This window comes from Tetrao urogallus (genome assembly GCF_951394365.1).
Source record: "Tetrao urogallus genome assembly, chromosome: 1".
NCBI lineage: Eukaryota > Metazoa > Chordata > Aves > Galliformes > Phasianidae > Tetrao > Tetrao urogallus.
The window spans coordinates 42,612,036-42,684,124 of NC_136813.1; the positions used below are offsets into that span (position 1 = coordinate 42,612,036).

The 72,089-nt window shown below is 40.2% G+C and overlaps 1 protein-coding gene across 1 annotated transcript; it reads right to left on the reverse strand.

Moving 5' to 3' along the window:
* Positions 1-3,004: 3,004 nt before the first annotated feature.
* On the reverse strand, positions 3,005-27,618 carry OBI1 (ORC ubiquitin ligase 1; the record flags this gene model as incomplete). The annotated part of the gene is made up of 6 exons (XM_079549059.1): positions 3,005-4,508; positions 13,029-13,117; positions 16,145-16,393; positions 18,029-18,120; positions 21,487-21,622; positions 27,547-27,618. 6 exons carry the CDS (start codon positions 27,616-27,618, stop codon positions 3,005-3,007), a joined length of 2,142 nt encoding a protein of 713 aa, XP_079405185.1.
* Positions 27,619-72,089: the final 44,471 nt, after the last annotated feature.

Genomic DNA, 72,089 nt, shown 5'->3' on the forward strand with positions numbered 1-72,089 from the left:
GAAGGTTTAGATAGGATGTCAAGGGGAAGTTCTTTACAGAGGGAGTGGTGAGGTGCTGGAACAGGCTGCCCAGAGAGGGTGTGGATGCTCAGTCCCTGGAGATGTTGAAGACCAGGTTGGATGGGGCCATGAGCAGCCTGGTCTAGTACCAGTTCTGGAGGTTGGTAGCCCTGCCTGTGGCAGTAGATTGGAACTTGATGATCGTGGGGTCCCTTCCAACCTAGCCATTCCATGATTCTATGAATCTACAGCTGGGTGGCTGTTTTAATGACACACAAAAGAAATGAACAATTGACCAAGGCAAAACTAAAATACGTTAGTTCACACTGTTTCAGCTTTCAAAGTCATAAAACACAAACTCCTACTCACAGCACTGGATGCAATCACAGCCTACTGAGAGTATTTACGGTTGAGATTTAAGAGTAAGACAAAGCTTATAAAGGGTACTACACCCAAATACACCATCTCTTGTCACAATGTAGGCTACCAGCCCCAGCACTTGCCTTGAAACATCTTTTTTTGATCATGCTTGAGAACGAGATAAAAAGTTTATGATCTTGACCTCCAGCATTTTTTCTAACCTCAGGCCCTCTTTTTTTCCCTTTATTCAGGCAAAGGTCATACTGAAGGGCAAGCCTGTAAGATGTGTTCCTTTCCAAAGAGCTAAGAAAGAGCACTAGAAAACCTTTATTGAAACTTGATTTAATGTACAAAACATCAGTTGTATTCGCGCTCTTATCACCGAAAACTACTTGAGTATCAGAAGTGTACTGGAGTAAGCACATAAATACATCTCCACTAACCAAAATGAACCAATACATTGGCCTTAACATGTAATTTGATTGCTTAGCAATATGAGGATATTTTAAAAAGGTATTTGAGACACCCTCATCTCTTCTCTAGAAGGATTAAACCAAGGCTGCATTTTTTGACTTAGTAAAACTACTTGAAGCAAGCAGCAGCTCATGTTCAGATAGTCTACTACGGTAACTCTTTTACTTCCAAAAATCAAAAATGAAAGCCTAAGTGAAAAACAAATGACTGAACTTCACTCTTTGAAGATGAAACCTCAGGCGGCTTACTGAAAATAGCATAGGGAAGCACAGTGTCCTAACCATGACAGGGGACTCACATGTATGGCCCAAACAATGATTTTTTTGTTAAAGTTCTTTTTTTTTTTTTTAACAACAACAAACAATCCAAACCCATTTAGAATGATCATACCAATTGCATAAATCCATGTACACATTACAGTGTGAAATGTAATTCTTGTTCAAATGCTTAACTCTGCAAAAGATGAGCCAGAGTCTATTGAAATTTTCCAGTTGCCTTCACTCTCTTCAAGGGGACAGAAGGCAGCGTATGGATTTTTCGTATCATGTGTATTGACAAATCAAGGATTTCTACTTGTAAAAAATGCCATCAGAGGCCTGCACAAAAAGAAAAAAGGAATCTTAGAGCTAAATGTGCCCTTGAAAAAAATTTAAAAAGTCCACCACCACCTCCCCACAAAAAACAAACAAACAACAACAAAAAAACAAACAAAAAAATCCCACCGAACAAAATGGCAAAAACCCCTTAAAACACAATAATGCAAAGAAACCAATTTTGCTCTGCTGCTTAATTAGGTCTCCTGCCTGTACTAGGCCATCACATTATGTTGACCTATGCAATACTTTATGGAAGAGTCACCTCCAGAGAGGCTGAAAGCCATTTCCATCAACTGTATTGATGCTGACACTAGAATGGTAATACATCTAACAAGGAGGAGAAAGGGAGATTTTATTTTTTGTGAACAAGCTTACATTTACATTTAACAAAACTCAGGTTATCTTCCAAATTATGGAAAAAAAAAAAAAGTTTCTCAATTCCTTTTTTTCCTTTTTGCTAATACTACATTTGAGAGACAATATCAAGGATTACATTGCTTATAACATGTTTTATTCAATTCACATAGAAAAGCATGCAGTATTAATGTAAAATGGTACAGTATTAATGTAAAATGTTCAGTGCACATTAGATAAACAAGTCATTAGCATACAAACCCATTTTTATGGTCTACGCAGGCATACTGAACACATTTAGAATAACAACCCTTTTTGGGAACTAAATTAAAAATTGTGCTTAACTTCAAAAAATACAAGCCATATTTGCATTGTTAAAGAAGCGATGTTTTCTAACTGAACTACTGTAACCCTGAAACGAAAAAGACTGCTACCTTATACCTACATAAAACAAGAGTTCTGGTACAGTACAGTGCCATGAAACAATCTAAGCAGCGAGATTTCCTCTTGGAGGCAAGTTTTATGGCAAAACGGACATTGTTTTATAGCAATTTCATGAATCCATAGGATATATAGCCAGTAGCTGCCTTGCACGCACAAAATGTGAAAGGAAAATGTAACCTTTAAAGCAAGTTCTTAATAAATGACTGATTTGACAGGATCACTTAAAACTGGCCTGCTCAAGGGAGCCATACACTGTGCTAGCAACTGGAAAATCATGAAACTTGAAAATTCAGAAGAAAAAAAACACACCATAAAAATTCCAAGTAAAGAAAATGTTCCAGCCAAAGAAGAGATCTGGAATGGTTCTTTCCTAGGAAAGAGCTTGTAATCACAGAATCACAGAATCACCCGGGTTGGAAGGGACCTCAAGGATCATGTAGTTCCAACCCCCCTGCCTAGCAGGGCCACCAAACATACACATTTAGATCAGGTTGCCCAGGACCCCGTCCAACCTGGCCTTGAACACGTCCAAGGACGGGGCATCCACAACCTCCCTGGGCAGCCTGTTCCAGGGCCTAACCACTCTCCTTGTAAAGAACTTCCCCCTAACGTCCAACCTAAATTGTAATGGGCAATGGAATGTTCAGTTTTCATTCAGTCAGAAGAAAGCAGGATCAGACTCCAGGGAAATCGTTAAAAAAAAAGCAAGTTCACTTGGTAAATACTAAACATTTGCAGTTTGATGACTTTGAGCCACATTTGATTTCCACACAGAATCAGTTTTTGGTAGTTTTTGACGGACTAGCACTGGAAAGGCTGCTCTGAATTTTCCTCTTGGTCGACTGACTGGCATTTTTATTTTTCTTTTCAGCAATAAAGGAAGGCACCCAAGGAGGGTTAAGTTGATTGTGTAGGTCAGATGACATCTTTAAAAAGCATGATTCAAACTTTTGTTCCTCAAACAGCCTCTGGGAGTTACTGAATAGCAGGCTCTGGGAAAACTCTCTTTGAAACAAGCAGTTTGGAGGTTTGATTTCACTAGCTACTACATTTGGGCCTGTAAATAGTGGAAAGTGGTCATTCACATCTAGTCTAGATGGGGATAGGACAGAAAACATGGCAGGTTTCCATCCAGTTCTGTCAACTGATAGAACTGATAGGTCGCTTGTTTCTGAGCACTTCATACTCTGTCCTTCATTCATCCCTTCCAGTTTCTTCTCAGCTTCATCCAGAAGCTTAGAGCCCTCTGTAGACTTTGAAGAATTATCAAGATCAGAGGACTTAAAATTATAGCACGGACTCTTGCTATTGTCTGATTCAGACATCATCGAGTCCAGCTCAGAAATTTTATCAAGGTAGGCAGCATCCATAGATGCCTCACTGGAGGTTCTTGTGCGATTCATTTCCGAAGAGCAGAGAGTATGTAACCTTTTAGGCAAGCATGAACTTGTTTTATCACTGGACTTTGCTGACGATTCATCTGACTGACCAGCTGTTGAATTTTGCGCTGATTCATCAAAATCTAAGTTGTCTGTGAACCTATTTGGGCCAGTGCCCCAAAAACCTGATTTTCCCACAGAAAAGCAATTTAGCTTCTTTTCACTGCTTGTGTTGTGCTCTCGTGAATCTTTGCTGCAGTCATCTGAAGTGTCACAAAACTCTTCAAATTTCAGCTTTCTCAAGAATGTTGACGTTTTCTCCATGTTTTCTTTTCCATCAGGAGTGTTCAACTGAAGGCGACTAAGGGACAGAAAAGGAGTGCATGGTGCCGGAAGATCATAAAGTTCTTCATCCTTATATGGGGTACATTCCTCAATTTTATTCCACTGCTGTTCTAAGCAAGTATCCATACTTGTACTATTTTCATCCAGATGGACTCCCTGACATCCTGGAAACAATTCTTTCTTTTGGATACTCTGGGTCTTTGAACCATCTGAAACATCCTGACTCAAAGAGTTTGAACATGTTCCACTGTCTGCTAGCTGTTCAAGATTGTCAGGACTCTGGCTGGTAGTCACAGCTTTTTTCTCCTCAACCTGGGTTTTTGAACATGTAGTATCTTCATTGCTCTCAGTTCCTTTAGCATCTGCAGAAAGTGCTTGTTCGCTAACAGCACTTATGGTCTGAGTTCCTTCACCTGCACTTTTCAGCTGTAAAAGCTGACACTCCATTTCCTCTATATACTTATCACTTCTTTCCAGTGCCTTTTTTAGACGGTTCATTTCACGTTCGCTTTGTTCTACTTTGGACTGCAGCGCAGCTATGGTAAACCTACCAAACCTGTAAGAAAAAGAAGGAAAAAAAAACCCAAAAACATTAAGTTGGAAAAAGACGTGGTGCTTTTCTATTGTGTTAATTTGAAAACAAAAGCGACAGTTTCAGTTCTCAGCTAATCACAGAACAAAATAAATAAATCTGCATACGTAATGTATAGGTTACAGTGAAGCCCTGAGAAGCCAGAATTAAACTATTAGTAGTAGTAAGGTAATAACAAGCAGATTATCCTTCCAGGGGCTGGTTCCATCAATTCAACTCAAATATGCATGAAGAATTATCCCCTAAAACAATGGCAAAGATTTATGATAACATTTGAACAGTGGTCCACATCTTGAAATATTTACATTCAATCATTTTCCTGCAGTACAGCAGTGTTTTACAATACAATTCCTACACAATGTCACCTTGTCAAATACAAAATGCCAATATAAAATTCAGGAATAGCACTAGTCATTTGAGGTGTTTTAAATACTTATGCAGAACATTTCAATTATATTCTTATTACATATACAGCTTCTCTTCAGCCACCGTATGGATGGTACTTCTGCTTATGTCAGAGCTATTTTGTTTTTTCTTCAAATTTTACAGCTGGAACAATCTAATTTCTTCCTCAACTCCAGTACAAAAGAAGTGCCACTTGTGGTTTGTTAAAATTGTATGTTTGTGAGCTTCCAGCTTGAGCACATTTTGAACTGCAAAGATACAGACCTATCTTTCCCCCCCATCCTCCACCAGCTTTCAAGCCTGACCTTCCCTAGAGGGCAGGTGAAGGTTTCAGCTATATGCCCTGACTAATTCTAACCTGTCACTGACAGATGGGCACCAGGGAATTTCCTGCTCCATCCAAGGCTTTCAATCTACCGAAAGGTAAAACAAAGTTCTGGTATTATTAGGAATGTGGAAAGGACCTGCAGCCACCCTAAAACTCTGCCACACGTGGTTTTATATCACACATAAATGACAATTCTCGATTTTGGCTTATCTTACTTTCCACCTTGCAGATCCACATCACTGCAAAACTTCATATTCACTCTTCCAGCACAAAGACTGTTTCCACCCCATTTCTTTGTCTGTACTTCCTTAGGAATCACTGAGTAACAGGGAATTCCCACTACATTTCCCCAACAAACTTCCTAATTCCACTTTCGTACCCTTTCATTAAATGCTCTCACTGTAACCTTTAGACCAACAAGGTATGAAGGAAGCATATCTGTGCCCCACGATTACGCTGGTGAAATATCCGTAAATCCTAGCATGCATTTCCAGCAAGGAACTAAACTCAGTATAAAGCAGCAGGAGACTGCTCTGTGCTGAAAACTGCAATGTGGTCACACCGAAAGTGAGAGAAAGGAATAAGGGGCATCACAAGCCCTGAACAAGTTGGGCATGAGCAACCAGATCTATTGATATATTCCACCATTCAGTTACTTCTGCATATTGAAAGGACTTAGTGGTAGTAAAGATTGCACCACAGTCTACATAATTTCTTTCACAGAATTGCTACTACACCATTTTTATAATCAAACCAGTCCAAATTCCACGTAGTTTTGATATTACTCACTACTGTGTAGATATAAAAGCGCGAGGTATCAGTTCACTGCTTGGAATAAGAGTGTTGACGTGGTAAGAATTTTTCTGCCAAAGCAACTCACTTAATGGGAACTTATACCAAGGCAAGTTACCACAAATTAGCTCTAGTCAATTACCACTGTCTTCACAAAAATGAAAGTAGCCCATCTCTCTTCTGCTCATTCTATGTGAAACAAGTTTTCTGATTTAACTGTTTCAGTTTTTCCATTTCCGGTTTCATTCAACAGGGAAATGGGACAAAAATGGTACAAGACTTCCTCCTTCTTCCATATGAAATCAGATAAAAACAGAATCATAGGGAGTTCAGCAATGTTTTACTTATATTCTCAGGTGAAGAGGAGGTTACAATGAAAAAAGCATCCTCACATGCAACACACTTTGGTTTATTTTCCCCTTCAATAAAAAGAACTCAGATTTTGGTTGAAAGTATTGAGCCTCTACAGCCTCTACAGCATGGGAGAGTCCGAGCAACATCCAGAAGTATTTATTTCACCTTTCTCTAAAAGACTTTCTCATGCAGCCTTACAGAAATCAATATATGCTGCTTAATAAAGGATACAACAACACATCATTAGTTTAAGAGCCAAGTGAGAGATGGGAAAAAATTATCATGCAGAATAAGCAGGATTTTCTGGGGTCTGCTGTAACACACACTTTGACATAAAAATTAAACATGTTTACACTTATATGCATACCTGGCAACTCCTTTTTAATGGAAGAATGGTGTAATATGTTTATTTAATGCAAACAGCATTAGTGACAGCCTCAGATTTGCTTATGAAGAGTATTCTCAAGTGCAACTTTTATAACAAGTGTCTTCAGGTTAAAAAAAATACAGTATGCTGTTCAAAACCAAACAGCATCACTAATATGTTAATTGTTGTAGAGGGATGTGCTTGGGAATTTTAGTTTTAAGAAACAGAGCATCAGACATAACAAATACAATCTTTGCAGTTAAACACCAAAGTAGTAGATGCCTTCTTGCTCCTGTTTAGAGACTTGTATGCATTTATTTCCCAATTTTTTCAAGGACATGACTTTTTTTGAGAGCCACATTACAATGCACGTATTTAAACCAACCACTCCAGACTAGAGGATGACAGAGGTATTCTAGTAACTGATTCGGCATGTTGGCTCACAGCTCAGAAGACATATTTTGCCTGAAGAAGCCAGAACCCCTTCCATCTCCTTAATCAAACCACTTTATGCAATTTCCTCCTCTTTTCTCCTCAGATATACACTGAGCTGCGCCATAGCCCAAGCTGTACCTTGTTGATGATAACAAAATACAGAACGGTTATATGAAAATAAATGAAAATTGGCCTGATATTTTGATACATTATTTTCCCCAAAAGTATCAGAATCATGCTCACACTTGGGAACAAGATAAGACATCCATCAGTAGAAGTTCAGGTATTCAACACACGACAATGAGCCCTTTCCACTTTTTCTGGCACTGACCAAGCATTTTCAGTGCTGAGGAATTGTTCGTTAGTAATCTCTCTTAAACAGTCCATTTGTATCTCACTATGCTTGTTTCAAGCACAAAGACCAAAGTAGTTAATGGATATTCAATGTAAATAAAAATGTTTCAGTAAGAATTTAGATCTCCCAAAATGGCAGCTAGTCATATTTTAAATGGCCAAAGGTCTTTTAAGTAACTGCTGGCCTCCTGTTATCTCTCTGAAGGACAGAGAAATTTCTATAGGTCCTGTATCACAACTGCCAACCATGGACAGATGTACTGGAGACGTTTAGTGTCTGAGGTAACACTGGATGCCTAGATGAGCACCTAAACTCTGTATTTCAGGACCTTTCCTCAGTCAGTCTGAGAAGCATTTTAACTTAACTTGACACCATCAATAAGAAAGTTAGCAGTTTGCTCATCTACAGTGGACAAGAACTAACATAATTATAATATTTGAGCAACTGTCTTCCATTATCTCAAAGCTTTTCCCTTCATTATGTTTGAATGCTCTCGAAGATATCAATTTAGGAACAGTTTGCAAGCTTTAGTAGTCTCTCTCCTCTTAAAAGATAAAAGTTTTGCAGTTGTTTCTTCTCCCAATATCTGTAAGTTTTGTGAATTCAACTCTAAAGTTTTATTTTCACATATTAGTGACCACTGACTGCCTGTTCAGTTTAGCCCTTAACTCCATATGAATCAGCTTCAAACCTATACAGCTTCCTATTAACTTTTTTTTTTTTTCGTACGGTAAACAACTGCAGCAAACACAGTTTTCCTATATAAGCATATACAAAAGATTAGGTCTGCAAAGATATCATGGCAGATGACTCTTCTGTTCTAATCACCTGATGGTCCAAAGTGTTCCAAAGGGAATGCTATGAGGCTCAGAAACATTAACATCAGCCTCCTCCAAGAGAAACAAAGGCTGGGAAGTGGGCAGCGACAACATGCACTCAAAGCTTGTCACAGACTGACATTAGGGCAATATCAGAGCGCACAACCATACCTAGTTCCATCATTGACATACAAGTTTCATTTGGATTTTGCAGTTAGAAGGGAAGTAAGAGCTACGAAATCTGACAACAAAACATCTGAAAGCAGTATCAGGTTTTACAGTCTTTCTTTTCATGTATCAGATACAGCTGGACGAGCTTTGCAGTCACTCTCTACACCAACTATGAAAGGCCAACTGCAGCAACATCTTGACAATGTCCCAGGTTATATGCAATCTCCTTAAAGCAGTGTGTAATATTTATACAGGCGAGTATGAAACAGTTACTGTTAGAAGGCAGTTTTTTTTTGTTTTTTTTTGTTTTTTTTTTTTTTTCTAGCAAGCAAACAGTAAGAAAAGAGAGAGACCTCAAGTGTTTTTCTCTGTTTCACAACTTACACTAGAAAAATGCATCAACATCAACAATAGAATTTGGTTCAACTGAATAAAAAGCCTTGGGTATTGTCTACTATTGCTTTCATCTTGCAGGAAAGACTGGCTCACAGAAGAAGGCATGCAACACCTTCTTTAAGGAAGCACGAGGAACACTTGCTACAGCTTATTTCGTAAGCTTATAGAGGAACAAGTTTTTTGAAAACAGCCACTCCTCTGGGACAGCCAGCTTCCTGGGAAATTGAAAGTAGCCCAGCTTTCTATTCAAGAAGATATCTGCACCCTGGATGCAGATTACAAGAAGCCAATAGGTAGGCTCACTTACAAGCTGAATTGAATTGCCTGATATGAGTGGAAACTGAACTGAATAAAAAGTAAATGTTACACAGAATCATGATCTAAAAAGCCAAAAGCCTTAGATTTCAGTATGCAGATACCCAAAGTCACAAAGCTAGACAAGATAAAAAATAAATCTGGGGTAAAAAAAAAAAAAATTATTAACCGAAACAGAACAAAACAAAACCCCCAATGGATAATGCAACAATTTTCAGCATGTTTTTCATACTGGGATTTTAACTGGCAGAAGAAATTAAATATTTAGGAAAAAGAATCCTAGGAAGCCTAAGAGTCTGATACAAGCTAATTTGAATCTAACCATTCATAAAATGCACTGTACCCTGGAGCAGATGGACTTGCTAGTTATTTTCCTTCAGGTAAAAAGCAAACATTCCTTTGCCAAAAATGCTTTTAGAATCCACTGTGCTTTGCCAATTGACCTAAGAGTCCTCTACTTTTAAGCAGAGTTGAAGTAGCAGGGCTTCATCATCCTGCAAACTTAAGCTTTAGTTTTCCCATTCTGTACCCGAAAAACAAGTGACAAAAATATTCTTGAGAGGAAGAACAAGTAAAGAGCAAGCAAGTAACTACCAAACAATCTGACTTGCCTGAGAAATGGGTGACTAACAAGGGTTTCTGACAAGAATCAGATCAAGAAATTTATCTCTATTGCTTTTCAGGTTTATATTCCAGCTGTGAAATGGTTTGGTGAAAGTCAGCCTTCTCAACTGTTTTGCTCAAAAATTAAATTCTGGGTCTGAGAATCTATTAGCAAAACTGTTTCAGAAACAGAAAACAAAACAAAAAAAACCAAACTGAATCAATAAACATAATGAAAAATTTTGTAAAAATCTGCCATTGCTGCATTTTTCAGTAGGTTATGATGGATATAATCAAAGAAAAAACAACTCAAGATTATGATAAAAGATCTCTACTGATTACTGAAAAAGGCTAAACTGTATTTTTTTTTCCCTGTGATGTCAGATGTAGAGCCTACATTACAAAGGGATCATTCATTTGCTATCAGTGCTTCCTTTGCTATAAAGCAAAGCCTAATCAAATGACTTTAGTTACAATATTTAGCATCAGCACTACTAAGCTGTATTACATCTTGGTCAAGGGAACTGAATAATGACAGAGTCTTTCCCAAACAATCAGATTCAAATTTTAGCTAGTAAGTTAGCTAGTTGTTTAAGCATGAATCCATATCTAGCAATTCAAAACTCATTAAGAAATATGACAAACAAAAGAATGGTTGTGACAGCAAATTATAATTATCTAACTTATTAGATGTTTTGAACTGTATGAGTATCATTCAGGAACTTTCCCCAAAAATTACACCTGAATACTTCTGAATAAAGTACATCAAACCCAACTGCATTAGCAAAACAGTGTATCTGCAAAAAAATAGTTTAATTATAGTGATGTTGTTGGGTTTTTGTGTTAATTCTTTAAATTCTGATTTCATAAGCAAGGTAAGTTATTGCAACTGCTATTCAGCATATAAAGCTTAGTTTAAAGACCTCAATATTGGGTATCAAAGTTTGCCCTTAGGTCTGGTCTCAATATTGACTACACTAACGACCACAAGGATCAAAGAGAGCTCACTTATAAAATCTGCTAGCAACACAAAGATGGTAGAGACTTCCTGCCATGGGACTGGAATTCAAAGTGATTACTTAAAGTTTGACATAAACATCAAAACATCCACCTGAGGAAAGCCAGTAAGTGGGTCAAGTTCCACACACTGCAGCAGAAATACAACATGAGGTAGCAGTGTAACTTTTTCAGTAGCTGTTTAGCAGAACAAGTACTAGCCACTCATGCTAGGAGTGTCAGATAAAATGAAGCAATAAAAACAGTACTGCAAGATAAAAGAATGTTGTATCAAGGCAAAAGTTCTGCTCCACTCAGCGCTACTGAGGCCTCATTTACAGTCTTGTATCCAGCTCTATGCTTCTGAAAACCACAGACAGTAGAACAACACCATCTAAATCAGATGCTCGCTTTTCCTCCTAAGTCACACATCTAGAAGAACTGGATGAATTCAGTCTAGAAAATAAGGACTGAAAAGGTATAGACATGGCACATAAAAAATATTACATTCAATGTGCTGTAGGATTTCTTCCAGCCCAATTTTTTCCTTGAATATACTTAAATACTTGTAGTAAACCACCTAAGTCAAAATGAAACCAAAGTTGAAGATAACAGCTGTAGGGTACAGACTTGAAACTGTCTACACTTTTTAAAGTGTTTGAACTGTTCCTCAGTCAGTTTAACTTCCATGCTTAGTATGAGCAGAAAATCACTCCTAAAATACAGGAACGATGTATTTGTTACGGAGGCTAAAAAGAGTTCTCAGAGACATGAACAGGCAAATCTAGCTGGCATCTGGGTTGTGAAAGAGGCCTGCTCTGTCCAGCTTCTAGTAACATTTGGCTATTATTTATACTTGCAAAGAGGAAAGTCATCAGCTATTCTTTTTAGGTTGCACGGACAAAAGATGGTAAAGTAACCAGTATGCAACAGTCTTGTTCTTCCTTCCTAGGTAACTCATCTCTCTGACAAATAGGATGGTAAAACATGAACAAGTTAGAAGAACAGAAATTCTTTCCACTGGGGAATTTACCTGACCTTAGTAAAACAGAATAAAGGTAAATGATCTGGTCTCTTCTAACTCATCTTTTCTAGGATTACTTTAATTGCATCTGCTTGCTATCTCACCAACTTCCTCTCAACTCTTACAGGGGAAAGGTATTTCTTGCCATTAAATCCCTTTTCATTGCCAAGATCTTTAACAGCATTCCATCTCCTTTATTAGTGGACATGAGAGTAAAATGTACCTTTATACATTTACAAATAAGGATCATGCATCTGCCCTCTTAGGGCCTTGAACAACTAATAGCTTAGCAAGGAAGCTCTCTATCAAGGAATAATTTCATCTTCCAGCAAGGTAGTTGAGCTACAACAAAATCCAGAGAGCTCTTCTCTGGCATTACTAAGGTCCCCCTAGCCCCCTTTCCCAAAAGCACTATATAAACCTTTGACTAATGCTGCTCTTAGCTTTCAAAGACACAATCTTAAAAAATATGATTGCTTTGCTTCACAAAGTACTTCCACGGAGACAGACTTCACACACAGCTGTAATTGGTATGAAACAGCTTCTGCTGTTTGAGGTCATCGTTGATGTTGAACTGCTTAGAAGTATCAAGCAGACATCAGCTCTGGGAATGATATCCTTATGCTGCAGAAGCCTGATCCTATCTATGCATCTTGCTCAGATAAAGGCTGTCAGGAACATTCATTGAATGAGCAGCCTAAGTTCATACAACAAATTTTGAAGGCAACAAAAAGAAGAAAGGACAACCCAAACCAACCAAATATAAATCAACAGAATCTTGGCTCACAGTAACAAACCTACTTTAAGAAAAAGATGTCAGATTTAAATGAAATTTCTTAGTAATGAAAAATAAGTTAACAGCAGAATTCAAGTAATAGATCCAGTTCTCCAGTACAAGACAGACAGAACAGCAGCATTTGTGGTCAGCACGTATTCCTTTACTGTAGACTTGCCACTACTTTCTAAGTTGCATTTGTCACCCAAGTCTGCGAGGATGAAAACTCCAAAGTCTACCTTGTGACACATATGTAATGCTGTGTACACCACCAGAGTTTTAGGTTCAAGCCCTACAACAGTTAAAGAGTCTATAAATAAAATATAGCAACTTTTAAAATATTCACATACTTTTGGGGTGATCTACTATCAACTTCAGCTTTTAGTCGCAAATTCTCTCTTAAAAGGCTATTGTTCTCCATGCTCAGTTTCCTATTTGCCTAAGGAAAAGAAAAGGAAAAAAATAAGTATACAATAAAACAGAAATGACTTCTAATATTTATAGGACAAGCTGTTTCTGCTTTTTTAAAGAGACAGAACTAGAAATGTGAAAGCAGGAAACAGCCTTCAGACAGGGACACCACTTAAAAATCATCATGGGAAATGGCTTGCAAAACTGAATAGCGAACAGACATTTTTAATTTATATTCCCAAAATACACTGCAAGTGTCCTATCTAGGGAAATAAACACTGCTATGTTAGTTAGTACAGAAAGTCATTAAGGAGATGTACTAATGGCAATTCCATGTTTTTTTTCCCCATGACTAAATACGTTAAGTACATTAACATTACAATGTGCAGGTATCAGCAAAACTAATGTTGAACAGCTTCCTCCATCCCAAACTAGATTAAGATTACTTTGGGCTTTTTTTTTTTTTTTTGGCTTCTTGTTTTTAAAGTAGTTATCCTATGGATGTAAATCCATTATGACAAGCTATTTGCAGTCTTTCTTTACTTTCTTCTAAGACCTCCTGATTCACAACTCTTCTCACTCCTTGAATTGAGGTCAATTCCTTCTTCTCAGTTCAGCAGACGCTCTTGTTAACAAGGTACTTCATATAAAGAGAAGTTTTCCTGCTGCCGTGTTTCAGAACAATGAATGCCACCATCCTAACAAGTAGAAAAAACTCTTTGTACTTAATAGCCTATTCAATCTCTGTATGTAGATAACCGCACCAATTCAGGACTTGGTAATTCATGGCCTCGCTTAGAGAATGCTTCCAGTGAATACTTGAATCTCAAGTTAGAAGTGAAAAGGATCTAAGAAAATAGGCTCATGAATTAAATGCCCTTCGTTGGAAGCATCAAACAGCACAAGAGAGACAAAAAACTCTAAACGCTTGTACAAATATTCCCAGAAACTTCCCAGGTAAGACTAGGATAGCGCGGGATGTTGGGGCAGAAATGGAGGGGGAATAAATAAAACAAAACTCAAAAAAAAATGCTACGTTATTCCCAGAGGAAAAAACAGCAACAAAAAAAAAAAGCAGAGATTTATTGTACAGAAGGGATAAGAAGGGTGAGCCCAGAGCTTTGGTATTAGTGTGTCAATTCCTCCATTGTGTATTAAAAAAATAAGGAAACAAAAAGCCATCCTGAAGGAAATGAATAAGAATCTGGGAGCATCAAACCGTTTTACAACAAGGCCAAGACCTTTCACTCTTTCCAGAGACACAGTTCTCTCACTCACACGGTGAAACAGAAGATGAACAACTTGTGTGGAGTTGCTATGTAGGGATCCAGTTGGCACGCCGCAAGGTAGAACTGAATCTCCCTGGTGTCCTTCTAGAGGGTGCTCTAACCTCCAAGCCTATAACCTGCAAGGTATATCCCCATGCAGTAGCATCTAGATTTATGATTTCACATAACCTTGCCATTGGTGAGTGTGCTTCATCTAATATTTCTATCACAGTGTTCATATCGCTACTTTCAGATTTGCTATGACTCTCCTCAAAGTTACAATGCCTACTCTGGAAGTCTCTGTCCTAGGACACTGAAGGATAACGGTGATTCATTTCCGCCCCCAGTCTGGTTTAGAGAAAGACAGCAGCAGTATCCTCTGAGGGACACTGTCTCACTTGAGAAGAGATGCACATTTGAAGCTTCTGTGTCAGGTACTTTAGGGAATAAGGAAGTTTCTGGCTCCAGACTGATTTTACGTGGGAAAGAGTTCTCTACTGTTCAGACTGGATTTGGTCAGCGCGCTCTTATTTCAGAAGTCAAATGAGGTCTAAAAAGAGCCAAGTGATTTTATGTATTTCCAGAATTGAGCAGCAACAGACTGAAAGAAAGCATCTACATCAGAGGTTTGGAATTGGTCCCTAAAACCCATCTAAGCCACTATTTGTATCTAATCCTTAACTAAAATCAGAAACTCCATAAAAACCTTTTGTTGCTAAGGCTGAAGTTATGTTGGGGGAAAAAACACCAAACCAAAACAAACCATCCTTCGTCTCCTAGTCTCTGCTATATTACAATTTTATCTTATCTATGAAAAAGAGTTATAAACCTCTGTTACCACAGAAAAGAGACATTACATTTTAATGCTAAGGAAGAAAAATAGAGAACTCTTTCCAGGCAATACCCTTTAGCCCATTAGAAATTACTCTGAAGCTTCTGAAGTATCCTCTCAGAAGGCCAGCTGTGTCTCTGCCTGTAAAGCTGAAATCCAAGCCTAGCCAATCTATTGGAAAAGCTCATCTTGGAAACTCGAGTTTACTCTTCGGTCACAATTTTAGTGTTTAATACACAAAGCTTTTATCCAGTTTAGTCAGGACCAGAATTTCCTTTAGATTACAAAGATACAAATCTAGAAGTGTTCCATTAACACTAACAACTAACATAACAATGACAGAATGGCATAATGTGCACTGGAGGGAAAGTGTAAATGCTACTAATTATTAGAAAAAAAAAAAAAAAAATTGTTCTTGAACATAAAACTTCAGTTTTGCATGAAAAAGCTGCAGGCTTCCAGTGAAGGATGCTCTGGTTATAAAATGCTGAAGCTTGCCTATTTTCGGTCAACAGGTCAAGTTACTCTGTCTCAGCAAATTGCACCAAAAATATTGGCTAGTAAGGAGGGCAATAGTGCAAAATCTGTCTCAGCCAACTCTACTGTGTTCGGTCATTGAATGTTGTAAAATAGATATATTATATAGATTATCGCAAGCCTGAAAAATCTGGCCATCAATACTGGTGACAAGCATTACTATAATCCAATTACCCAGTCACAGAGTGACAGAGGAGTTGAGGAAGAGCCACATGTAAGGCTCACTAAAACAAGCAATAATATCTGACACTTGCAAATGCTGTATGGAAATACTATGATACATCAACAGCCACTGGAATTCAATTTTTTCCCTGTTTTTTCCTGGATCTATAAAGTATCCAGAGGTCGTGCCAGCTCTCACCCCTTCAACTAACACAAAAACTGTACTTCAAGATGGATGAAGAAATGTATTTTTTACCTCCTTTAACTTTTCTACATTATCTATCACTTTTTCACATATATCATTGGCAGCTTTCAGCTTTTTGCTCCATTCTTCTGGGGTTTCTGGGCCACTGGTACTTGCTTCATCTGCTGATTGGCTAGTTTCTTCATTTTGGTAACACAAAGCTGGTACTGTGGGATCCAGAACAGATTTCAGTTGCGTCTGCAAATTGAGATTTCTGTCTCTCAGCTCTTCCACTTCTTTTTGCAGGGATTCTATTTCATCCTAAAGGTGTCAGAAATTCACAGGAATTAAAATAATGTGTGAGATTAATTAAATAATGCTGGCAAGTTTCCACAGCACTAAAGATCCATTGGTTATTTGGCAAGCCCAGATGCACGCCTTTCACTCATGAAAATAAGTATGCTTATGTATGGTGCTCCAGGCAGGATTTTAATCAATTTGCACACTCAGGCATAGAGAGGTTTTAGTGACGGGAACCCCTTGACTACATAAAGGACCCTGAATGAACTGGTGGGCAGTCCAAAAGCTTCGAAGCATTCAGCAACATTAATCTATTATTAGGGTGCTCTGTGGGAGGATTTCCTGTATAAAGAGAGTTCTTAAGGTCGTCCTCTGCTGACTCATTTGCTGTTATTTGAGAACAAGAAGAGAGAGCCACTCTGAAACATTACATGTTCAGATGCTGAAAGTCTCAAGATTTAAAATGGACAGAACACTGCCTGGAAGAGGCTGCTCCAGCTGCACAGGAGTAGAAATACTTAAGGAGTGGCTGAAAAACAAAGAACAAAGCTATTGGCCGTATCAATCTGGCCTCATAGAGAAGCAAAAGCCTACTGTTAGTGGGATAAAAAATATGTAATTTATCCTGAAAATGTCTTCTTTACTCTTCTCCAACTTAATTGCTTTATTTAATCAACTTGCATTGCTCATGTTAAGATTACTAAAGGAGGCCACATTATGGCATTTACATAAATCCAAGACATAGCCATACAATCAGCCTCTACCATCCTCTCCCCCCAAAAAATAACCAAAAAGAACCCCAATAAACAAATCCCAAATAAATAATAAAAAACTCACAACTATTTTAAAATAGATTCTCTTTTCTTTTGGAAGATATTTACATTATTCTATGCCCATCTGTGTGACTCTGGAGTTGACATAAAAGAAACAAAGGAAACTCCCTTCTTGTGACTCCTCTATGAAAGAAGCTGAGCTCCAGGCCAACTTTTCAGAAAGACTTCTCCTGCATTAAGGATACATACAGTGTCTGTTTTCTTTCTCCCATTCTCCTTGCTATGAGACAGGTGTCTTCACACTGCTGCTACTAAGGAAACAATAACTGAGAAGATAAACTAAGCATATTTCTTATATATGTATACATATTCCTTATATGCCTTTTAACCTTGTTCCTAGAATATTTTTCCAGCCAGAGAGTTGAAGAACTTCTAAGCATTCAACCACTCCCACAAAACACAATAAAGCAACAGTAGTGAAGTTCACCTACACCAGAATATTCCAGGGGAATTTAAAAAGACGTTTAGACTCCATAAGCAACAGGGAATCATTCAGAAAATGTCTGTACCCAACATTCAATATCCATTAAAAAATGCATACTATCATGTGGTTGAATTTCCACAGCCTCTGGCTGTAGTTGGCTACCTCTAGCTTAGACATAACATTATTGTAAAACTGCAGGATCTATCCAGCCACCAGCAAATGCTCTCCCCTAGCCTCAGCTAGAAAGTGCAGCTTTAATGCAACTCAGGTCCATGTAGATTCAATATATAGCATTGCTCAAATTAAAAACACCAGGACTCAAAGCAGGAAGACCAGTAGCATGCAGTAACTTAACAGTTGCAGTTCATCTGGAAAGTCACAACACTCCCGTGTGCTTACCTCATATTCTTTGTGGAGCAATTCAAGCCTCGTTTTACGTAGGTGCTTCCTAACTGTTGGACTAAATGTAGGATCACTTTCACTTGTTCCTCCTAAAGCAGCACAGAAGAAAGAAACCCACTATTATTACTACTAGCAATCCACCTTGCAGCATCTTTCATATTATCAGCTACAAATACAGCTAATATTGGACCAACCTACTACCATGGGAAACTACAATCTTACATTTTCCAAACACCTTAAGATGGAATCTATTAGTGATGTTTAGAAGACAAAATCCTGTCTCACAGCAGGAAGACAACATTTGAATTTTTTCAACTTTGTATTATCCTTGACAGATTCATGCCTTATTTAAGACCACACTGTTAAATATAAGGGAGGGTATTGTGGTTTAACCAGAAGGCATCTTAAGCACCACACACCGGTGCTTGTTTGTTTCTCCCACTGGGATGCAGAATCAGAAAAAAAAAAGGTAAAACTCATGGTTTGATATAAAGAGTTTAATATGGCAGAAAAGGAAGGGATAATAACAGTGATAAGAGAACAAAGAAAGCAAACGATGCACAATGCAATTGCTCACCACCTCCTGACTGATGCCCAGCCACATCCTGAACAGGGTTCCCCCTGTTCCAGTGCAGCCTGGATCAGCCCATGACGAATGGTAGGGCTGCACTTGCACTCCCAGAGGCAGTTGATTCCAGGTGTACTGGATGCCCCTCCAAGCAAAAGCAAACTGGGGTCTGCAATCTGCTGCCAAAGAGATTGAGAAAAACACTGGAGATATCAGTTGTGGCATACCACTTGGTTGCATTTGACTCCAGCTCACACAGTAGTTCTAGCATGTCTCGTACATCAGCACTCAGCGGTGGCACGACTTCACTCAGGCCATGATAATCCACTGTCAGCTTCCACACTCCACTGGACTTCTGCAATGGCCATATGGGACTACTGAAGGGCAAGGGAGTCTGGTTCGTGACTGCTTGGCTCTCCTGTTGATTAATCAGCTGATGAATGGAAATCTTGGAATAATCTTTCTTGAAGTGCTGACAGGAGTCACTTCCAGAGGATGAGTGTTTGTTCCCGTCTTCCAATTGTTTTGTCAATGTCCCCTTCCATAGAGAAGCATCCCAAATGCCCGGATTTGCAGCTCACTAAATCTAGACTCCTGGCCCCATTATCCCAGCCTCAGAGCAGACAGGTGACAATGTGCTCACCTTGTTGACAGCTGAAATCTTTTCACATAACTCATGCAGGGATAGGCGTTTGGTGGATTTTGTCTTATTTATAACCACTGCCTCTTCCTCCTCCGGTTCTTATGATGGCTTTGCTTCACAGTAGCCTGTCTTATCCACTTTCTCCTCCTTTCTCTTCTTCATAGGAGTTTCTTTCCTTACTAAATGAGACTTTAGCATCCATTGTTTCACCTTGTCTACAAGCACAACTGATATCTACATGGGTCGGTTTTCCAGTTCAGCTGCGTGACATGTTGCAGGGGTTAGAGCAGTGTTAAGTGCAGCTCGACAGGCATAGACTCAGCTCCTGTATATTGCAGTGATTTGTGTCTCCTTGGAATTGCCAGGGCGATAGCACACCTTTTTCAAACATTTTACCAGTTTTTAAGGACCCTGCATTTGTTCAAGGAAGAAGTTCCAAAACAATGGGGGTGCCCACCATTCCAGGTGCCTGCCCATTCCATCCTACACTCATAACCATCCAGCCCAGAAACAGATCCTGGGAGATATTTGTAGATAGTTGTTTAACCTTAAACAAGACCTGGAACACAATCAGGAGACAAAGTAATAGGAACATGCTGGTCTGAACATTCCAAGAACACTCAACATTCTCAAGATCTACTTAACTGGCCTAGAAGAGAAGGAGAAAGAGAGGGCTGACGGTACAGAGGAAAGTGTCCCTCTTACCTCCACTATAGACTGGCTCCCTGAGGAGTAAAAAGTGTTAATTGTTAATAGTTTCTGAAAGATGGATCATGAAATATGGAAATGACAGCAATGCTAACTACAAAAAACAGATTAGTCTCACAACTGGTAATCTTGTCAGAACACAGGCCAGTATTATACAGTACAGCAAAGTGATAACTTTAATACACAGCAAGTAAGGTGCTACACAACAGAACTTGACGATTAGGAAAATCAATGTTGTGACAAATTTGTGTTTATATGTTCCAGTCAGATCTGTCATTATCTCAGCCCTTTGAGCCCTACGCTGGGCACCAAAAGGACTATTGTAGTTTAACCCAGCAGGCAGCTCAGCACCATGCAGCTGTTCACTCACTCTCCAATTCTCAGTGGGATGGGAGAGAGAATGAGGAAAAAAAAAAAGAAACCTGTGGATTGAAATAAAGACCATTATACAGGACAGAAAAGGAAAATAATAATAACAGCATTAATAAGAATATAATAAGAATATATAAAACAAATGATGCACAACACAACAGCTCAACATTCATCGACTGCTGTCCAGCCAGTTCCCAGAGGAAACCCCTGCCCAGGGCAGCCCTAGCTTTATTGTTCAGTATGATGTCATACGGTATAGGATATCCCTTTGGCCAGTTTAGGTCAGCTGTCCTGGCTCTGTTCCCTCTCAGCTCCCTGTGCACTCCCCGCTTCTCACAGCTGAGGCAGCACAAGAAGCTGAAAAGTCTTTGATTTAGTATAAGTACTACTCAGCAACAACTAACACATCAGTATGTTATCAATATCATTCTTCCTAAATCAACAATGCTGCACTACATCAGCTCCTAGGAAGAAAGTGAGCTGTATCCTGGCCAAAACCAGTAAAGAAAGGAAGAAAAGTACACAGTAAAAACCAACACACATACATTTATTTAGCACACGACAGCATATTTTTCTAAAGGCTGTTCAGATATATATATTTTATATATTTATATATAGCAATGTTAGTATTTTATGTCAAGTCAAGATTCCAGTATTTCTCAGCCCTGAGGAAGTTTGTATCCTCATTCAAGTTTCGTAGCTTTGTCTTTCTTAGGCACCTTCAACATTTTCTTAAAAATAAAGCAAAAAAGACATGGTAAACAAAAACATAAAAACAACCAATATTTGAAAAAAAAAGTATACACTTCTAAGATTGTGGATTTAAGTACACAATTTCTCGGCTAGATGCTGAGATAAGATATCCTCTTAGGTCAAACTGCAACACACAGGTAAGACACTTGGCAGTGAGATTCATTTTATCCAGTTAAAGTCATTGTCCAACCCAAGATTACAAAAGAAAAAATAACTGCAGTGGTGGGGTGCTTTCTGCCTTTGAATAATCAAGTCATTATTACGCACAGCCTTTGAAATTTTTATCGTATAGTTATTACGCATGCTTCCAGGCAGATCATGCTTTGATGGAAAAAATACCCAGACATCTTTGGACCCAAAAGAATGTCCTCCAGCAGTAAACATTATTTCAAAGCCTCCAGTTGTCCTTACCTATAATTTCCTTGCAAGGATTTTCAGGTGTGATGGGAATCCTGCAAGCTGGGCACTGATTATTATTCTTCAACCAGACTTCAATACAAATGGAACAGAAGACATGATTGTTGACACAGATTACTGGGTGGCGGACCTTTGAGCATCAAGAAGGAGGAGAAAAGCGGGAAAAGAAAAAGACAAAACAAACAAACAAACAGAAAGATGCTATGAATACTTAAAAACACTTTCAGATAATAGAATATAAAAATATACTATCCTAATCTCTCAAAGAAGTCTAGACTTCCAATAGGAAAGTGACACTGCTGTTTCTGACTAGGTGTGGTCTCCTGACTTAAAGCACCAAATTTCCCTATTACAGGTGGTGCTACAGCTACAACCATCTCTGCAAAATTAGAGATGCTCAGTTCTGTGTGCTCATCAATACACACTGTGAAAGCCATCTCCAAGAAGAGAAGCCAACCATACAAACAAAATGAGATCACATTCTTACACAGAGGGAGACTGAAACATAAACGTTCACTCATTTCCAAAGGAAGGGAACGAGAGAGAGCTCCTAGCAACAACCAAGGCTTTGCCTTGAGAGCTATCACTGAAATGAACAGCATTATAAATTATCTCTAGCCTGTATATAACCAGCTTTATGGAAATACACTTTTTAAAACAATACGGGCCAAAAATACCGACCAGAAATATGAACCAACGATCATTCAAGAAGCCTTCTGCAAGATACGTACTGCTACCCATCATTAGAACAGAATGGGACAGCTTGAAGATTGGACATAGTTCCTTTCAAGAAACATCCCTCCTCCCTGTCAAAACAACAGAGTAAACAAACTTGCATTATTACTGAATGTTATTTGGGGCCAGACGGGATCCATCTGACGTGCTGAGGGAGCTAGCAGAGGTGATTGCTAAGCTGCTTTCCATTGTCTCTCTGTGGTCCTGGTCAGGCAGGGAAGTTCCAGGTGACTGGAGACTTGTGAACATGATGCCTACCTTTAAGAAGATTCGTAACCAGAATCTGGGCAACTACAGGCCTGACATAGGCTCTGGGGTAAGTTATGAAACAGATCATCTTGAGTGTGATCAGACAGCAGGTGTGGGACAACTGGGAGGAGACCAGGGCCAGCCAGCAAGGGTTCACAAACAGTAGTTTCTGCTTTACCACCCTCATACCTACTTCTATGATCAGGTGACCTATCAGGTAGATGAGCGAAAGGCTGTTGATGTGGCCTGCCTAAACTTCATTAACACTTTCAACACTGCCTTCCATAGTATTCCCCTGGAGAAGCTGGCAGCCCATAGCTTGGACAGCTACATGCTGTCTGGTTAAAAAAAAAAATAAAATCAGTCTGTATGTCTAGGCCCAGAGAGTGGCAGTGAATGGAGTTAAATCCAACTAGTGACCAGTCACGAATGGTGTTCCCTAGAGGTTGATACTGGGGCCTATCCTGTTTAATATCTTTACTGATGATTTGGATGCAGGAAATTGAGTGCACCCTCAGTAAACATGCAAATGACACCAAGCTGAGGGGATGTGTTCATCTGCCTGAGGAAAGCCTACAGAGGGGCTCAGACAGGTTAGACTGATGGGCTGAGGCCAACGGGATGAACTGAACACTATGAAGTGTAAGGTCCTGAACTACAAGCTTGGGATGAAGAGGCTGAAAAGCTGCATAGTGGAAAAGGATCTGAGGGTGTTGGTCGAAGCTCAGCTGAACGTAAGCCATCAATGTGCTCAGTCAGCTAAGAAAGCCAGCAGCACCCTGGCCTGCATCACAAATAGTGTGACCAGCAGGACTGGGGAGGTGATCAACCCTCTATACTCAGTTCTGGTAAGGCTGCACTTCAAGTACTGTGTTCAGTTTGGGGCTGCTCACTACAAGAAAGACATTGAGACCCTGAAGCACGTGCAGAGAAGGGCAACAAAACTGGCAAAGGGTCTGGAGCACAGGTCTTACGAGATGCAACCAAGGGAACTGGGATTGTTTGGTCTGGAGGAGATTCAGGGGACACCTTATCACTCCCTACAGCTACCTGAAAAGAGGTTGTGGTGAGGTGAGAGTAGGCCTCTTCTCCCATGTAACTAGCAACAGGATGAGAGGGAATGGCCTCAAGTTACACCAGGGGAGGTTCAGATTTGATATTAAAAGCAATTTATTCTCCAGAAGAGTAGTTAAGTATTGGAACAGGTAGCTTAGGGAAGTGTCAGTGTCACTGGAGGCGTTTAAGGAAACGGTAGATGCAGAACTCAGAGATGTGGTTTAGGAGGCAGTATTGGTGGTATGTGGACAGTTGGACTAGACAACCTTAGAAATCTTTTCCAACCTTAATGATTCTATGATTAACTATAAATCCAGTTTGAAAGTAAGTATGGGACACAGACTAACTACGATACAGAAGAAAATTACTTTTCCTTACATCCATGCTTTACTGAGGCATGTGTTACAACTTACAGTAATATAAACTCTCAAATCTCATAAGACTTGACATTCATATCTATGTTAAGGTTCTGTAAAAGAAATATTTGTTATTACTTTATCACCATTTTTGCCTAATAAACATCTTCTGATACACAGAGGTAGCAGCACCTACTACTTCCATCTGCTGCACTGCATCTGTTAAGCACTTAGAAGCCCAAGCTCAGGAGAATTCTTTCAGTTGCAAAGGAAGTCCTCATCAGCCTCACAGTTTTCCTCATTCATTCTATTAGAAAAGCTGTCCAGCTAAGACAGATAAATGAAATGTTGGCAGAGAAAAATCAAGTAACTGGAAAACTAATAACCACTTTGGAAAACAGGTAAGAAATGTCCTGAAGTAATCATGCCTACACAGTCAGTGTTGCACAAACTATAAACTAAGTGTTTTACCACTCACATACAACAGATCCGAATTAAGAGCCAGATCTGTCAGCTCCTTCTCCAATTTGCTTTCTATGCCTCTAACACACTATAGGATTACTAGTAGTTTAAAAACTCCTGATATGACAGCCTAGGAACCTCAGGACTGTCCATACACAAACAGAATGTCAAGTTACTGAAGGTGTAAAGAGAGAGACTAAATGATTTCTGCAAGCATCTGCACATTTTCACCTCTAATTAAGGACGCTTTTTTTGTGGTATTAATGCAAGCATTAGCATAGCAATGCTTTGTAAACATTTAAATATTTCAATAATATAGATACATAAAAAATACACTCTTGTTATTTACTGCTTTCTTCACCAGAAAAAGAGCTTTCTGCAGCTTTCCACCAGCAGCTAGAAGAAAAAAAGAAAAAAAAAAAAACAACTTTTTTTCTGGTTGCTCTTCTTTTTCATCCAGAACCAGCCATTATATGAGCACAGTTATACAAATGGCTCTGATATGCAGAAGAATAACATACAGTAGCCCAAATGAGAGAACACATTTTAAGAGTGTAGGTCTTCACCCAGGGGAGCAAGAGACCCTCAGTTACCCCAAACATGACATGGGTGTATTCTTCTTCAAGTGAATGTCAACTCTACAACTGTAAGTCACAATTATTACTCTCTAGAGGACACTGCTCCTGATTTATACGTTCACACATTTCATTTCAGGGCTGCAGTTTATACTTGTGTTAGCTCAGAACTAACACACAGCAATTCATGCAACAGCAGAAGGAGCTGCTGCTGAAGTGTCATCAGGAAACACAAAGGCTGGGGGTGCCACTTCCCTTCACCAAGCTCCTGAGCCTGTGACAAACCTGGGGGTGGGGATCACAACACATGTTACTAAAAAGCATTTCACTTGAATTACAGCACAGTTTCAGTTCCTTAATCGACTGCAGTGACTGGAAAGGCTACAGCTTATTTGCAAAGTCTTGATTAGCTAAGGAAAATTTGAGTATTGTCCTAGTTTTCCCTCCCCACACAATATGATTCTTCCGTGGATCAAAATCAAATACATTTACACCACACTGAAGACTCTTCTGGACCTTCAAGCAGATGAACTGAGGAGCAGGCATATGGAAAACAAGCACACTGATATCAGAGAATGAACCCCTAGACATCCTCAGAGATTTCAGTGTGCACGGAACCTCATGCCTGAGCCCAAGCAAATCACTGCTGAAATCAATCTGATGAGACCTTCAGTCAATCTGCAACAAGTATGCCTGAAGGCCTCATGCAGCTTCCGATCAACTTGCCAGTTATGAATATTAGAAGTTAGCCAAGACTGTCTTGAAAGAACGCAGCTTCCCTAAATACAACATGTGGATGACAATACTGAAGGAGTTTCTACTTCTCTTTTTATACACTTCTCACAATGTACAATGAAATCCCTGTTTTGCCACTAATCCCCTACAAGTTCCACAGATAGCAGTAGATACATTCTGACTGCAGGGTGGCTTTACATCCCATCTGAAGCCCACAATACAAAATACAGAAGTACCAGAACCTGTTAACCCCAGCAGCACCTTCCGCTCTACTCTACTCTATAAGATGATAAGATTTGCCTGTTATTTGTGCTAATAGCCCTTTATTACCTTCTAAAAACACTGTTGAAAAGAGTTTTTTCTGATGTTTTTCTGTGATGTTTCAAGCTGGAGACAAAGATTTGTATTAAAAGAAAAAGGACAGCCACAGCAGACAACTTTGGCAAAACCTAATGCATCTGATAAAGGAAGCATCCAAAAGTCTTCTATACAGATACTTCATTCACCTACATAATTTTAAAACATTATTTCAGTGCAAGATATCAAGAAAGAAAAACATGGAAAATTCTTCCAGTACAAACCCAGCTACCTCCATTCCTGGCCAATTCCAGAAGCGATGAGGAAGAATGAAGCAATGGCTTGAAATGAGCTAGCAGGCTTATAACAGAATATGAATGAATTATAGAATGGCCTGGGTTGAAAAAGACCACAATGATCATATATTTTTCAATCCCCTTGCCATATGCAGGGTCACCAGCCACTAGACCAGGCTGCACAGAGCCACATCCAGCCTGGCCTTGAATGCCTCCACGAATGGGACATCCATGTTTAGATTATGTTGAAAATCACCACAGTCAGACTTAAAATCCTTTTCAAAGAGCATCCGCTCTGCATTACATACACAGCAAACTTATGTTCTCCTCCCTCTGTATTAAAAACACAAAAGAAGAGATAAGAGGACTGCATTCCTGCCTTGCTTGGCCTGTACACGGGGTTGACAGAAACAGCACTGTCAAGGTAGGACAGCTGAATAAAGGGAGGTGTCCCACTACTGCCACTATCAGTGCCATATCTGCTGCATGCATCAAACACACTTTTTCTTTGGTTATTGGGCAAGCAGAACAGGCCTCAGAGGCACGCTCACATGGGGCAGAAAGAAAGCGGGTGTAAATACCACAGTACAAACATAAAGGATATTTCTTCACTTGTGATTGCTGATGTGTTTTAAGAGGTTTGCTTTGGGATGCAAGAAAACGTGAAAGAGAAATGGGGAGTGAGAAAGGAACAAGCAAAGCAGGTAGTGATGGCAGCTGGCTCTGGGGGATTTCAGAGCCAAACAGACCCAACAGCTCTCTGCCACCCAAAAGAGATGAAAAGGTGACGGAGACCTTCTTAAGCCAGCAAATCACAACACTTTCTCAAAAGACTGTAATTCTGCTGAACACTTCCACCACGACGGGTTCTACACTTCTTTGTTCCACCCGGCCTCACACCGCCCTCGGACACAAACCTGCCATGCATCCTAAGCTGCTCCACCTCCCACAGCTATCAGAAGACAAAACCTCAAAATCCTCACTCCGAATGCACTGCGCCCGCAGTCCGAGTTTCGAGTGTGTGGGGGGAAGGGGATGGACACGGACGGACGGACGGCGTCTCGTGGCCCCCGGCCCTCACGGCTCCCAGAGACGTCCTGCGAGGTTCCCCCCACCCGCTCGGTGCCAGCAGCCCCTTGGCCACGATCCTCCCCAGCCCCAGTCGGGATCGTCCCTCTGTTCGCAGAGGGTACGGCGACACCTCCGAGCAAGCGCGGCCGGCTGCCTTCCTCCCGCCACCCCAGCGGCGTGTGGGCGAAGAGGGCCGGGCAGCGGCCGCCACGGGGCCGTTACCTTCCCTAGGCAGATGTGGCAGGTGATGGGCAGCGTGAGGGACAGCGTGACGCTCGGGCCGTGCTGCGCCATCGCCGCGCCGCCTGCACGGAAGTCACGGAAGAGCGAGCGGGAGGCAGCGCGCCGGCGGCCCTGCTACGGCAAGCCAGCGAGGCCAAGTGCCGCCCGGCGCTGGGGAGGAGGAGTGGAGCGCAGCGCGCGCGCTTTTGAAGCGCTCCCCTGGGGGGCGGGCGGGAGCAACGGGAAGCCCCAACGCCGCCCTAACGGCTGCCCTCACGGCGCCCCCCGGCTCCTCGAGGCTGTACCCCGAGGCAGGGCCGGGCCTCGCCGGTCCTCGCTGTGCCACGTGGAGGAGGTGGCCTGGGAGCGTTAGGCATTAGGTGGAGGAAGACTGAAAGAGGGCAGTTCGGGCCCCAGTGTGCCATTCCTTCCTGTTTGTGCTGTGACACGCTACGTGTTGGCTGTTTCTAACGTTTAATTCCCTTTGGCCTTCCTCTGTGTTTTTTCCAACTTCTCTTCAAGAACATCACAAGTGAGACTGTGACGCAGATTAAATGGGAGATGTTGGCTGATAACATGCTGAACATCAGCCAGCAGTGTGCCCAGGGGGCCAAGAAGACCAATGGCATCGTGGTTTGTGTCAGAAATAGTGTGGCCAGCAGGAACAAGGAAGTGATCGTCCCTCTGTATTCAGCACTGGTGACCAAGGAAGTCTGAGTCATGAAATCATATAGGCTGGAAAAGACCTTGCAGAATGTCATGTCCGACCACCAGCCTGACCTACTGAGTCCTATTACTAAACCATGTCCCTTAACGCCACGTCCACAATGTGGAGATTCAGGTTGAACATTAGGAAAAACTTCCCCACAAGTGGTCAAGCGCTGGAACAGGCTGCCCAAGGAAGTGGTGGAGTCATCAACTCTGGAGGTGCTCAAGAAATGTGTAGATGTTGGGACATAGTTTAGTGGGAAATATTGCTGGTAGGTGAATGGTTGGACTGGATGATCTTGGAGGCTTTTCCAACCTTGGTGATTCTATGATTCTGTGTGGACAACAGCTCCAGGGCTGGGGACTCCACCACTCCTCTGAGCAGCCATTCTAATGCATGACTTTTTCCATGAGAAAATTCTTCTTAATGCCCAATCTGAAACTCCTCTGTCAGAATTGAGACAGTTTCCTTGTGTCCTATCACTCGTCACCTGAGAGAAGAAACTGACCCGCACCTTGCCAGAACCTCTTCCAGGTATTTGTAGAGAGTGGTAATGTCTCTCCTCAGCCTTCTTTTCTCCGGAATGAACAGCCTCAGCCATTCTTCACAACCCTTGTGTCCAGGTCCTTCACCAGCATCATGCCTCTTCTCTCCAAGTGCTCAAACATCACAATATCCTTCTTGTAGTGAGGGACCCAAAACTGAACACACTACTTGAGGTGTGGCCTCACCAGAGCTGAGTACAGGGAGACAACTGCCTCCCTGCTCGTGCTGGCCACACTATTTCTGGTACAAGCCAGGATGCCATGGCCTTCTTGGCCACCTGTGCACACTGCTGGCTTATGTTGAGCTGACTGCTGACCAACATGGAAGGGGTAATCAAGCATTGGAATGGACTGCCAAGGGAGGTGGTGGAATTCCCATCCCTTAAGGTTTTTAAGAGACGTGAATATGGCAATAAAGGATGTGATTTAGTGATGAGACTTGGCAGATCAAGTTGATGGTTGGACTTGTTGGTCTGGAAGATCTTTTCCAACCTAAAAAATTCAGTGATACTAAATTCATAGAATCATAGAATTGAAAGGTTGGAAAGAACCTGCAAGATCATCTAGTTCAACCATCCTCCCATTAACATTGCTACCACAAGTCACTAAACCATATGTTGTAGCTCCTCATCCAGACACCTCTTGAACACTGCCAGGGACACTGCCTGTAGCGCTGCATGGGGTTGTTGTGGCCAAAGTGCAGGACCCAACAGTTGGTCTTGTTGAACCTCATCCCTTTCACCTCGGCCCAGACATCCAGCTTATCCAGATCCCTCTGAAGGGCCTCCCTGCCCTCAGGCGGATTGACACAGCCTCCCGACTTGCTGTCATCTGCAAACTTACTGAGGGTACACTCAATCCCTTCATCTAGGTCATCAATAAAGATATTAAACAAGATGGGCTCCAGTACCGACCCCTGGGGGACACCATTCATAATGGATTGCCAGTTGGACTTGACTCCATTAACCACTACCCGTTGAGCACGGCCCTCTAGTCAGTTCCTTACCCAAATAAGGGTACACCTATCCAGGCTACGGGCAGCCAGTTTCCCCAGAAGAATACTGTGAGAGACTGTGTCAAAGGCTTTGCTGAAGTCTATCTAGACTACATCAACAACCTTACTCTCATCTATCAGGCTGGTCACCCAGTCATAGGAGATGAGGTTGGTCAAGTACAACCTGCCTTTCACAAACCTGTGCTGGCTGGACCTGATCCCCTGGATGCCACACACGTGCCATGCGATCTTACCCAAGATGATTTGCTCCATTACTGTCACCGGTACCAAGGTCAGGCTGACAGGCTTGTAGATCTCCGGTTCCTCCTTATGGCCCTTCTTGTAGATGGGAGTCACATTGGCAAGCCTCCAGTCCTCTGGGACCTCTCCAGATAACCAGGAGTGCTGGTAGATGGCAGAGAGGGGCTCGGCAATCACCCCTGCCAGCTCCCTTAGCACCCTAGGATAAAGCCAGTCCAGTCCCATGGACTCGTGACAGACCAGATGGAGGAGGAGCTCTCTAACTGTCTCCACCTGAATCAACAGCAGTGTATTCTTTGTAGCATTCCAGACTTCCAGATCAGGGCATAAGGTGCCCTGAGGATAACTGATCTGCCTATTAAAGGCAGATGTAAGGAAGGCGTTGAGGACCTCATCCTTCTCCATGTCATCAATAGTCACATTCCCCACTGCATCAAGTAAAGGATGGAAATTCTCCGTGGGTCTTCTCTTACCACTGATATATTTAGAAAAGGATTTCTTATTCGATTTTACTGCAGTGGCCAATCTGAGTTCAAGTTGGGCTTTTGCCCTCCTAACTTCCTCCCTGCATACCATAGCAACTTCCTTGTAATCTCCCCAAGTAGCCTGTCCCTGCTTTCAGAGGGCTCTTTTTCTTCCAGAGACTCAACAATAGTTCCCAGTTCATCCACACCGGTCTTCACCCCTATGGCTCGCCTTACGGCACTCAGGGACAGCCTGTTCTTGCACCTTTAAGATTTCCACCTTGAGAAGTGTCCAGGCTTCCTGGACTCCTTTTACCCTTGAGAAGCGACTCCCAAGGGACCCGCGCTACAAGCGCCCTGAACAGATCCAAGTCCACCCTCTTGAAGTTCAAGATGGCATTTTTGCTAGTCACCCTCCTGACATCGCCAAGAATTCCCCAGGGTGTGAACCACTTTCCCCACCACCCAAAGCACTGGCTGGTGGTGGCCATTTCCCCCCCGTGCTCTAAGGGCCTGGCATTGGCTAGCAGCTCCCACAAGCCAAAACCTTTGTTCCTTGTCTCAAGGTGTTGCCTGTTGGTAGGATTTTCACAGCCCATACTGCTGTGAGGGCAAAAGGGAAATTGTGATGGAAAGCCCTGCAAGTGCAGCAACATTTGCCTAATGAAGCCCAGTGGAGGCTCCTGCTGTCATCCATGGAAACAAACCCATGGGTGCAAACTTGTATGCTGCCCTGCTTCCACCAGCACATCTCCAAATGCAGGATTTGTGCTATGCAGGCTGCCTGACAGCAGTGCTGGTGGGACAGGACTCGTAGGAGTCTGTTAGCTTGACCTCAGTCCCGGGATCCCTGTAGTTTCTTGTAAACGTGCCACAGCATGCTGAAAATTACAGACCTGAGTGATTTAACATTGCACTACATGATAAATGCTGGGAATGCTGAGCAGCTAATTCAAACAAGCATAAAGTTGTGGATGCAATGATTAACAAGGAAAGTATCTTAGACTGACACAGATGAGTTGTGCGGGTGCATTTCAATTTGATATAGGTGAGTAACTGCAAATAAAGTGAGCAAACTAATCCGTACTGACATGGCAGTGCTGATGGCACCCGGCAGCTTTGGTGGTAACGTATTCCTGGCTGGGAAAGAACAGTTCAGAACAAAGTGTGCTTGATAATAATTGAATATTCATGTGCTAAAACACATCACTTTTTAGTAAATATCAGAGAAAAGTGACTTCTTGTCAGTTAGAAAAAGGACTAATTAATGATGTAGAAGGCAGACTGTTATTTTTTTTAGGCTGGAGTGAGGGGACATCAGCTGTGAGGACACACTTTTAGACCTAGAATGATCTACCTGTTGATAAGATGAGAAAGCGCTCTGAGGATTTTTACAAGCAAAATCTAAAATCACTGGCTTTTGAGCTTTAAAGAGAGCCACTGGAATATGACATACATTTGGTGAATTTATTGTGCAGCAAGCAAAACATGTGGAAGGCACTGAACCCGTTATTTGTCTTTCTTAGTTTTATCTGCATATTGATTTTCTATTGAAATTGAAACTTTGAAAAGCAGAAGGGGTAAATACATTAAAGAGAAATAAAAAATGAGAAAACACAAGAAAACATAGCTGACATAGAAAACCCTTTAAAATGAATCTGGAATGAAGCAGGAAACTTTTCACCTGCATAGCTTCCACTGCTTCAAAACATTCTATGTAAAGCAAGTGACCTGTTAGAGGACAAGATCTATTGAAATGTATATATTTTTTCCTAACCAAAAATAGCTCGGAAAAGAGCTTAGTTCTCTGAATAAGCTGCTAAAAGGAATATATTTTCTGTTTAAGGAGGTTAAACTTATTTGTTTAGCAGATTTCTGCGAAGTTGGATGCCTACTCAGTGAGCAAATACTTCAGAAATTGTGATCTAGCAGTGCCTGAGGTTTAGTTGAAATTTATGGGATGATGTTACCAAATCTTCAGGGGCATAGAAAATACTGCTGTAGTACTGAGAGAGAGAGAGACCACAAAGAGCGAGAAGATGGGAGCTGGAGGAGTAAAAATCTGCTGCAGCTAAGGGGAGCTGAGAAATGTAATGTGACTACAGGAGGTAACAAACATTTGGAGGATCCAAGCCACATAATGCAGTTATGTGCATCGTGGTGAGGACAGTGATTTTGCAGCAGAGTTGGAAACAGAATACAAAGGATAAAAACCTTCCTGGGATCTCTTTTATGTCTGCTGGGGCGCTTGAGCATGAGGATCAAACACATGGGCAGGAGATCGGTGTCTGGACACCGCTGCTAATAAATCTGCACAGAGAGGATGGAAGAGAGCAGGTTAAAAGCCAAGATCCTAACCACTAGTGATCTCCAGGCTTTCTTTGTGAAATAGCTTAGCCATGTGCTCCAGAAATCTCAGAAACCTTGAGACTACAAATGGCAAAAATACAAAACATTACTGATCACAGAAAAGTTTTTTTGATGAGAACTTTGAGGAAACCAACTTTGGACAAGATAAACAGGTCAGAGTACTAAACTGAGCTCGCTAACTCTTCTCAACTTGAGACTCATTTATGTATTTTTTGACACATGAAGATGAATAAAATCATTGTATTTTTGGCTTAAAGTGTGTGAGTTACCTATATTTTAGCTCAGTGTATGTTTTCCACCAGCATGTTGAGCAGAGATAGCTAGGAACCCAACTGAGGATGTATGGTGTCGGTTGATTACCTCAAGTGGTAAACGAGAGGTAACTTGTGCATCTGTACTGGTTCTGATAAATTATCAGAATGTATCTTTGGATGTGTGGCTTTGTGAAATGTAGAAATTTCTGGAAGCTGTCAGGTTGTGCCAAACCAGAGTAGCCACTCTCAGTACCTGCTTCTGCAACAGTGAAGTCTGCTAGAGTTTGGAATTAAGAGTTTCCTGTTCAAGAAACAAGGTTGGATCCTTAGCTCTTAAGAAGGACTACTCAGGTAATTTTATCTGATTTAGGGGAATATAGAGTGAGATTTCCCAAAAGCAAGAGTAAAGAAGGGATTCAAGCTTGGGATTCTGGTGCCTAAATTAAAAACTCTTCTACATAAAACCACTTACTTTCCAAAAGGGTGACAGGTTCCCAATGCTCAGGGTTTTTCTATTGACAAGCCCCACAGAGTGACATCCCTCCTGTACAGCAGCATCTGCCTTGCTAGTTCCTGGTGCCATTCAGAGGCCATCACAAATTCCTAGCTCTCTGGTACCCTCTGTCTATTCTGTAGACTACCTTTGCTCTTTATGAGTTTCTGCTCAGATTTCATTTCATTTTAAAAGAAAGGTTAATTTAAGCTTTTTCCTTAAAAAAATATTTTGTTTCTGGCTGTAGAAGAATGTGCCACTGGAAAGGAAAAGAGTGCCAGAGGTCAGGGCATAAATCCCTTTGGCTAAGGGAGCTGGGGGCAGAGTAAGATGTTGCTTTGGCGATTTAATAGTGCTTGAGATTGACAGTAAGCTTGGTACAGATAGTCTTCACACGAAATAACGAAAGATGACAAATTAGTTCTATAGGCACAGTTTTCCTTTTGAGTTTAGTTGCGCTGACATTATCTCATCTCAAAGTAGAATGTACCCGCTCTCAAGCTGCATTATCCATGAAGGGATTTAAAGTGACTAGCTCAGACTTAGGCATCCTTATCTTAGACATCCAAACTGAAGTCAGTAAAACTCTGCTCTTTATGACCTCGTTAGGATTTTTTTTATGTTGCCCTTCTAACACTTGCATTTTTTTTGCCACGTGTCAGCAAGGAACCAAAGATGTAAATGAAAAGGCTGGATTATATCTGAAGTTGCTGCAACTTGCATGCTAGGGGAGATTAGATTATCCTCCTTTTTCATTTTGAGGCACATGTAAGAGGTTGATTTCCTGTCAGACTCTTTTTCAGATGAATATTTTATCCGAACAAACTGAATTATATTAGAATGACATCCTAGGGCGAGAAGTTCCAGGAGTATTATGCTGTGCTGGCACTCTAACACACCTGTAATTGTATGTCTTAGCCTAAGGATATATCCACGGGCTTTTCAGGCAGCTGTGCTGAGCTCTGCCCACACTGTGCTGGAGGCTGTGTTTCTGCATTTAGCATGGCACAGGCCGAGCTCGGACCCAGGCAGAGGTCAGGCTCGTGGCCTCTTTGCAACACCACACAGGCGTGCACTAAAGCTAGCTTTGTCCTGCTAAAAGCAAAACGTCAGAGCATGTGCCTTGATCTTGTGGCCACCTGGTGCAGTCCTGCTCATGCCAACATTGCCTGAACTCATTCCCTACAAAGACATAGGGTTGTGTTGATTGCTAGGCTGTGCCTGGAGGCTGGCTGGAGAAGTATGGTTGAAATGACCCCAAACTGCACCAAGTAGAGCCCCAACCATCAAAAGCACTGCATCCTGCACTTAGTTTATTTACTAAACTGAGTATAGGAAAAGGTACTTCTGTTTGGCCACACAGGGAACATCTTCAGGAGGGAGGCCATTATTCTGCAAATTTTGGCCATGAGCAAGGGCAACATGGCTTGTGAAGAGCTTGGAAAACTGGGTCTGTTTAGTCAGGGGAAGAGGAGGCTGAGGGGAGGTGTTACTGCTCTTTTCAAATACTTGAAAAGTAATTGCAGTGAGAGTGGGGTTCATCTCTTCTCGGTGACAGGTGACAGGATGAGGGAGAATGGCCTCAAGTTGTGCCAGGGGAGGTTTAAGTTGGTTATCAGGAAACACTTCTTTACAGAACGGAGTGTTAATCACTGGAATCACCTCTAGGGAGGTGTTTGAGAAGCCATCCCTGGATGGATTTAAAAACTGTTTGGATGTGGTGCTCAGGCACATGATTTAGTGGAGGGTTGTTAAAGTTAGGGTAGTATGGTTAGGTTGTGGTCCCTCCCCCTCCTCTTCCCCCTCTCCCTCCCTCCCTCCTTTCCTCCCTCCCTTCCTCCCTTCCTCTCTTCCTCCCTTCCTCCCTTCCTCCCTTCCTTCCTCCTCTCTCTCTCTCTCTCTCTCTCCCTCTCCCTCCCTCTCTCTCTCTACCTCTTTCTCCCTCTCTCTCCCTCCCTCCCTGTCTCTCTTTTCCTCTCTTTCTTTCTGTCTTGAAGTGAGAAGAAGCAGGAATTAACAGTGTAAAACCTTAATGAGTAGCTTGTGCTGAGCAGTGCTATTCTCCTCAGTTACTCTTCCCATCTTGAATGTTTACCAGCCAATCAGAACCTTCCTTAAAACCAAGAGATTTATAATGAAAAGTCAGCCCTAATTGAATTTCTTCATTAGGAACACCATCAAACAGATACAGAACACCTTACAGCACCTTGTTTAAATTAGATTCATTTTTCTGATTAATTATTAAAAGGAAAGTTTAAAAAATCATAAAATCTTAAGTGCTATTAAAAATTGATTAGGAATGCATTCTTTCATTGACCCAGTTTGTATTTTTTTAATTTTTTTCCATCAAAGCTAATACGTTTGAGTAGCTGCCTCAGACAGAAGTTTGTAATCATTTGGTCATCAGTCAATTAATCACAGCTTCATAAATATTGATCTCAGATTACATTTATTTTTCATTCTTGAAAGATAGTTTTTTTTATTAATTTAGGCTCACTCACATGCATTGTGGTTTATGCTGAAATTATTTTTAAAAGTTCTATTAAAATTTAATTTGAGCAGCTCACTAACAATGCAGTCACAGCACATTGTGCCACCTCTCGGCAGGTTTGTCCGCTCATGCTGAAGGGTCCCAAGTACCCACAGTGCACATGAGCAGGGCCTGCTCGTTGGTATCCTTCACCTATAAAAGCCTCTGTAGTTGGAAGTTGCTAGCCACTGCCATCTTAGGGAAAAGGAATGATTTGAATGTAATCGTGGATTTGTTTCAAGAGAAGAAAGGAGAACTCTACGGTTTCCCATCCTGCCTTCAGTGGCTGTGTTTCTGATTCCTACTAGTCCATCATAGAATACTGTGCCTTCCTGATGTCCATCTAACGTGGTGCCAGCTCTTTTGCCTCACACACACTGAGACGAGCCTCTTGAGCAGGTGTGCTTGTGGGTGCTTGTATCAAATGTGCCCTGATCCTGCTGTAGTGCCTGTCACAGAGATCATATAGAGGCAGTGACCCATTCCAGGATGGTGAAGGTACCTGGAAGTGCTCTTGCACTGTCTACTCTTGTGCCTGGCTGAGAACTGAATACATTATCTTAAAGGAGTTGCAGTTATAAAGAGAAAATCTAAGGATTTTTAAGAAAAAATGTTGTGTGGAACGGTCCGGACTCTTTTTTCCCAGCATCTGAAGTGAACACAATCCTTCTCGTAGCATGCTCCCCATACCTGAAGCACTCACTACTAAAGCAGAAACATACCATCTGTGTTTGTTAACATTCCTGATCTGGTTACAGCTGATAATCTCTTCTCTGTCAATTAAATCTTCTGTTTGTTTAAGCATAAGAAACGCTAACAGATAAGGACATGTAGGGACTTCCCAGGGCAGTGGTTATGGTACCAATATTGTCAGAATTCAAGGAGTGCTTGGACAGTGCTCTCAGATACAGGGTTTGTAATTGGGGTGGTTCTGAATGGAGCTAGGAGATGGACTCGATGATCCTTCTGAGTCCCTTCCAACATGGAGTGTTCTGTGATTCTGTGATTTTGCTAAAGAGTGACCTGAGGTATTCACTGAGGAAAATGAATCCTTTTCCTTTGTGCTTTGAGTTTTACTTTGCATGAGCATTGAGAATGACCAATTTTTCCAGGCCAGGAACATCTGAACGGCAGATTTGCTATAGCTTCTGCAGCACGTTTGAGTCCTCTGTTTTATTCTCTGATAAGAAGTGTTTTGAGATAGGTCACTATTTCCTAAAATCTCCTTTGCGTGAGGACTTTGGAGTGATTTTATCATGTAGCAATCATATGTTTTACATTTCTAATAAGGTGTAGCATCATCTTTAATGTCTGAAATCAAAACCAGTCACCTACTATCATCATTCTAAAACTATGGTTATCTTGGTACCACACTTCTGGAAGGCTTCAAGTAGGGGTCAGCAGTGTCCTGCTGTGCTCCTCAGCATAGGTACCAAGAGGAATCATGTGGACCCCTCTCAGCAATCCATATTTTTGCTCACAATGGTACATGTAACATGGAGAATGGATCATTTTTGTGACTGTTCATGTATCTAAGAATGAAAAAAACACAGTTCCAGGCCCTTGGATCCAAATTACTTTTCAGAATCATATTCCCCCATCAAACTATACTATTCATCTACCACATATTCTGCTGAAAGATAATGTAGCATGCTCGTATATGTTTGGCATATCCACAGTACTAGTTTTTCCCATTAAAAAATGAAATCAGACTACAGCAAATTATTAGACCATGTCCTTTAAATCTCAGTTGTACACAGGGCTTTTCTGTCCTTTCAGGCTTCTGTCAGAGATAATGCATAGAGAACATCCAAATAATGCCTTTGTTTATAAATTGCTGCAGCTAGTTATAAATAAGATTTGTAAATAATATCTTATAAATGAGAGCTATTTGTCACCTCTGTTCTCCTCATCCATTTGCTGCAAAATCAAACTCATTTTTAGCTTTCTCTGTTCATGAAACGTGGGGCATAAACTGTTTGTTTTGCACTGTGGCAAATTAGGAAGTATTTATAAGTAATTGCCTGGTATGGGGACATTCATGACCAGAAGAGCAGTGCAGGCAGCAGGGGATGCATTAAGTTATTCCAGTTAAAGCCTTAAAAGGATACAGATCCCTACCAGTTCTCTGTGTATTGCACAATCAGAATCAGATTCCAAGTCCAATTGCAGTCGACCTCTTCAAATAAGAGGGGTGATAAGGAAATCTAGTAAATATCCTCTGAGCACTTCTTTACAATAGTGTGGCAGTGTGAACCACCTGTCTCTTTATCCAGCATTTTGACAGATGTTAGTGTGGATGTGAGCAGTGTGTTATATTCTGTACAAAACTCAGCAATCCTGGACAATCTTTCCTGGCAGAAAAGAGGAAAAGCTGCAAAGCAATAGAGAGAGATTACTGTAACAATGCCCCAGCTCTTCCTGGCTTTTTGCTGCAACACCTGCAAAATGGCCCAACTGGAGTTTTTGCACTGAAGTATTGTGCCACTAACTCAATGCTCATCAACTTCAACACTTCTGAGAATGAATCCTGTAGCTGAATGCGAGCTACTAGTTTACAGAAATAATTTTTTTAAAAATATTTTTATATCTTCCTAAATACCCAGAGTTCTTGTAATCCAAAATCTGCAAAGATGCATTTTTCATAAAGATAATTTTAACTTTGTAATATATGTAAGATAAAAATATCATCTTTCCTGCTAGTATATGCAGTTGATATTTCTGTCTCTCTAAATTTCCTATTAATTGGATTGAGTTGATTTAATAAGTTCAGCTGATCATTGAAAGGCTTTTAAATGGATTCCATAGAATCATAGAATTGTAGAACGGTTTGGAAAGGACCTTTAGGATCATCTAATTCCAACCCCCTACTATAGGCAGGGATACCTCCCACTAGACCAGGTTGCTCAAAACCCCATCCACCCTGCAAACACTTTTTCCTTGTAAAAAGTGTTGTTTTGCATTTTGTTGATATGTGTATTTTTTAATTTTAATTTTTTATTTTTAATTTTTTATTTTTTTATTTTTATTTTTTTTATTTTTGGTCCTTGCAGGACCAAACATTTGATAGCAGGACATAAAAGATGCTATGGATCCAAATCAGTCATAGGTCTTTCTTGATTGACGTATCTCTGAAAGCTGCAGTCCCAGTTTCTCTATCTTTTTATTGCAGAAGAGCAATATATTCAAGTAAGGTTTCTTGTTATCTGTTACCGTAATGTTGCCAGATTAAAACATAACACCATTCTCCATTTTCATTAGTATGTTATAGCTTGTTGGACACAACTTCAGAGACTTCAGAGTGTTCCGAGGACACCAAAGCTCAGGTAAACATAGACTTCACCTCTGAGGCTAGTTTCAGGAAAAACACAGCTAAGAAATAGACGGCTACACAGATCTTAAATAGACAAGAGAGAAAGGGAGGGAAGGATATAACATATATCTAAGAACTGCTGGAGTTTTATAAGCACTGTGTTATTGTTTTTTAAATCTATCCAAGGAGGATATGTTAGGAGATAAATGGAAAAATGGAAAAGCAAAGATTGAAGCAATTGGAGAAAACAGCCAATAAGCGAAGGGAAGAGAGGGTCCACTGTGAGTGCTGCAGAGGTATTCAGACAATGTTATCCATATCCATCTGTTCCCACTTGAACAGTGGCTGCAGCTGTTCTGTGAGTGTTACTCCCTGGCTTGCTCATTCCTGCAGCTCTCTTGCCCCCTCCATACTCATGTGGGTGAAGAAGATGGAACCTGCACAAATCCTGATGTCCGCCAAAAGAGCATCTCCCAGAGCACATCTGCTCTTTAAGGAACATGTAAAGAGCCCTTTGTGAAGAATGCGCGGCTTTCATCTCGGGTATCTGAAAAGTGAGGGAGAGTTTTTTTGTAGGCTCCACTTCACCCAGCCAAAAGGCATTGACATAAAAGCAGATGTTACCAAACACAACTGAGAGTAACTGCAGAGAAACTGAGCTTTTAAGGACATGATACATCATATTTTAAGATAAACATTCTGAATAGATTAAGTGAATTATATTTTAAAAGTGTGTAGTTTTGCTCCATTGACTATAAAGGGACCATAGTGTGAGTAGATCAGACATTGTAAATGTGTGTTAAGACAGCTGAGATGAATTCCACTCTTAGTATTGGGAAGCTGGGATGAAGAGACATCTGTGTTTCAGTTCAATATGATCAACGAAAAAAAGGGAACTCTGAGAAATAACAGTCTGGATCTTAGTACCTGGGAAGATCATGGAACAGATCATGCTCGACCACATGAGGAATGAACATGTGATCCGAGACAGCCAGCATGGCTTCACCAGGGGAAGGTCATGCTTGACCAATCTGGTGGCCTTCTATGATGGAGTGACGGCATTGGTGGACAAGGGAAGGTGACCAATGTCATTTACCTGGACTTGAGCAAGGCCTTTGACATGGTCCCCCACCACATCCTCATCTCCAGATTGGAGGGATGTGGATTTGATGTGTGGACCACTCAATGGATACGAAACTGGTTGAAAGGCCGCAGAAAGAGGGTGGTCATCAATGGCTGTATGTCCAGGTGGAGGCCGGTAATGAGCGGCGTCCCTGAGGGGTCTGTCTTGGGACCAGTGCTCTTTAACATCTTTATCAGTGACATCGATGTAGGAATCAAGTGCATCCTCAGCAAGTTCGCTGATGACACCAAGCTGAGCGGTGTGGTCGACACGGTTGAAGGAAGGGATGCCATTCAGAGGGACCTCGAGAGGCTAGAAAGGTGGGCCCGGGTGAACCTGATGAGGTTCAACACGGCAAAGTGCAAAGTTTTGCACTTGGGCTGGAGGAATCCCAGGCATCCATACAGGCTGGAAGGTGCGGTCCTTGAAAGCAGCTCTGTGGAGAAGGACCTGGGGGTTCTGATAGATGAAAAACTTAATATGAGCCAACAGTGTGCTCTTGCGGCTCGGAGGGCAAATGGTGTCCTGGGCTCCACCAGAAGAGGGGTGGCCAGAAGGTACAGGGAGGTGATTGTCCCCCTCTACTCTGCTCTTGTGAGGCCCCATCTGGAGTACTGTGTCCAAGTGTGGAGTCTGCAGTACAAAAAAGACAGGGAGCTGTTGGAGAGGTTCCAGAGGAGGGCCACTAGGATGATCAAGGGACTGGAGCACCTCCCCTATGAGGACAGGCTGAGGGAGCTGGGCTTGTTCAGCCTGGAGAAAAGAAGGCTGCGGGGGGACCTCATTGCAGCTTTTCAATACTTAAAAGGAGCCTACAGAGGGGAGGGGAATCAACTCTTTGAAATGGTTGATATGTGTAGGACGAGGGGAAGTGGTTTTAAGTTGAGGGAGGGGAGATTTAGGTCGGACATCAGGGGGAAATTCTTTACTGTGAGAGTGGTGAGGTGCTGGAACAGGCTGCCCAGAGAGGTTGTGGATGCCCCGTCCTTGGAGGTGTTCAAGGCCAGGTTGGATGGGGCCCTGGGCAGCCTGGTTTAGCATTAAACGTGGAGGTTGGTGGCCTTGCATGTGGCAGGGGGGTTGGAGATTCATGATCCTTGAGGTCCCTTCCAACTCTGGCCATTCTGTGATTCTGTGATAGTGACTTTTTTGTAACAACATCCTACATTTATTGGGGTTTAGATCCAGCTTCTTATCAACTGGAGGGAGATGAAGCCAGACCTGCTTATAACTCTGTTTCCCCTGAATACAGCCAGACTTGCTTACTGGTTAATTTGTAAATTTCACACACACACACACAAAAAAAAAAAAAAAAAAAAAAATCTGCTAGGTATACTGCACTGACAGCTTTCTTTGTAAGCTTCACTTGCTACAAAACTTCCTTTGCAAAGTGTCACGCTATGACAATAAAAAATGCTTTCTCAGAACTTTCTTATAAATATTTCATTTACTTTTTTTTTTTTTTCTCCCTTTTCTTAAGTATTTTTTTCCCATTCAGGAAGAGATATGACGACTTAAAAGTGGATAGTAAAGGCAGCTGATGATACGTGTATTTGTTGGCAGTGCTCTTAGGAAGGCTGGAATGGTGTATCATCCATGCTGAAAGGTATGGGTAATTCATTCATGAAGCGTGATCAGCAAAATCAAGGACTACTTATGTCTGGCCTTTGCTTTGATTTGCTTGTTAAAGCTCATTGTAGAGAATCAAGTAAAAACTTTGATCTTAACAGTATTCTCCTAAAAAGCCTCCACATTTCTCTGGCACTGAAGCCCAAGTAGCTCAGGGGAGGCAGTGCACAGTGCCTGTGCCCAGAGGCCTCTGTTCAAGCACTCCTGCTGACTTCAGTGGGAATTTTGCCCGAGTACAAAGAGATGAACAGGAACCTAGAGTAGAAGCAGAGGCCACGTTGCATCTTCTCCTGGAAATGCAGTTTATAAGGGCCGTGATTTTTCTGTTGTTTTCCTTTTAGCTGTAATAGGCTATGAGTATTTTAGATTCAAATTGGATGCCTTTAAACTAGAAGAACTCTACTCACACTGATAACTTAATAACACATCTAAATGTCTTTTAAAAGACTTCAATTTACCTATTAAGACCAAATAGACTGTCTGTTAATTTGACAGAATATCCATGTTCCCTGAACTTAGGGCTATAAAAATTGTTCATCTGCTCAGTCACAGGCCATTTAATTTTGGATGCATCATTGCCAGTTGGTTACAGTAATTAGCATTCTCTGTATTGTGACAGCTTCCCTGAAGCTATGCTAAGTAGGGTTACCCTTCTTTATGGAAACATAAGTAGCCTTGTGCAAATGGGCCTGACCACCCATCTCAGAGACAGAAGCCTTAACTACAGTTTCTTGGCTCAGGGTGTCCTATATGCCCACCTGCAGATCTTATTTACTGGTTATTAATGACATGAAATGTAGGCAGCTGTGAAAGGCACAGCATGGCAGCTGAAAACCTCCGCTCCAAACTATTGGCTCAGCCTTGTCATTTCTTTGACACCTCATTTTTAAAATTATATTATTATTATTTTAAATGTTTCTTCATATATTCTTTTAATTAAGTTTTTAGAAACAATTCTGTGGGTATAAATTGCATTTATGTACATATATGATTCTGTATGCTGAGGTGCTACATTTGTTAATGCAGCTACTTGCTACTTAAAACACAGGGGGTTTCAAATGAAAACATTTTGATCAGTGCTTTCCTATTGTGAGCATATGCTGCAAATAGTTTGGTTGGATATGTTTTTCCATATCTCCTAATGCCTAAAGTAGTATATTATTGTATTTCTAATAGAAACACCAATTGCTGGTGCAGGAACATGGGAAGTGCTGGAATCGTTCTTTTGTAAAGGCTAGAGTAAACAGTACAATAGCTGAAACCATAAATAAAGAGAGGCCAAAATTTTTTTTGCTGGTTGTTTTGCAGACTGTGCACATTTCATTGCTTTGTGGTGAATGTCTGTGCTTCCTTTTCGTTTCCTGGGAAACAAGTGAGTGGTTTTATGCACTGCAAGACATACACTAAGAATAATTCTTCCCATTTAATCCACTCTGTTTTTTACTTCTTAATATACTGGAAGGTAACTAATATTTAATACCATGAAATGTATCTGTGCATGTTTAATGATTCAATTAATCAGAGAGAAACCTTCTTTATAATTAAATATAGATAGGCTATAGTCTTTTCTTCTCATTGACTGATGCTGCTGAGAATAAGGGATAAGAATAATTTTATACTATTATTCTGTTTGCCTTTTATTAGAAGTCTGAACTGTTTAGGTGAGTAAAATCAACCATAAAAGTACATTTTTTCTTAAGAGTTATGCACTCTGCAATTTCTGCACTGCATAAAAGACCAAGCATTTGAATTTAGGTACCAATCCTGTGAAGACTTGCACATGTGTTTAAGCTCAAGAATAAGTAAATTCAACTAATGCTAATGTGAGTAGTTACTTACATTAAGTTTGAAGCAAGTTCTTCAACCTTTGTAGGGATGGTTTTTACCATTTGGAGCTTTCTGGATCAGGCCTCATATGAGCTTGGAAGAGACTTTATATATTTGCTTCGTAAGACCCAATTAGACTGTGACTTGCTGCCTTCAATTGTTTCTTTATAGTAAGGAGCAATTTTATTAAGCTGATCTTGGACTTCTGTTGACCTGATTATTTAAATAAAGGTTCCAAGCCATCACTGCAACTTGTTTTTAATTTTTGTACAGCTCCATAGCAAATTCTCTAACTGTAGGATACAAGAAAGCCAGCTATCCTTAATGCTGTATGCAGATGGGGCACAGATATTGGCAAATTAATAAAATAAAGTAATGATGTACATGGAGGCAGATTTAAATATGGAAATAGAGACTTCCTTCTTCTTGACTCTGTGTAAATTGTTGAATATATTTGTTTAATGATTTATACACAGCCTCCAGCAAAAGCAGCTAGGTGATGTTTACAGAAGTTAAAACATAAATTACACGTACAGCATTCAGTGGGCTTCATTACATGACTACTTCTGCCACCAAGGTACTATGTGACAACAGACATGTTGTGAGGCCATACCTATCCATTGAAATGCCTTTCCTTTTACCTATGTGCTTACCTACATACCAGCAGATGCAGATACCACGATATGCCATTGTATGAGCAATGCTGTTACGCTGTAAATGATAAGTTATTTCTAATTTAAATACAACTGTGTGAACAGAGCTCAGGATACCTGGAGTACTTGGAAATTAATGCTTTCAGCTTGCTATTTCAACAGGAAATACAGAGTTTTGTATATTAGATCCATATAGACTGATGGACTGAGTAAGCTATCCCAAGTTTGATTGATTAACTTTCAACCTTTCAACTGAAGAAAGAAGAAAAACATTTGTTTTCAAGTTTTTCACTGCTCACATTTCATATGGTCATATTTTTCCACATTTGCTGTTTATCTGAAAATACTCCCCTTGTGAAGCCACCTTGGATAGATTTTCTTCCAGGTATATGTATCTTCACATGATTGTAAAGTGTGCTACCTTATAACACTGCAGGGTGAGAAACATGAGAAATATTCCTTTCGAAAGCCAAGGATCTCCTTTAGGCACAAAATACCAATTTTTAGCACCACTGGGCAGGGAAATGACATTTAAAAATAATCTTTTTAATGTACAAAAAAGTTCTCCCAATTAATAATTTTGCACATAAATTATGGGAATTTTCAGTTGTGGCTACAACTCCACTTTTGGTGAAGACTTTATTTTAAAAAATTAAATTAAACAAATATTCCTGAATGTCAAGCTGATATTTCCATATATGTGATATCATGAATACAAATATCTTGCATTCTTAGGTATGAATAAGAGTGCAAGGAACCTTAGAATTTGACATAGAATCACATAATAGAATCATAGAATGGCCTGGGTTGAAAAGAACACAATGATCATCTGGTTTCAATTCCCCTGCTATGTGCAGGGTTACCATCCACCAGACCAGGCTGTCCAGAGCCACATCCAGCCTGGCCTTGAATGTCTCCATGGATGGGGCGTCCACAGCCTCCTTGGGCAACCTGTTCCAGTGCATCACCACCCTGTGTGTAAAAAACTTTCTCCTAATATCTAACCTAAACCTCCCCTGTCTCAGTTTAAAACCATTCTCCCTTGTCCTATCACTATCCACCCATGTAAGCAGTTGTTATGAATGAAGTTGTCTAAAAATCAAACAAACAACCCAACATCCCAAGACTGGAAAATCGTTCTTGGGAAGACTTTAAAAGGAATTCTGGAGATTCCTATTTAGATATCCCTCAGGGCAATTATACATCAGGGAAAATTGAACAAAACAGTAATAGGAGTATCTTACTATTATGCTATGCTCCTACAGAATAGATGTGATTTTTATACGCAGCATCATGGTAGAATAAAAAGAAGACTTACTGTAACCTAAAAATAGCATTAGCGTTTTTTTGTAGCAGCTAAGAGATAAATGATTTGGAAACAGTGAATACTTGGTGAAGTACACTGAAGTAAAATGTTCTTTCAAAGCTTTTTTAACCAGGTCCTGTATCAGTTATAAGAAAAGGAAACTGTTTGAAAGCGATTGTTCAAAAGGTATTGATTTTGATGGTAACCAATCAGCAGACAGTTTTGATTATTGGCCTGTATGAATTAATATGAACTATGATTATATATCAAATTGTGGCCTGACTAGGAATCCGTATTTGTAGTGTTCATCAGTGTGATACACTGTGATTCAGTGTAGAATCATGGCTTGGGCATAAAATCATATCTATCGTAAATGTTGAATGACAACTTCTCTTGAAGTCACCCTTCAGGATGAACAGTATAAAGACTGTTTAGGTTCTATCACATTTACAGAATTTTTATTGTTATACATCTTGCTTGAACAAGCACATGGAAATGCTTAATATACACAAGTGGTGCTTTACTTATTTATTTATTTTTTTTGCCAGCATTTGCTTTGAAGCAAACCCTCAGCTAAAGTGATCAAAACTGTAAGGACAAAAGACTGCTTATTTGTCTCAACAACTTTGAGCAAACCCAACAAGCCCTCAAGCTAACTCAGATGATCTACTAATTCAAAATAATGTCTTTAGGGATGGATGGGGTAATTATTGCAAACATAGTGTTTCTAATTTCTGGATACTATACATGTAAATAAACTTCACTGATATTGTGCTGCATAACATACTTGGAAATTATGCCCTAGATGACTAATTGAACAGCAGAAAAAATAACACAGTTAAAAGTTACAAATCACTTTGAAAATGTTGGCTTAGCCAAGCTGACTTCTTTCAGATGTTCAGAGAAGAAACCAATTAGCTTGGTTATTCACATTTCAAGAAACTCTGTTTACTCACACGGGTGTGATCTCTCATGCATATATGCAGAATTAGTTTTTTGCTGAATTTTCTTTGGCCAATATTTCTCAGAAACTGTAAGCATATTAAGAATCTTCTAGATGCACACAGGATCTAGACCTAGGCATTATTTTCAAATAAAATTAACATTCTACCTCTGTTTAATTTCGTTTCATTTTTTAAACAATCGAAAACTGTGCTTTTTCCACTACTTTATTTCAGTTTATAGTCCTTCTATAAAAGAACAATCCTAGAAAGCTAGTTTTCTATTCAGTTGGAAACTTTTGGATTAAACTATTGTTTGCAATTATTCATTACATGAATGAATTTCAGGAATTTCAAAGGATTTATTTCAAAGAATTTTCTCTGGCAAGCTGTGTCAATCTGGTATATGGCATTTTGCATTAATTTCTGATGGAAGCCAGTCCATCATGTTTAACAGCTACTCAAATGTGTCGACTTGAATCAGTCAACGTCACTGAATTCATATGAATGTTGGTTTTAAGGATCAGGTTCAAAACTTGTAATAGTTGTGATTCATTTTACTTCTCAGTAAGTTTTACTTTGCCTTGGCGGAATTCCTTCAGCAATCAACCTGACTTGTTTTTTTTTTTCTGATTCTTTCTGAGTCTTTTTTTTTTCAGCACAGATTCACCTTCACTTCCATTTTTTTGTCCTTTTATGCACTGATGCCATCAGACACCTTTTACCTCTTTTTTTTTTCTTCTTTTTAATAAGAAAAAAAGAAGGCTGACAAGGCAAAACTGGGGACACTAATAGCAATCTTCAGAATTTGAAGGATACATTTGCCCAGGTGAGAAATGGAAGAGTTGGCATAGTAGATCATTGAGGGTAATTGAGTGCACTAGCAGAAACAGAGATCTAACAATAGGCAACACTGACTGTGAGATTTGCTGGACTGTGGAACAAACCCTGAAAGAATCCCGGTTAAGCTCCATTTTAATCTAGACTGACCTAAGCACTAAAAATATTCTAAAAATAGGAAGTGCTACCATGTTGGCAGGAAGGTGGAATAGGTGATCTGATAAATCTCACCTGCATCTCTACTCAGTGTAAGGTACCCTTTATATGCTAATGCAGCATGTGGTGTGGACTGTACTGAATAAATAATGCAGTCACATTGTGAGGATTTTGTTGTTGCTGTTGTTGTATCTAGGTTCTCAAAATGCTTTACACTGAGCTAGTGGTATCACTGATATACAACCATGGCATCAGTCTCGGAGCAACACAACTTTAATTTTTATTAATTTTCTGTTTAGATTTATTGTCCTAATACATTATTCTTTACTCTGAAGAGCAGATTAACAAATGTGTGGAACTCAAATCCATTAGAAAAGTGGTGAATTTCTACTTGTTTAGTTATTTTTTAAATGACAAACTGGTCTTTAAGGAAAGTAGGTACACCATGACACCCTTCGTCAATGAAGGTCATGAACATGTGGATAACAAATCAAGAATGACCACAGGAATTTTCCTTCGCTATTAGAATGCATATCTTCCTGTTTGACGTTAACAGCAACATTGTTAATTTCCCATGCCCAAATATATTTCCCAGGAAAAAAAGACTGAAAAAGCTAATGATTCTTCTCACAAGTCCTGGATGCCAGCAGAGGGGGTGGTGCTCAGGAAGAATGAGAGAATGGAGAAGGAATGAAGGGACAGCTACAGTGGGAAGCTTCCCTCACTTGATGTTTCTGGTCCCGAATCATTCTTTCTAAACAAAAATTGTGGAGAGGTGTAGAGCATATGATAAGTTAGATGAAGGTCAGTCACATATGGGACTAAATGCTCCCTCAGCAGCATTATTTCTTCAACTCAGTGTGTACAGGAATTCTCATCCCCTGATCATGCAGACTGGGGAGTAGTTTGGATCCAACCACATCCTGCTCAGACAGCAGCCTGGGTTTCCTTAAATTGAACTCAGAGTAATAATAGCAGCATAAAAAATTATGAGACTGCTGCAGTGGCCTACTGCTCCCAGTGTGTAGCTGAGATATGGCCAGAACATGTCCCTGGACCTTAATAATGGGCAATGCCCTTAGCAGGCCTGATTTCTTGATGTAAGCTCTGGCTTAAACAGTGTTAGGCAAACAACCTGAGCATGCTTTTTTTTCTGTGACACCAGCTCCCTTATGCTACTTGCACACCGCTTCGTAAGGGCTTCTAAAGAATGGAAATTGAAAACCATGCAGTGCTTTACACTTTCACATGTACTTCATGAATCCCAGTGGCTCTGTCTCAGATCTGGCATTTTCCCAGTAGCAGAATTACATAAATGTACAGAACATGATGCTGAGATGCTTCAGCTGTTTTGAATTTTGGACCTCTTGATAAATGGGCTTTGTATTACACATTTTAAATTCAGCCCAAATTGTCCCATGTTTGCTCAGGTCTTTCTCTGGATGTGACTTTCTGTATATGCAAAAGCCACAGTCCCTTTGCATTTGCTCCACCACATTATGCTTCTTGTTCACAGTATCACTGTTGCATCCACTAAAACCACAGTCCTGGTTTGAATTTGAATTCATGGTTTCAGTAAACTCAGATTTTCAGGTCAGTCTTCTGAGCTTTCTTAGAAATTAAAATGAGCAACCACTTAGGGGCAACCACTACTTTAGTTGTGTCTTTCAAGCAAAAAAGCAAGTATTTTTATTTAACACAGCTCTGAAAATCTTTATTGTTTTTAGAGTTGGTAACATGAGTTGCACTCTTACATTTATTCTTTGATCAGACTTATATTTTTATTTCTATGCAATGTTATTAGTTTTTCCCTTCCAATGAATGACATTTCCATCCCTAGCTTCTTCTCTCCCTTTCTCCCTACAGAAGTAAATTAGTCTTGTCCCCAAGAGCTTTCTGAGACAGAGGTAATCTTCTGGTGTGTTTTGAAGTCACATTCTTGTATCTGATAGAAAGCTTTGGTTATGACAGCAAAGCAGATAGTGAAGAAATATGCTTTTAGGTTTGTAAATGGACGTCAAGGAAAGAGACTGAGAAGGCAAGTGACCTGCCCTACACCTGCCTCCTTCACTTCCATTGGGAGATAGGGAGCCAGAGGGGAGAGAGTCTGGGTAGAAGAAAGAAGAGCTGAGCTTTTGTAAAGACTTGCATTTGTGTTAGCAGCTTAGGAGAACTGATGCCTGTACATTAATCTGAATTACCACAGTGAGTTTTACTTTTGCAAACAACTCAGTCACAGTATTGCTGTCTATTTCTTGAACAGGAGATGAATTGAGCTCAGAATAGGGACAGCACTAGAAAACCTAGAGAAGGAGAGAATACAATTAATTGATACAGACAATTCAGAGAAAGAAAAGACTCTGAGGCCTGACACAACTTTCTTTTCCTCTGATTATTAACATCATAATCCTGCTTTCCTTCATTACTCCCAGTTCTCTTCTTTTTCTGAACATACTTTGAGTGGCTCTGTTATGTCATTTTTTTCCTAGCGAACTATATGTATTTTCTTCTTTGTTGAGGGGGTTTCTTTTAAGCTCCAATCACTAAATTAGTAACTTAGATTAATATCCTTATTTTTGAGCATGTTTACTAATTATGAAAGTCCATCCCATTGCTCACCATGCTTCATAACACTTTTAAAACCCTCTAATTCTACCATTTATAAGCATTTTTCCTGGCACTGCTTACTACCAAAACTGTTGTTCACACGTATTAGTGAATTAAAATTCATTAAAATGCAATATTCTACTGAGCTTGAATCAGCCTTTCGATAAGTTTTAGTCTTCTAGTTTTTACTCTTACCTCTTTTTTTTCCTTTCATGTTCTGGACAGAGGTACAAAACACCATGTGACAAGGGGTCCATTTGGTTAATGCTGTAGTCAGTGTTTCAGATACTTGTCAACAGTTTGTCAACAAATTGTTTCACTCAACAGAGAAGAAGAATCACAGAATCACAGAATGGCCAGGGTTGGAAGGGGCCTCAGGGGTCATGAATCTCCAACCCCCAAGAATACTTATTTCCACTTTCAGAAAAACTTGTTTTCATTTTGTTCTTCTGTTTTGGACAAGTGCTCTAATCTCCTTTCCTCAGGTAGACGTCCATTGTGTTTCTTCAGCACAAGGTCTGTGGTAGCTGCTGTGGCACGCTCAGTCCCAGCTGGTTCTCTTAATCACAGGGCTGCTGAGAAAATCTTTGTTGTACACATACATATTCTGCTTTGCTTTTGCTTTTGTCAATACTGTGCTGACTGCCGCTCCTCTTGCATGGGTAAGCCAGCTTCTCAGCAGCATCTGCAGTTGGAATTGCTTGGATTGGTTGCAAATATTTTCTGTTGACATGAGCCAAGGGAGTTTGTAAAGCACGGAAAAGAACTTACAAACTGAGAACATAACACAGGTGGTTGAGATTTTGCAGGGACTGGGAGTTGGATTTTTAAAGGCACTTGGCACATCTCTGTACCTGCCTAGAGGGATTTTCCAAAGCGACATGAAGTAATAGAAACATGCCATTCATTTTACCTAAGTTTGGCTGTCTGATCAGCTAACTAGGCTGTCTCTGGAGAGAGACTTCCAGATTTCATTGCGTGCAAAGATAGGTGCATGAAACAAAGTGGGTTGGAATTCATTCCATTGTATAAAGAAGGAAAGACAATTAATTTGAGGAAACCCCTGCTTGTATTCTACCATCAAGACAAAAATGTGGAATTGGGTAATTTGGAGATGATGGGAGGGCTATAGTTGTCAAAACACATTTTTTCTGCTAGATGGTAGTTGTCTTTTTCCTAGTGGAATCTGACGCTGGCCTCCTGTCCTACTCATGCTGATTATCAGCCAGATACTTACTGCCCTGCCTAGTATCTGTAGGTAGACCTAGTTGAAGAAAAATGCAAATCCAGGTAAGTAAAAAATGTATATTCTTCTTTGGTTAAACTGATAAAATTGTCTCAGATGAAAACCAAATATGCTGTTTTGAGCTAGCATACATTCTTCTTACATTTTCTGAAAAAATATTTAATTTTTTATGTCACAGTGACATTTAATATCAAACTTTATTTATTTTCAAGTGGTCCAACCAGGAAATAAAGTATAAATGTTTCACAGAATTCTGTAACACATTTATAGAGTAGTTTTTTTTAAACTACTTACAGTAGCTTTGTGTGATGGTAACTGTTTTATGTTCTTATGGTGATCTCACTAATCTGAAAAAAAAATCCATTAAATGTTTTCATGCTGCATCTATATTGATAAATAGCCCTGGAAATCTTTCTACCCATGATTTTGCCCCATCCTTTTCCATACTGTTCCTGGGGATGATCTAGTTCTAAGAGTTTATGAGGCCACTCTTGGTTCCCAATAAGCAGGTTGGATCAGAGATTAGTAGAGCTTGGGTTTAATTGTTCTCATCTGGACTGTTTAGTGGATGCTCTGTGTCTAGAGACATACAGGGTCAGGCTGGATGGGGCTCTGAGCAACCTGCTGTAGCACTGGATGTCCCTAGATGTTCATTGCAGTGGAGTTGGACTGGATGACCAGTTCAACTCAAATGATTCTCATTCTGTGACTGTGGCCTAAAGAATGCTGAATTTACTGACAGAGCTGTGGCTTCAGAAGTGTTAAGTAGTTAACACAAACCATGTAAACAAGCCACAAGAGTTTTCACAATTAAGAAGATAGAGAAGGAATGCCACCTCAAAATTCTATTCATTCTTACAAGAATGTAGGTGAACCCGGTAGCAAAGTTATATATCTATGTGACAATAAATGGGCTTCCTGCTCATTCCATGGTAAGAAACAGATCTGATTTATTAATTTTTGTCCACCATGAAATGCAAACAGACAGTTTAGACACCTATATCCAAAGCTGCATTACGTGAAAACTTCTCCTACAGGTAGTGCCTTGGATTCCAAAAGCCATGTCTTTCTGGAGAGTCACGTTCTTCGGTTCAAGTAATTTTGGGAGGGGACATTGTTAAAGTCTGTAAAATAGGCTTTGGCCATGCTTCCTCCTTTTTCTTACATTCACATGCAATACTATTTAATGTTTAATCTTGGCCCAGTAGTTTAAATATATTTTATTTTGTTTTCATTTTCTCCTCATTTTAAAGTCTCTAGCATCTTCAATTAAGCTCTATTTGTCCTGTGACTTAAACAATGATCTCGCTCTTGTGCCAGACAGACAGGGCCTCTCCCAGGTCTACCCAGTAAGTAATGACTTCCGCTTGCAGACAACAAATCGAACTCTTTACCTCGCTACTGTACATATCCTTCAAGAGAAATGATTGAGCAAATACATGCTCTTGTTTCTTCTAGATGCCTTAAAGAGGCCATGTGACTTTGAAGACAAAAAAAAAAAAACCCACAACAACCCAAACATATATACATACAAACGCAGAAGTAAGCAGAAAGTACTTTTAAAAGATCAGAATTGCTTTTATGAATTGTGTGAAGGAAATTTCTCTGTGGATTAGTGTGGAGTAGGAAGGGAGTGGGGATTAGGAAGGGAGGAGGAAGATGAAGACTGCATTGAATCTTCCCCTGTTGCGAGCAGCCCCTGTTTCTGAGTCTCCATCGTGTCTGTATATCCTGAGCCATCAGAAACAGATCTTCTGATCTGTTGGCTTTCCTCAGACATTTTCTCTGCTTGCATACAGGCTTATGACTACATAAATCCACCCTATCCAAAAGGCATTTCATCATTAGATGAAGAAATCTATGATTCTCTTCTATGGACGCTGTATTCTGAACTCCTTTGGATGGGAGAGCTAAGGCTTTCAGTTTGGGTACTGGTTTAGTGCCACCTATTTTCCACCTTGAATAAACTTGTGAAATCCACAGAGTTAAAGTGAGGCAAAATACTGAGCATTTACAATAGCAAGGGAAAGTAAAAGAAAATCTTATTTTAGTGTTATTTGGGGTTACAATATTAAATAACCCTTTGTCCTACTTTGACAACACTGCTTAGAAAATACAGTCTTTCACCACAACAAGGTACACACACACCTTTTATCTCTCTACTCAGGAAGTCTATAGCAACATGGGAGTTGATTTGGAGTCTGTGATACTGGTTTCCTCTCACATCTGTTCGAATGCAATCAGAAGAAGAAACTTGAGTTTTGATGGAAACTGAGTTTCAAACTGAAGAACAAAAGCATACATTTGGTGATAGATGCAACCACCATAAGCAGAAAGCTTATTGCATTATTTCATTTAAAGTTATACATTTTTTCTTGAAAGTTCTCTAAGCCAATTGTATGCCTTTCACAGTGGTGAGTACTTACTTCCCAATTAGTTCCACTGAGCCAGCAAGACTATTTGCCTGAGAGCTTACATCACTGTGAAAAAAAAAAGAGGATCACAATCTGGCCCTTTGCAATTAGCACAATGCTGTCAGGGTTTCACTTTCCTGCTTAAATCTTGTAATGAGCAGTCATTGGAAGAGGAGGTAAATAAAGCTGTCATGCATATTGACAGTAATACAATACAATACCACTGCTCATTTTTTCCCAAAGTTAGAATTGCAGAATTAACATGGCACATGATGTTCTTCCCTCTCCAGCTAAACACATACCAGCTGCAGTCTTTTAAAGTCTCCTATCATTTTGTTAGCACAATGACTGCCTACGTGAGCAAAAAAACATGGAAACTGCATCCTACCACAGTTGACAAGATTTTTTATTTTCATGATTACTTCTCTGCCTTTTTTTATTTTGCCTGCAGGCAAAGGTTGGCATACATGTCAAGAGAACATTCTCCAGCTGGGGCCTGCAGTATAGAGAATTGTATACTCCAGAGGGCTCATGGGACCTTGGGCAGATTATTATGGTAATATTGGAGACTGCTGTCCTTTCCCTCCCACAGCTGGGCCGCCTCTCTCATTGTAAGTATTGAAGCAATATGTTTTGCAAATTATACACTGGGAACAACAGGGACCTGGGAAAGTGAGGGAGAAAGAGAAACATGGCAAAATGTTGTCTTTAATATGATATTTTTCTTGTTCATCAAGCAAAGATAAATTAAAGCTTTAATTTTTAAAAAAATTAAATTAGGATCATATATTGGGAAAAAACAGTGTAATAGTAAAAAACTTAATATTGATTTTATTGAGCGTTTTAAGAAAATATGGTTTATTATGGGGAAATTTCACACAGTAACCTGATGCAAGAGAACCAGAGTAAGATTACATAATAGCCTTCATTACGGATTGCAAAAATCCTTTTGAGTGCAATGAAGCTGGATTAACAAAAACTGCACAAAAAAAATATCATTTTAATTAGTGCTAATGTGATCCCGTCATGGTCCAGCTGTTTCACACAGGATGAAAATCTGTGTTGCTTTATTAGCAATTCACCCTCCAAAATAATGTCACTTCTGATTTTTAACATTTCTTATTGATGTATATTTTAATAAAATATCTAAATGATTTGGATAGTCTGTCGTAATGAAGCAAAAGGATGTTACTGTTTGTTTTAAAATAAAGAGTTCAAACATGGCTTAAAAGCATTAGTAGTAGCTAAAGAAATATTTTATTCTTTGGATCTTTTTCAGAAGCATTAACATAAAAGTCAGATGAAGATTTGTATGGCATCATTGTAAATGTGATTTCTACTTACAAAATAAAGAGAGTAAGTATTGCTAACTTGCTGACAAGCTGATACGATGGCTTACATTGGCCAGATATTTAAAAACTTGTTTTTATCTGCTCTTTAGTGAGTGTGGGCTTCAAATCAAAGTCTTTAACCTATATTCCATTATTCTGTTAGCCAACAGACCTTTCACATTTAGATCTCTATTCATTTTTGGCAGCAGTATTTCACAACTCAATTCTGTATGGAGCTAAACTTTAATTTTAATCTAAATTAATTTCAAGTTACTGAAACTTGCTGTTTCATTTATACATGAAACTGTAGAATAATGCCTTGGAACCTGCTTGAATTCTACGTTAAAAATACACAAATGTAGAAAATCTCAGAGCTCACAGCTCAATTTTGTTCTCCATTATTTTTATGTGCTTTAATACAGTGGAGACCCTTTGCATGAAGCATTGTAGAAAAAGGCATTTATTTTTAATAACTTTATTCCTTTTCCCTATGTTCCTTAAAAGATTTCATTATGCACTATTGGTGCTGTGCTAATATATTCATCAGTTCTCTAATTTAGCTCAGACTTTGCTAATATATTCCAGGATTGTGATTGGTTTTAGTACTTTTTTCTTAAACATTGTATGGTTTCTTTTCCAATCCTTAATTAATGATTTTACAATAAACTCTCAGTGTAAGGAAAAATTTTGCAATCCAATGGCAACCGATATAAATTAAAGAGGAATGAATTTATACCATACAGTGGTAATGGTATAATTAACAATGATTTTCAATTGTTCTAGTAGAAGAGGTTACAACGACAACATCAAGAATAATAATAAAACAAAACAAAACAAAAAACGAAACATGTGAGAACTGTGTTTATTGCACTGTTTTGGTTGGTAGCCTCATAGAATCTTTGAACAACCCTGATGATACCATGAAATATTTCTCCATCTCCCCTCCATCATCATTAGAGAAACCACCCTTCATGAAAGAGGAAAGAGACCTAATATGAGAGTGGTTTGGTTCCATGTGTCTCTGTGAATCCAGACATTTCCTACTCCTGAACTGACAGTAAGACTTCTATTTCACAGTAGTTGATGGATGGTTGCATGCAGCAGGATTAAGTGAAAAAGAATTAGTAAGGTATAGGGTGTTGTTTTGCAAAACACAAAACTAGTGGTGCCCTGTATTTTCTCTCCTGAAAGTCAGGCTTGAGCTAGCTTCCCCCTTTCCTTCCTCCTCCTACCCTTAACTCTATCTTCCAGGTGTCACATGTTGGCTCTCTTTTTTTTTTTTTTTTTCTTTTTAAAATAATTATTAGTAATCTTTTGAAATGCAGAATTTTCAATTTTCTTAATTTTCCTGCTATCAGTTAGCTTTGTCCCATATTCTTCAAGTTTCTCAACTGCTTTCAGCATGGAAGAGCTTTCATTATTGCTAGTGACAGATCGTAGTCTACAACTCAGCATCTACAGTTTGCCTAATACCTTCCTAACAGATTTTTTTCCTGCATTTGTCATATGTGGGTAAAGTGTGACATTTAGAAACATAATTCAATCTATCTGCCTTTTTCCTATATTGTTTACAATGAAAAATCCATATGGGATGAATAACAGTTGAAGAAATTGTGCATCTCCCCCTTGGGGATAGTATCTAATGCTGAATCTACACTGCCTGATGAATCTGCCTCAGGGAATGATTTTCAACCTATGGAAGAGGTGTTGCACATTTGCTTCTTCATTTTTTTTTTCTTTTTCAGTGTAGCAGAATAGTGCAGGGTTGAAGTCGTCTGCTTTGCATCAGTCTCCTCTGTACTGTCTTCTAGCAGTGATCCCTACAGTGGTCTGTCCCAAAAACTCCACCTGATCTCTGTTTTGAAGGGTGTTAGATGGTTCATTCTTAAAAAGACCCCAGAGGCAAAATAATGTGTTTGCAGAACTGGGAAAGTTAGTTATCTGGTTGTGTGGGTGTAGTGTAATACTCCAGCATTTCTTCCTGAGAAGTTATGAATGCAAAAGGAATTTGTAGGAAGCATCTCCTACACCAGCTACCCTTTCTTGATATTAAATGTATCAGCAGGTCACTCTGTTGAAACTCTTATGTCAGATTTCTTTCATTAGCAGATGGGAAGGACTAGGCTCTTAGGATATGTTGGTCTTGGTAGCTTGTAGCCTTTAGGAAACTCTCAGTGTACAATAAATCTTCTGTAAGAAATATATATCCATGTATTAAGAGACTGCATTTATTCTAATAAAATAATAGAGGAACTTGCTTCTGTGCTGACATGTCCCAATGAGTCCATGTTCATGTGGATGATATATGGAATATAAAAAGTGGTTTCTGTCTTTTCTTAGTTGGAAAACTGATTTGAAAAGACCTGTTGACTTGCTGTCTGTTGGCAAACAGCTATCACAAGAACAGACTTAAGAATACACATGGGATTCTGTCCTTGAAGATTGTAATAGGACAGACAGAATGGGCATGATTCAGGTTCACATGGTAAATAAATAGGTCTTGATTCATTTTCCTAAACACAGTGTTTAGGAGCATTTGAAATGTCCTTGTCTACCTACAACTTGCATAGAAGAATTCAGATTTCCAAGTCTCAAATCTGATCAGCTTGTAATCCAGGATGTCCTCTCTCATTTCAAGTGGCACTACATGCCTATGCCCAGGCACTAAATGAGATCCTGCTTTTTGGGAAAGGATTCATCTTCAAAGTGGATATCTAAACACGAGTGTGTGAATTGGGTTGTCTGCCTGTGAGGTAGATGTTAAGCCAATTTTTGCCAATGGAGACAAATTAGTTAATAACAGTGAAGCGTGGAGAGCTTACTCGGTTCACCTTGACCTGTGACACCTAGTGAGTTACAGTTGTCATCTGAAATAACCTAGGATAACCTACCTAGACAAAATAAAGGCACTGAGATCATGTCTGCTCATGGTGTTTCAGATAGTCATAAATACTCTTGCTGAAGTTCATAATTTCCCTTGCAGATACCCCTATTTAGTCTGGAGCTGATACCAACACCCTTGACTTCACTCTTTTTTTTTTCTTTTTTTTTTTTTCTCTTTCTGATATCTGGAACTTCTTCACTTGTGGCTTTTACATCATTCCAACTAGTCTCTTGTCTTCCTTCACTTACAAGTTCCAGCAGATTTAGTTGCTGACTTTCAAATGTATGAATATAAACCATTTAGCTCTTATCAATTGAAAACCACAAGTCCTTTACGTGACCAACATTAGCAGCATGTGACTTCTGATGTTTCAGCTAATTTAGAGGAAAGATTTGATGTCTTTCATTTCTCTTGAAAAGCAAATCTATCAGATTAATAGGTGAAAGGAGATGTAGAAGAAATTTATTCTTTGACCTTGTTTTTCTATGTTTTGAGATGACAGCTTTTCATCTTTCTCAGTGATGGAGTGACATCCAGCATCTTGTGAATCTGTGCTGTCGAAAATGTAGAATATACCCTTAAAATAAGCACGTTTAAAATTTATTTTACCCCCTTTATGATATGGATGATAGACAATAATTTTACACAAGCAATGAATAGCCTGTAAGAAGCAAGCATTTCTGTGTAAATTACCAAAACATTATTAAGTATACTTATTGGATATTATATTAGAGACTGTGGCATTGTCAAGGATTATACTAAACAGGCAAAATAGAAATAACCACTTTAAAAATTATAATAAAGCACTCTGGGGATTCAAGAAAATTTTAGTCTCAATGGACACTGTGATTTAAACATTCAAAAATTAACAGGTGTGTAACTCTTCACTTTGTCAAAGTATCAGGACGTAGTCAATATATACTGAGATATCCCTCTGTGTAATAAGCAAGTGTAGAGCCTTGCATCTGGGGAGGAATAATTGCATGCACCAGTACAGGTTGGGGGATGACCTGCTGGAGGGGCGCTCTGCGGAAACGGACCTGGGTGTCCTGGTGGATGACAGGTTGGCCATGAGCCAGCAGTGTGCCCTTGTGGCCAAGAGGGCCAACGGCATCCTGGGGTGCATTAAAAAGAGCGTGGCCAGCAGGTCGAGGGAGGTGATCCTCCCCCTCTACTCTGCCCTGGTAAGGCCTCATCTGGAGTATTGCGTCCAGTTCTGGGCTCCCCAGTACAAAAAAGACAGGGATCTCTTGGAAAGAGTCCAGCGGAGGGCCACGAAGATGGTGAAGGGCCTGGAGCATCTCTCCTATGAGGAAAGGTTAAGTGAACTGGGTCTGTTCAGCCTTGAGAAAAGAAGACTGAGAGGGGACCTGATCCAGATCTATAAATATCTGAGGTGTGGGGGGCAGAATGGCGAGGACGGACTCTTTTCAGTGATGAGTGGAGACAGGACAAGGGGAAACTGCAGCACAGGAAGTTCCGCACAAATGTGCGCAAGAACTTCTTTACAGTGAGGTGACGGAGCACTGGAACAGGCTGCCCAGGGAGGTGGTGGAGTCTCCTTCTCTGGAGATGTTCAAGACCTGCCTGGATGCCTACCTGTGTGACCTGCTTTGGCGGGGGGTTGGACTCGATGATCTCTGGAGGTCCCTTCCAACACCTACAATTCTGTGATTCTGTGATTCTGTAATAGAGAAGTACTGATTTGTATTTCCATTCAGGATTTACATGATAAAATCTTGACTCTCTTCAGATAAACAGGATCTTTTGTGTATTTGATTCAGAGACAAAGACTGGGAGGTATTTGGAGAAGTTCACCAGAAAGTGAAGGAAATGCATCTCTTTCTACTAGAGGTGTCCAATACACAGTATTTGTTAAAACTCCCTCTCTTGAATCCCTTTGTAATTAGAAAGAACTGGGCCTTGGTGAACCTGGTGTGATAATCTAAGACTCATTAGTATACACAACAGTTTGCCTATCTAGTGAAGTATGTTTGTTAGAACAGATGTGCCACACATTATCCTAAAAATGAGTGGCATAGATGTCAAGTAGTTTTATTGTAGCTGTCATATATTTGAGGTACTGATTTTTTTGCAGGCATCAACACAGTTGAGACTTCTGTGTTTCTTTCAGTAGTCTTTAGTCTTTCTTTACTAGGGAAATCTTGTCTAGCCTCTTAAAATAAATAAATAAATAACTAAATAAATATCTAAGACTTTAAAGAACATATTTGTATTAGTTTTATATTGTACAATTTCCCCTACATCCTCCAGGGTACTGGTGATGAATACATACATCTTTTTTTGCTGTGCTATTTTTATTATTCCGCAGAATTACCATGGAATGATGTGGTGACTTTGACCTTTTCATCTCTCATGAAATCAGAGGTACCTAACTGATTAGCATTCAAGAAGCTGGAGGTACACAAATGGTCCTACATACTTGACAGCAGATGTCGAGATGTCATCACCATCAAAATTTGAAGAGATGTTATATATAACTTGTGTGAGCCATTACATATTGCATTCATCAGTTCATTAAGGCTCAGAAGCCAATGTAAATGGGCGGTTATGGCAGAATCATTTGTTCTGGGACTAGATTATCTTTCCTGTCCATATCAGCTTTGTGATCAATTCAGTTTTTTTTTTTTTTCCATTCCAATTCTCTCTCTCAAAGAAAGGCGATGAGGAACTTGAAAGCCACTCACCCACAAAGAGTTTTCATTAGGAGATTACTAAGCAATTCTCGTAAAAAACCTTTTCAGTGATTGGATGGAATTCTCCTCTGAAATCTGCTTCTTTTGTTCTCAGAGGTCGTGTCTCTTTAAGAAACTTTTGGTCACTTTATTCTTAATAAAATTCACGTCCTTATTCATTTAGAATAAGGATATTATTTTGGACCTGATCCTTCTTGTATTTGAAGGCAAGTTATTGGAATAATCAAAGATGTGTTGTGCAGTTAAATTCATTAGCAGTGTTTCTTATACTTTTCTGAATCTTGTAATGAGATTTCTAATTATTTTTATACACATGATGATTCAGACAAAATGATGGACAGGGTTCATGACATCTGATTATAGGAAAAAATATTAAAATTTTAATCAGACTTTTAAGAAATCCTAACTTAGAAATGAAAGCCAGCCAAAGAGTGATTGAAACTTTTAAAACGGGTATTGCTGTCTGGTAGGGTGTGGCTTCACACTTTGTCTTCCTAGTTTGCAGTGAAGGGGTTTGTTTGTTTATGCTAGTTTATTCAGTAACTTAAATTTAAAATGTAGATTTTGAAGATATTTTAAAAGTGGAAACTTTCAATATTCAACCAACAGTCTATCTTAAGGATTCCACCAAAAACATTTGAAGGCATGCTAAATTAAATAAGAAAATGCTGCTATTAGTGCTTTAATTAAATTTGTTATTTATAGGTTGGAACTTCCACTGATTTGAATACCTATAAGGGATTTTCATTATGGAAAAAAGGCTGGAAACGGCTGCCTAAAAAACCCTTATTCTCTAGAGATTAATTTTTACCACATTAGTTAAAGACAGGTCCATCTGTGTGCACCACTGAATTTGACTTGGGAGACAGACCTCAAGAACAGGCCTCAGGACACTACTTCTCAGAACTGTAAATTTTATTTGTTTTCACATAATGAAAACAATATTTTGAGCATTAAGGTGAAAGAAGTACTTTGTTCGACTGAAAGTTGAAAACTTTATAAAGTACTAATAAAGTAAAAATCAAAATACTGCATGAAGGCTTTGTTAGCTTTCATATTATAGATGCCTAAAAATATTTAGGATAAAATATATGATAATTCTAACATACTTCCCTATAGGAAAATTCTTAAAATTGATTTTTTTTCTAGGTAAGTAAGTGAATATTTACTTACAATAAATCTTGTATTCCCTGACAGAGTAAAGCACTCCTAAGTTTCTAAAGACAGCTTGTTTAGTAATCCTGGTTGCCTACTGTAGTAAGGAATGAAAAATCTTTGAGGGTGCCTGTACTTATTCACCGATAACAGGCAAGAGCCTGGAAAAGTAAGTTGATTATCTCACTTTTTTTAGGTGAAATTAGTTCTGATCTGTTGCTAAAGGTTCAAATTTGTACACAGTTTGCACAGGCTATTTTAAATGCCCTGAAGTGTCTTGAACGTGTGCATGGAGCTGGGATATATGATACAGGAATGTTGAAATGCAGAAGTCCAGGTACAATGCACTAAGGCATCTCAAACGGCTTCAGGTTCCTATGAAAGGTAACTGAATTCAGCCAAAGTTCAATCTCAATAGTGCAAACTGGTGACTGGCCATCCCCTGATGTCTTAAGCAGAGATACCTTTTGAAATTTGGAGATTTCCAGTATTGTGTCTCAGTGGTTCTTCAAATTATTTCATTCTGGCAAATAAAGTAGGCTGCATATTTAGTCTTTCTATTAGTGATTCTAGGTGTGATAGGAAGTGCCATCTTCATATTCCATATCATGTCTGGTTTATCATACCAGCACCAATGACTCTAATGTCTGTGTTCTGTCTTACAGGCAATGTTCTTACCTGGCATTAACAACCCAGCCAACACAGCAGAGTGATACAACACTGCTGCAATGCCTCTGTAAAGTTGTATAGCACATTTGAGTAAGCACCTGTTTAGAAACCAAAATCTATAAGAGACCAAGTCTAATATTAAAGATTCTTACATGATTTTTAGCACAATTTTACTCATGCTGGATCTGAGCTAATGATGCTTTGTAAGTGGCGTCCAACATTAACTTGTTTCCTCTGAAAAATCTGAAACTGCTATCAGCTTCTCTTGCCATTGCAGAGGAAAGTGAATTCTTGTGTTTCCTGCCTCTGGGGCTTGGAGGACTTGGACTCAAGCTGGGAAGCAACTTTTGCAGTGCAATTGCCAGCAATATGGCAGAAATCACAGTAGAGATAGATGATCTTTAGCTTGGATAATGAGCCAGTCTTCAGGCTGTATGGAGTCTACTTCCTTCTCCTGCTAACTAGCAGATTTTTTTTTTCAGTATCTTACCTTTGCTAAGTGTCAGAAATAGTGGACTTAGCATTATTGTGAGAGTAGTAATGCTTCCATTTCCACATTTCTGTGTGTTTAAATTTGCAACTTTAATGTTACATTAATGTTGCACTTCATTATGGATGCAGCAATGACTGAAGAAATAGAAAAGAAACTATGAAAAGGCCATGCTTCTTGGTAGCATCCTAGGAATTAACATGACAGCATTAATTATTTATGCTGTAGAATGTCTTCATTGGCAGGTGGTGGTGTGAGGAAAGGGGGGAGGTCAGAAACCACATCTACTTATATTTTTATGATGAAGCAGCAGAAAAAATGAGAAGAAGTAACCATTACATGTATTCAGAATCAAGGAATGGCGACTGCAAATTGTTTATTGATGGGTTCCACATGCCCCGCATATCACAAAGCACTGTGACCCTAAATTTAAAAGTATCATGTTTGAGGACAACTTCTAAGACAGCAAAACAAGCCCTAATGACCTCCAGGGAGCAGCTTAGTATTTACTAGATAGAAAAGGCAGGGGGTGGCTGGAGTTTCATAGATTATCCTGACATTGCTTTTGTCCTTTGAGTACAGGCTGCCATTATCCTTCAAACAGGACAGAACAACACCATGAAGATGGATCCTTCAAAACATATTATGAAATAGTGGTGCAAATACATACAGATAAGTCATTCCATTTGTTAATACAACTTTTATTTCTCTATAAGGGATCATTGGCTATGAGAACAAAACAAAACAATTTGAAATGTGACAATTCCAGGCATGACTTAAAAGTAAGAAAATGAAAATATGTATTTGTATGATTTGGATATAACCTTGATGGATAGTTAGGTACCTGGACAGAAAATAGACAACATGTTAAATAGATACAGGCAATAAAATTTTAGACTGTAAATGGTGATGGGAACATTGCATTTGAGGGGAAGACTGATAACGTAATAAATACAATATTATAAAATACTTAGGATACTATGATTTGCCGTTTGTGTAATAATAGCATCTATGGTCCTAACTGAAAGAGACCACAAAGTACAACATTTTATATAATATAAACTACAAAGAATCTCCTCACAGAAAAGTGAGATTTCAACAGGAAAATTCTTAGGGTTGAAAATCGGAGGGGAGATAAGTAAATACATTGCTGCCACATTGTGTGTAGGTTAGCTGTCCCATTGTCAGTCTTGTGTGCCAATCCTGTAAAAATGTTTTATGCTGAAAGCATGCTTATTCTTTTCTTCGGTGACAGAACTACCTATTTAATAATCCAGTAATTATTTCCTAAATTTTAGCTCCAAGATCTGTAGGAAATAATTGCTGCTATCTGTTGATGACTACTGGGACACCATGTGAGACTCTTCTATTTGGGGTCTTTTTGAACCAAACAGAAATTTTCACAGAGTTGGACAATTATTTTCAGTTCTCCTATGTAGAGATTTTGTATTATCTTTTGAGAAAAAGAGTGACCAAGGTTTTACTCCAGCACTTCCTTTATTTCATCACTTCCTTCACCCAACCAAAGCTTCATTCAATGGTCCAGTTCTCACAGATATGCTCAGTTGGAGTCCACGTGGGGGTCGATGCTTACCTCACAATAATCCATCTTCCATGAACTCTTGACACTTACTAAAAAATAGAGAAACACTTTTTTCCTGTTCTGCTTTGGATGCAATACAAATTGGTGTCAATCTCTACATCAGGCTTGCTGTTTATACCAAGTGCTTGTATTATAGTGGTTGTTTGCGCATGCTGTCCTATGCAACACACTTCAGGGAACACGCTTTAGCAGGAGGCTGGACTGCATGATCTCCAGAGGTCCCTTTCAACCCCTGTAATTCTGTGTGATCAAGTCTGTTTTGACCATGATGGTAATTAGTAAGTAATCTTTCTTTATGTTGACCAATGAGGTTTCTTACCCTATTTTCTTCTCACATCCTTTTGAGGAAGGGGAGTGAGAGAGCAGCTGGGTGAGCACCTGGCAGCTGGCCAAGGTCAGCTCACCACCGAGCTGAAGAAACAAGTGCAGCTGGGATAGGGAACTGTAGCTTGTTCCTCTCTTTGTCCACTGTACTACTAAGGTATTCTCAGGCAATATATGAAATCAAATTTATTAATGAATTCAGCTGAGATGTAAAATAGTTTAATAAATATGTTAAAAATATCTTGAAAGCTGCTCCCATTTGTGAACAATTCAAATATTTTCATATTGTCATGCATGTGTATGTGTATATTTTATCTATGTCTTTATTGATATATCTACTGTGCATGTGCATATGCATCTGTATACAGACCTCTAAAGAGGCCTTCCCAGTTCCCACTGAAGCTAAAAGTCATCAGAGTTAACCAGAGGTGACATATTTTCCTTGTTTAAAGAAAAGCGCAGTGTGTGAGGATTCTAGACATTATTTTCTCAGGCTTGAGTTATGTTGGCTTTTTCTTAATAGATTTCCATTCCGTAAAAGCTACTGCTGATATGTCAGACTGTACAGTTTATACATCCTGTGGCAACTTGTAAATGTCTTGTTTTCTGAAAAATAGACGTACTTGATTTCTGTTTTGTCCAGATATACTATTTGTGCACACTCGCCTATGTAGAGAACGTTTCAAATCATTTGTCCGTACCATAAGCTATTTCCTAACTGGCATAGAAATAATTAATGTTTCCATTTTATCATCACTGTAAAAAATGATATCATATTGTCTCATTTCACAGTGAGATTTAATAGACCATTACTCACAGTCATTCTAGTATGCTTGCACTGCCTATCTTTAGAGAGGAGTGAGCTCTGAAGAGAAGAATTTTACATCTTATTCACTCTCCTGGTAGCTGGAAGGCCACTCTTTCCCATTCTGAAATGGTATCCTCCAGTAGCTCCAGCTATGATTTTTGTTAATGTGAGTGATGTTGTGTAGAATAAGGTCTTTGTCCTCTTAGTTTTAGTCAGGTCTCCATCTGAATAGGGCCAAATCATAGAGTCCAGCATTGTCATATATGCAGCTGTGCAAATAACCATTGATTAACATGCATAATGTTAGGGCTGTGCGAACTAACCCTCTCCCACACAATGCTTATGTGTTGTTCAGGAGATATATTGAGACAGGAATGGTTTCACAATGGTGTTTTAGGAGGAGGAATACAAGGATGATTTTTGGTATACGTGCACTGTGCTTTCCCATTTCAGTCATGTCCAGAAAATAGGTGCTGGCCCATTTAATTTTCTAGTATAGATATAATCTTAGCTTTCCTGCTGTCTAAGGATAGATTGGTGTAAGAAGTGAAAGTCCCAACTTATCTGATGTTATGCCTCAAATATTAGTCATAGCCAAAGGAGAGGTGAACAACAGTGTCAGTCCTCTGAAGAGTTCAAGTCAAAGCATAAAGGAAACACATCATTCAGGAGACATTTAAGGTGCTTGCTATTTTCTGGAAAGGAAATTGATCTACACCGTCTAGCAGATCTTCTTTGCATCTAATTATTTGGAATAATAATGTACTTAACTAAGAAGACAGAATGAGTGAGTAATTATGCTAACTGGCCATAATGGCTTGGGCTTGGAAAGCAAGAATTTAAAAAAAAAAAAAAAAAAAAAGGATGGATTTGACAGTATGGAACAAAAGGAAACAGAATTTAGAGAGAAAACTTCAAAGAGGAAAAATAGAAGTACACTAAGGAGAAGGAAATTAAATGACACTGACCTGCTAAACATGTGAAAGAGACAAAACTTAAATCAGTTGTTATTCTAGAAAATCAAATTCTCTTACACTGTAACTGCAATCAATGTATGAAGTGTGACCACTTGCTAAGAAATATTAACCAAGGGTATTTTCTCAGTTATTATGGATGCTGTAGCTACTGCAGAACTGATAGAGTACTATTTCTATTCTCTGGTGTGCTGCTAATCTTTTGATGCTCACTTGGCAGACAGAATGAACCAACTGCCAAAGAGACATTGTTTTATTCCCTGTGCTTCCTGTGCAATGATAGATTTCCAGTGCAGGCATTGTTTAACCCACACACTCTCAGTTCTGGTAAACTGCGGATAAAAGAAATTGAGAGCTAGGAATAAGAAGATGAGGATGCTGACTATGCTGGCAGTTGTGTTTACAGCCTTTTCCTCAGCTGCTTTTAAAGGAAGGTGGAAAAAAGAGCTTGTTTCTACTAACATCAGGTGTGCAAGAATACAAATAAAAGCTGTTTTCATCTGCAGTCTTGTGAAGTTGATGGCAAGATTTATTATGTTTTTAGAGTGGCTTGGGCAAGGCCCATTAGCTGTTAAGTTAGTTGATCCATACACTGTATGACCAGACTTCTTATCAGGAAAAATTAGTGCTTTCTTTTCCAAATGGTCACTGAAATGACCTGCTGGAGAGGAGCTCTGCAGAGAGGGACCTGGGCGTCCTGGTGGACGACAGGTTGGCCATGAGCCAGCAGTGTGCCCTTGTGGCCAAGAGGGCCAACGGCATCCTGGGGTGCATTAAAAAGAGCATGGCCAGCAGGTCGAGGGAGGTGATCCTCCCCCTCTACTCTGCCCTGGTAAGGCCTCATCTGGAGTACTGCGTCCAGTTCTGGGCTCCCCAGTACAAAAAAGACAGGGATCTCTTGGAAAGAGTCCAGCGGAGGGCCACGAAGATGGTGAAGGGCCTGGAGCATCTCTCCTATGAGGAAAGGTTAAGTGAACTGGGCCTGTTCAGCCTTGAGAAAAGAAGACTGAGAGGGGACCTGATCCAGATCTATAAATATCTACGGTTTAGGGGGCAGAATGGCGAGGCCGGACTCTTTTCAGTGGTGAATGGAGACAGGACAAGGGGAAATGGCCGGAAACTGCAGCACAGGAAGTTCCACACAAATGTGCGCAAGAACTTCTTTACAGTGAGGTGACGGAGCACTGGAACAGGCTGCCCAGGGCGGTGGTGGAGTCTCCTTCTCTGGAGATGTTCAAGACCTGCCTGGATGCCTACCTGTGTGACCTGCTGTAGGGAACCTGCTTTGGCAGGGTGGTTGGACTCGATGATCTCTGGAGGTCCCTTCCAACCCCTACAATTCTGTGATTCTGTGATTCTGTGAAGAAGAAACAGGCCTGCAATTATTGTCTCAGTTCTGAAAGTGTTTTCTCCAAGGCATTGCTGATGGATTGATCAGAGTGACATTGCATGTCTTATTATCAGGACAGGAAGTGAGGAACAATTCCTCTTGCTTAAACTTCCAAAGTGATCTTGTCATAGAAGACTGAACAATAACTATCCTCAGAACAGAGATAATAGATCATTTCCCAAGAACAACTACAATGTCTTTGGTGAGGTTCTCATCTGGCCTATACATGTTGCATCGCGCACAAAACCTGGTTCCTAAAATAATGCAGCATGCTACTGCCATGCTTGTATGCAGCTTCTGTGCTGATTTGGCCACCAGCAGCTAAAGAGCTCACATTCTCCTTGAGGTCTATGCCCAGCACTGCTCACAGCCTGTGCTGCTGCACTGTGAGAAAGTAATTCCTAGCCTGGGATAATATGGCTGCAAGCTCTCCTTTGGTTCTGATTTTTAAGATTTGCAGAGCTATGCTTTGGTATCCACCACTTGGCCTGATGCTGCTCCTTATGCACTGCTACATTGGTCAGTACCTGCCTCTGTGTAATCCTCTCGCCTTTCCTGAAGGGCGTCTTCTTCAGCAGAGCAATGACATATGGTTTTGGTACACACTGAAAAAAATGTGCTTAATTAACCAGGGCAACTGTTTTAACCTTGACCCTTAGAGTGGTCTCCAACAGTTTGGATGGCACACTCCTACCTTTCCCTCTGACGCTATCTCTAGGAAGAACATTCTTCGTGCATGTGGTATGAAGGCTTTTTCCAGTCGTCTTCTCTCTCTAAGAATCTAGAGCTTAATTGTTACCGAAAACTGTCCTGCTCTCAGTCCAAATAAGATTAATAGCACATGGATGTTCTCACTGTTGCTGAGTAATTTGTATAAAAATGTCCTGCTTCCAGCCAAAACAGAGTTAATAGCACGCTGATGTTTTAGTCGTAGCTGAGTGATGAGAGTAGGGCTGGACTCGGCCTTCCAGTGGGCCAGAACTACTGCATTTATGGCACAGCAGCAGGGAACAGGACAGAGCCAGGACAGATGCCTGAATTAGGCAAGGGGTTATTGCATGCCATGCGGCACCATGTGGAAGGCCATAAAACTGTGGAAAGTTGGCCAGAGCCAGCTGCTTCTTGGGGGTTGGTAGGCAGTTGTATTATTAACTGGGCATCAGTCAGCCCATTTTCCTCTTCTGCCTTTATAAATAGCTTTTTTTTTTTTCTCAATACACTAGTTCTATTTCATTTCTCTGCTCTGGTAACAGCGACAGGATCTCAGGGAATGATATAGAAATGCATCAGGGAGGATCATGTTGGGTGTCAGGAAAAAGTTCTTCACTGAGCAATGCTAAAACTGCTCATGGATCTGTTGCTTCTGGTTTTGCTGGTGAAGTCTAAAGCAGGTCTGGGACTGCAGTGTACAGACTGAAGACAACTGGGAAACGTTTATTATTGTCAACAGTTTATGGGCTGGTTCACCCAGGTTCTGTAACTAGCGGGGTGAAGAGATTTCACAAATCCATACCTCCAGAAAAGGGAAACAGGGGACCGCAAAAATAATTAAAAACAGCGGTAACGACTGGAGGAGAAACAAATTTACTAAATATAGTATCGGTATGCAAGATAACACACTATCATACAATATAATTGGTCGTCTTGATCGCCGAGGTTCGCTGCTTCAGCAGTTGCAACCAGAATCTAGGATAGGATACTATTTGCCTTCCAAGCCACAAGGGCACACTGCCGGCTCATGTTAAGTTTTTCCTCTATCAAGATCCCCATGTCCTTCTCTGCAGGGCTGCTCTCAAGGACCGCTCCTTCCAGTCTATAGGGATGACTGGGATTCCTCCAGCACAAGTGCAAAACCTTGCACTTTGCTGGGTTGAACCTCATCAGGTTCACCTGGACCCACCATTCCAGCCTGTTGAGGTCCCTCTGAATGGCATTCCTTCCTTCCACCGTGTCAACTGCACCGCTCAGCTTGGTGTCATCAGCGAACTTGCTGAGGGTGCCCTCGAGTCCGTCATCGATGTCACTGATAAAGATGTTGAAGAGCACTGGTCCCAAGACAGACCCCTCAGGGACGCTGCTCATTTTCGGCCTCCACCTGGACATACAGCCATTGATGACCATCCCGTCTGCGGCCTTTCAACCAGTTTCTTATCCATTGAGTGGTCCAGCCATCAACTCCACATGCCTCCAATTTGGAGATAAGGATGTGGTGGGGGGCCATGTCAAAGGCCTTGCTCAAGTCCAGGTAAATGACATCGATAGCCTTTCCCTTGTCCACCAATGCCGTCACCCCATCGTAGAAGGCCACCAGATTTGTCAAGTATGACCTTCCCCTGGTGAAGCCACGCTGGCTGTCTCGGATCACACACTCGTTCCTCATGTGATCAAGCATGTCATCCAGGAGGATCTGTTCCATGACCTTCCCAGGTACAGAGGTGAGACTCACCGGCCTGTAGTTCTCCACATCCTCCTTGCTCCCTTTCTTGTAAATGGGAGTGATGTGACCCTTCCTCCAGTCATCCAGGACCTCACCTGACAGCCACAACTTTTCAAATATGATGGAGAGCAGTTTGGCAGCCACCTCAGCCAGCTCCTTCAGAACCCTGGGATGCACGCCATCCGGCCCCATAGACTCATACACATTCAGTCTCATGAGGCGGTCTCGGTCTTGCTCTGCCCTTAAAGTGGGGAGAATTTACTGCCCTAGTCCCCACCTAGAGGTTTAGGGATGCAGGGCTCGGGGACGTGAGAAGTACCGGAATCCTGGCCACCAGTGAAGACTGAGGCAAAGAACTCATTCAGTACTTCAGCCTTCTCTTCATCCGTTGAAGCCAGTTCTCCTTTTACGTTTACCAAAGGAGGTACACTCACTTTGGCCTGTCTCTTCTGGCCAATGTACCTGTAGAATGTCTTCCTACTGTTTTTCACATCCCTCACCAAGTTCTGTTCCACCTGCACCTTGGCTTTCCTGTTCCCACGTCTGCAAGTCCGGACAATATCCCTGTATTCTTCCCAGGTGAAACGCCCTTGTTTTCAGAGCTTGTACGCACCTTTCTTCGCCCTCAGCATGCTCAGCAGGTCCTTATCGAGCCACGCCAGCTTCCTACCTCTTCTGCCCGCTTTCTTATTCAGAGGGATGGAGAGCTCTTGTGCTCTCAGGAAGGCATCCTGGAAGAGTAGCCAGCTCTCCTCAACATCTTTGAATTTAAAGACAGCATCCCAGGGGATCTCGGCCAACATTCCATTGAACAGCTTGAAGTGCACTCTTCCAAAGTTCAGGGTCCTGACGCCCATCTTTGCCAGTCCCACATCTCTCGAGATTACAAACTCAACCAGGGCATGTGTCAACGTTTTATGGGCTGGTTCGGCCCACTTCCGGAACTAGCGAGACAGAACGATTTCACAAAATCCACGCCTCTGGAAAAGGGAAACAGGGGACCCAAAATAATTAAAAACAGCAGCAACAATCTGAGGAGAAACAAACTAATTTACTAAACATAGTATCGAAATGCAAGATAACACA